Here is a 72089-nt window from a genome sequence, read left to right as displayed (position 1 = left end):
AAATAACACTGATTGATTGATTGATTGATTGATTGATTGATAGGTAAGTGTACGTGACAGTCGCCTGTCCAAGGAGATGGTCAGGGAGATGGAGTCTCCCTTCAAGAATGAGAGATAACCCTCAGTCTCGAGGCTTCAGGACCAAAAGCCACAGCCAAGCAGTAGAAGTCGGTTCCTTGACTGTTAAGTTCTCGCTGGACCATGAAACGCCTCTAAACGCGTACCCATGGCCAGGTCCTTTTTGTCTTAGAGTACGAATCCTAAAACTGGAATTCATTTGGATGAGGGATCTTGAAATCTTCAGATTGTACGATCCTTAAGGGTAGAGATCATGCCTACTAACTAATTCTTCATGCTCTCTCAAGCGCTTAATGTCCTCTGAACACAGTAGGTGCTCAGTAAATACTAGCGATGGATGGATGTGCCCAAGCACTGTGCTAACTTCTGGGATGGATACAAGATAATCAGATGAGACACAGTGCGATGGGGATCACAGTCTAAAATGTATCTTATTCCCCTTCGAATGTGAGAATCAATTAGTCGATCGATAATATTTTTTGAGCATCTACAGTGTGCTGAGCACTGGACTAAGCCCCGCGGAGTGCCTACTCTCAAGTAGCTTCCAGTCTAAAGGGGAAGACAGACACAAACTAATTTAACGTAGATGAAGAGAAAAGAGAAATGGATATGTAGATAAGTGAGAGACTTAACGAAAGAACCCAGGCCTGGGAGTCAGAGGAACTGGGTTCTAATCCCAGCTCTGCCCCCACCTGCTGTGTAACCTTGGGCAAGTCACCCAACTGCTCCATGCCTCGGTTTCCTCATATGATCAATGGGGATGAAATTCCTGCTCTGCCTACACCTTCGACTGTGATCCCCACGGAGGATAGAGCCTGCAATCTGTCCTGCTTATCTTGTATCTTCCCAGCACTTAGTACAGTACTTGATACCCCGTAAGCACTAAACAGATGCCGTACTCGTTATTAGTTAGTGCTTAACTAGTAGGGTCCATAAGGGTCCTCAGAACTGTATATATTTTCGTTACCCTATTTATTTTGTTAATGAATTGTACATCGCCTTGATTCTATTTAGTTGCCATTGTTTTTACGAGATGTTCTTCCCCTTGACGCTGTTTAGTGCCATTGTTCTTGTCTGTCCGTCTCCCCCGATTAGACTGTAAGCCCGTCAAACGGCAGGGACTGTCTCTATCTGTTGCCGACCTGTTCATCCCAAGCGCTTAGTACAGTGCTCTGCACATAGTAAGCGCTCAATAAATACTATTGAATGAATGAATGAATGAATACAATTCAGTCAGAGGACATATGTGTGAAATTGGGGCAGAAGTGCCAACGTAGTTGAAGTAAGGTGTAGGTGTGTTCTGACCTCTCTAAGATAGTAGGAGGAGGAGCAGGAAGTGGGTAGTAGCGGTAAAGTATATATTTACTGTGATTAAAGGTGAGAGGAGAACCACTCCTGATAAAGGGCTTTGAGATGCTCAGATGAATGGTGTCCAGAACTGCAAAGATGGCAGTGTTGATTACAACCAACAGCGGCAAAGGAAGGACCGGAGTGGCTTTGGGCCAGCCCAACCCTCTCACACGTGTCCTGGCCTCATCATCTTTTGAAGCATCTCAAGAGAGTACGGGCCCCAACATGCCATCCTCCACCCAGACCCAAGTGAAGTCCTCTTCATTCCGGAGGGAGAGTTGCAGGCCGGGACCTGAAGTCAGGGCAGGCGGCCCCGCCGCATGGAGGTGAGGGGAGCAAAGGGCAACTTCCCCACAATGCTAATTGGGTGGCGTGTTTGACGGGGGCCAACGGACCTTGGGCTGGGCCAATGGGAGGGCGCCCTGAGGGGCGTGTGTGTTCCCCAGGCCAATTTTCCTTGGCAGTTCATTGAGAGGTGAGCTCCCTGAATCCCGCAGGTCCTCAAGCAGAACTGGTTGGGAATAAGCTCCATCCGGTCCTGGAATTGTCATGCGGATTTACCTTGGTGACCCGGTGCTATGGAGAGGGTCAGTCAGTCGATCGTATTTATTGAGCGCTTACTGTGTGCAGAGCACCGCGCTAAGCCTTGGGGAGAGTAGAATACAACAATAAACAGACACATTCCCTGCCCACAATGAGTTTATAGTCTTAGAGGTTTGCCCCTTCCCCGATCTCTGGGAGGCTGCTATCGGTGGGAAGTCCAGTCCTCCGCAGTCAATCATAAGTGCAGGTCACAGTACTAAGCACTCAGGAAAGGAGAATGCAATAGAGTTAGTAGATGTGATTTCCGACCTTACGATATAGTTAGGGAGGGCAGCGTGAAAATAAATTACATGTAGGGGAAGCAACTGAGTACAACGATAATGTACGTAGTATTCTGGAGGCCAGGTCGGGAGTGGCTACCCAAGTGCCTGAGTGATGTGTAAGCACTCAAGTGGCAGTAGGAAAAGTAGGTTGGGAAAAAGAGAGACTCATAAGTGAAGCCTCTTTGGGGGAGATTGGATTTCAGAAGAGCTTTCAGCTTTGAAGGAGAGTAGGGCCAGATGTGAAGGAGAAGGGAGTTCCAGGCAGAAGGTAGGGTGTGAGCAAGAGGTCGGTGGCAAGAGAGACATCTCTTAGCAGGGAGGTATTTGGACCATTTTTTGAAAGCAGTGGAATTGCTCTGGGGACAGAAATTCGTAGGCAGAGCTTATGTCGTCTGGGCCGGTGTGAGGCCCCCGGGGGAATTTCCGACACCGACTATGTCTATGAGAGGAAGTTGATCTTCTCTCTTACCAGTCATTTTCTTCATTCATCTTCATTTAGGCAAGCAGAATGGCCTAGTGGAAGGAGTCCAGGCTTGGAGTCAGAGGAGCTGGGTTCTCATCCCAGCTCCACCACATTCCCGCTGTGTGACTTTGGTCAAGTCACTTAACTACTCCGTGTCTCACTTCCCTCATCTGCAAAATTGGAATTTAATACCTGTTCTCCCTCCTAATTAGACTATAAACCCCATGTGGGATCTGACTGTCTTGTATCTACCTTAATGCTTAGTACAGTGCTTGGCACATAGTGAATATAGTGAACAAATACCTTTAAAATTATTATTATTATTATTACTCCGCCCTTCCTGCAGGTTAGTAAAAGCTCAAGTGCTTCATCAAAGTTTAAGGTTCCATTCCTCCTAAAGTGAAATGTTGGTATAAAGGCCCAGGTTTCACCAGGCCCCTTTTATGGTGTACACACGGGCAATGCTCGCATATACTTGCATGCACACACACTCACACACAAACACACACATATGAACATGCAGGTACGCACACACACGTACGTTCAGATGAACACACAAGCACACATACAAAAGCATGCAAACACACAAATACCAGTACACACCCACCCAGATCTTCGATTCCAACTCCGGAGAGAGCGGCGCCAATTTTGGAAGGTGGAGTCTCCAAGCTCCCACTCACCAGGAGAAGACAAAGTTCTGCCAGCCACTGCTCCCACCCTCCCAGGCAGTCACAAGGTTCCCTCCCCCATCCGCCAGCTCCTCTCGGCTCTTGGCGGCCTTCCCCGAGGCCGGGAGCCAATGAGGGCTCTCTGAGCTAGATCTGTGCACATTCACGTCCCGGTCAGCTGCCAGCACTTTCAGGAGGCCTTTTGTTAAGGCAACTTTGGTCACTGTGAGGGCATTATGGGTAGGAAATATTCCAGTGCAGGCAATGCAGGCAACCAGTGCCAATATGTTTGGAGTTATTAAAGGTTGGTGTCCTCAGTCTAGCTCAGGCCTGGGCAAATGTGGATTTTGAACCAGAAGGGCGGTGGGCTGGTTATTCATTAGCCCAGGAGGCAGCAGAAGCTCCTGACCATCAGCTCTAGGACTCTAAATCAGGACTCTCTCTTCTACCTATCCTTTCTCTTCCCTCGGTATAGTTCAACCCTCACATTTCCCTCCTATAATGCCAACCTACCTCCTTTGCCTTACTCTTACTTCTCTCGCTCTCAACCTCTTGCTCAAGCCCTCCGTCTTCCTTCGTACCCAGAAGACCAATGCTCTCCCTATCTTCCAAGTCCTACTAAAATCACATCTGCTCCAGGAAGCCTTCTGTGATTAATCTTTCATCTATCTTCCCTTCCCGACTACATCACCTATGCACTGAAGTCCTTACCCCTAAGAACTGAAGGTACTCAACTCATCCCTCACTTCCACAGCCCTATGTACATATCTTTATATTCTGTTGCTTCCCCCACCGATAATTTAGTTTGTCTCTCTCTCTCGGTAGATTGGAAACTCCTTGATGGGAGGGATCATGTCCACTTATTTACTGTACTCTCTTAGTACAGTGCTCTGCCCATAGTAAATGCTCAACTGTCTTTCACTGATTGACTGAAAAGCAGTTTTGCCTAATGGAAAGAGCACAGATGACCTGGGTTCAAATCCTGTCTTTGCTATTTACCTGCTTTGTGACCTTGGACAAGCCACTTAATCTCTCTGTGCCTCAGTTTCATCATTTGTAAATTGGGGTTTCAAAACCTGTTCTCCTTCGCCTTGGACTTGTGACCCCTGTCCCACAAAGACTCACGGGACTTCATGTCCTAACTGGTTCAATCAACTGTATTTACTGAGCATTTACTGTGTGCAGAGCACTGTACTGAGTGCTTTGGAGAGTTCAATACAACAGAGTTGGTAGACACATTCCCTGCCCACAGCAAGCTTATGGCCTAGAGGAGATAATGATTCTATCTTAGCTTTTAGTTCAAAGCTCAGCACAAGGAAAGCACTTAATGAATATTAATGTTGCTGTTATTATTATTATCATTCTTATTAGACTGAGCAGTACTATCTGTACTTGGATGACCTGCCCCCAGTAGAGTTTTACAAAGGGAAAGCGAATTGATGCAACTTGTCTAGACGGTTCTGTGTTCTGGGTCTGGAAATTCCCCATTGCACAGGAAGTGGAGCTTTGTGTCACGAAAGCCTGGCATTTCCTCTAGCCCTGCCAGACCCAAGCAGCCTGGAGTGCTACATCAGTGATTCCCCTGAGGGCTGCAGCCCCACACGGAGGACAAGGGGCTGACGTGGGCAGGATCGTATCAGCTTCTCAGAACCAAGGCCCGTCATGTCTGCTGGAAGCCACTCCGATTATGATCGGGTGCCGGATCAGATCCTCGGGAGGGCAAGCCACCATCGACAGGTTGTAATAACAATAATATTAATAACGATGGTATTTGTTAAGTTCTTCCTACGTTCCGGTAGGGTGGATACAAGCAAATTGAGTTGGACACAGTCACTGTCCCGTGTGAGGCTCACAGTCTCAAATCCCCATTTTACAGGTGAGGTAACTGAGGAACAGAGAAGTGAAGTGATTTGCCCAAGGTCACACAACAGACAAGTGGTGGAGCTGGGATTAGAGCCCGTGACTTTCTAACTCGGAGGCCTGGGCTCTATCCACTGTGCCGTGCTGCTTCTCACTCATCTCCTTTATCCTGAGCAGGATTTCCAACATCAGGAGGGGGAGAAGATGTGTTAGACTGAAATCTCCTTGAGGGCAGGGTTCACTTCACCTGTATCTATTGTACTCTTTCAAGTGTTTAGCATAGTGTTCTGCATGCAGTAAACACTCAACAAACATGACTTATGGATTGATTTATTCTCCTCCTCTCCACTGCAACACTATTTAGTAGAAGATTAGAAGGAATACTTTATTTTAGTCTTCTTTCTGGGGTGGCTGAAATGGGCTTGAGTATCCCAAATCTGCCCCTAAAGAGAGCAGGTTGACTCGGCCTTCGGACTATGTTTCTATCAGAACCCGACTGACTCTATTGAGCAGAGCTGTGTTCACCTTGAACCTTGAAGTTGGAGCATATTTGTTCCAAGAGAAATGTGGGAAATTCATCTTTTCCATCCAATTCTGAAATGGTATTTTCTTTCTTCCCACAGCTACCAGAGTGAAAAGCAGCATGGCCTAGAGGAAAGAGCATGGTCCTGGGAGTCAGTGCATGAGTCTGGGTTCTAATCCTGGTTTGGCTATGTACCTGCTGTGTGATCTTGAACAAGTCACTTAACTTCTCCGGGCCTCAGTTCCCTCATCTGTAAAATGGGGATTCAATTCCTGTTTCCCCCTCCTAGACTGTGAGCCTGATGATCTTGTATCTACCCTAGCACTTAATGCAGTGCTTGGCATAAATACCGCAGTTATTATAACTAAATGATCAGCAAGGATTAACTGAGTTTGACCCAGGACTTTTAGTTAGGCATTTACTATGATGCAAGGATTGTGATAAAGTGCTGGAGAAGCCACAAACTTCAGTTAGTATCACTTAGATTTTTGCCTCTGTCCCTTGAGCTACAGGTCTGCCTGTGCATTTCTGTCAGTTCAACTTCCCCTGTGCACTTAAATTCTAAGCAGCGTGGCTCAGTGGAAAGAGCACGGGCTTTGGAGTCAGAGGTCATGGGTTCGAATCCTGGCTCCGCCACTTGTCAGCTGTGTGACTGTGGGCAAGTCACTTAACTTCTCTGTGCCTCAGTTACTTCATCTGTAAAATGGGGATTAAGACTGTGAGCCCCATGTGGGACAACCTGATTCCTCTGTGTCTACCCCAATGCTTACAACAGTGCTCTGCACATAGTAAGCGCTTAACAAATACCAACATTATTATTATTAATCCCACTCTCGAAGCACATGTACGCATCCTTGCTTCCCCTCCTGGCAATCTCTTTTAATGCCTATCTCCCCTGCTAGACTGTAAACTCCTTGTGGGCAGGGGTTGTGTTTACCAACTCTATTGTATTCTCCCAGGGGTTTAGAAGCATGGGAGTAAGTGCTCAATAAATATTGTTGATTTATCGATTGGTTCATGATACCGAATGTGATACCAAATTCACCTTTGGCTATGCCTAGGGCTAGAACCTCTGAGAGAGAGAGAGAGAGAGAGAGAGAGATACAGACAGGGGAAACACAAAGAGAAAGGCAGAGTGAGAGGCAAAGAGAGGCTGAGAAAGACAGTGACAGAGTCAGAGAGAAACAGAAAGACAGAGAGAGTGTGAGAGAAAGAGAAGCAGACATAGTGGGAACAACCAAGTAAGACACAGAGACAGAGAGACAGAAAGAGAGGCAAAAATGGAAAGAGACCAAGATTGAGATAGATAGAAGCCTCTCTTTCCGCCTCTATCTATCAGCCTAGGTGGCTGTAAAAGAAGAGAGAGGCAGAAATGAGAAACAAGTGAGACACAGAGAGACACGAAGAAAGGCAGAGAGACAGGGAGCAGAAAGGACCAGAGAGAAAGCAAGGTGTCAAAGAAAGTAAGGCAAACTGAAAGATAGGTCAAGAGCCAAGTCACCTCAGCAGCAGCAGCGACAGCAGCTTTTCTGGCATATTGGCTCTCCTGGATTCCCAGAATGTACATAGGCTGAGTCGACCCCAACTGACCATCTAGATATCGTAGGCCTCAAAACCCAGTCATCAGCCCCCAGTGGCTCCTAGATGACTGTCTCTAAGACATTCCAAGGAACAGGAAGCCCCAGCACTGCAGGCTCAAGGGCTGGAATTAATTAATGAAGAGCTGGAAGAGGCCGCACGAGAGGAAAAGGGAAAATAACCACTGGGACGATGACTCCAAGATGAGTACTGATAACACCTCAGCCCACTCCCTGAAGGCTTGGGCAGATCTGGCAGTTCATCCTCTTAGGCAGTTAAGGACAACCCCGAGAATAATAAAAATTGTATTTGCTGAGTGCTTACTGAGTGCCAAACACTCTGCTAAGCACTAGATGCAATGCAACCAGATTAGACACATACCCGATCCCATATGGGGCTCACAGCCTAAGGGGGAGGGAGAACAGGTGTCTGTGCCAAGCACTGTTCTAAGCACTGGGGTAGATACAAAGTAATCGGGTTGTCCCACGTGGGGCTCACGGTCTTAATCCCCATTTTACAGATGAGGTAACCGAGGCCCAGAGAAGTGAAGTGACTTGCCCAAGGCCACACAGCAGACAAGTAGTGGACCCCAGGTCCTTCTAACTCCCAGCCTCAGGCTTTATCCAGTAGGCCACACTAAGCATACAAAATTTCAAAGCAATGGGGAGCTAGGGGATTCCTGGGTCCCATTCCCAATCTGGAGGAGGACCTCAGGGAGGGGAAGCCTGTTGGCGAGTTCCTTTGTTGGCGAGGGAATTTTAGTCAGCCTAGCTGGTGATTTCTAGCTTTGGGGAGTCCCTGATTCTTTAGCAGATGGGTAGGTGGATAAGTGATCAGGCCTCTAGTCCCTTCACTGCCTGAGGAAAAGTCTTTGTGGTCTTAGAGAAATGGATTAATGCTCTTTGCCCTGAGCTCTGTCCAGAATGGGTGGCTGTAAAAGAAGCCTGGAAATTTTTAGTTCCTCAGAAGAGAGGATGATGGGAGAAGGCAAGTGGTTAATGTCTGGGCATCCTTGGGGGGCTTCCAGGGATCATCCCCTGACTTATTCCAGCTCTGGGGTTGTCCACTGTGTATCATCTTTTTTTAAAATAGTATTTGTTAACTGGGGCAGTTACAAGCTAATCAGGTAGGACACGGTCCATGTCCCACATGGGGCTCCTAGTCTTAATCCCCATTTTACAGATGAGATAACTGAGGCACAGAGAAGGTAAGGGACTTGTCCAAAGTCACACAGAAGACAAGTAATCGGCAAGTGACTTCTGCTACTCTCTTCTACGGAACGTACCTTGTGGACTGTCTGTTTACTCTCACAGTAGACAGAGCAGACATTCTAGGTGAATGCTGCTTCGAATCAAACTTCTGAGGTGCCCAAAGGGAAAGTGAAGAGAAAAATGTAGGGAATCACTTCCCCTTCTCAACCAATTAGATGACAGGTCCCCACCTCAGGTTGAAACTCATCTCCCCCTTTGCATCTGGGATGCTGAAAGCAGAATTTAGAAATCTCTGAGAAGTCTGCAGCTCTCCCTCTATCTCCACTCCTGCAGGCTGGGCCACGAGGGAGAATGTCAGAGGAGGAGGAGTGTCACCCGATTAATCAATCGATCACACTCACTGAGCAACAACTGGCTGCAGCTCTCAATATTGAGCTCTTGGGTAAGCAATCAATCCATCAGTCACAATTATTGAACAATGTGTGCAGAGCACTGTGCTAAGCACTTGGGAGAGTACAGCAGAGTTAGTAGATATGATCACTGCCCTCAAGAAGCTTGCTGTCTAGTGGTGGAGACAGGCATTAAAATAACTCACAAATAGGGGAGGCAACAGAGTATAAGGATATGTACCTAAAGTACTGGGGGTGGGAGAGAGGTGAAAACCTAGAGGTGTTTAGGGGGTATGGACTCAAATGCATAGATGACTCCAAAGAGAGAGAAAAAAGCTTGGGGGGACTAGATATTAGTCAGGGAAAGCTTCCTGGAGATGATGTGATTTGAGTAGGGCTTGAAGATTGGGGAGGATGTGATCTGTTGAATATGAAGTAGGAGGAAAAATCCGGAATGCTTAGTGAATTTGCAGTCAGTAGAGTACAGTAGTGGTAGTAAATATGATCCCTGCCTTGGAGGAGCTTACAAAGGTTTTTTTATGGTATCTGTTAAGCGCTTACTATGTACCAGGCATTGTACAAAACGCTGGGGAAGGTGCAAGTTGATCAGGTTGGACCCAGTCCCTATCCCACAGAGGGCTCATAGTCAATCCCCTATTTTACAGATGAGGTAATTGAGGCAAAGGGAAGTAAAGTGACTTGCCCAAGGTCACACAGCCAACGTAGCAGAAGTGGGATTAGAACCCGGATCCTTCTGACTCCCAGTCCTGTGCTCTGTCCATTAGGCCATGCTGCTTCTCTGTCCTTAGATGGGTAAAGAGTGATAAAGGCTGATAAATATCTGTTATGAGGAGAATTCGACTCACAGTAAATTAGCTCAATGTTTGAGAAAAGATAAAATCAAGGGCAGCGTTTTAAGGGCAAAGGAGTGATAAACCAAAATGCTACTATTTTTTTTTTTAACAAAATGAATGTTAAAAACTCCGCAGCGCACAGCCTATGAGAAATCCTTGCTCGTCAGAGACGAAACGGGATTTCAAAATGCACAGTGACCTTTCTCTCGCTTTCATGTTCAGCAGCTTGGTGCTGCCAGGCAGGTAGGCAAACACTTAGAAAGTCCGTGTGATGTTATTTTAGCCAGAAAAAAATAAGAAAAAAAAATCCACCCAAACAGAAACAGGCCCCAAAATATATTTCTGATAATGATCTCTTGGCAGAGTGCTTTCTAAGCAAAACCGAAATGAATTTGTCCCAAACAAAAATGTTCCTGGAAACTATATATCCGTGACTGAGGGAGTCTGTTTATCCAGATCCGAGATGACATCTGTCCTGGTTTATGTGGGAAGTGAAATCCTGGTCAATATTTTGTCCCCTTTCTGGGCAGGTAGATAGTAGCTAGACAGCTAGACCCACCCCTTTTTTTCTAAGCACCTCAAGCTATCTATGCAGTCAGTATGTATACATGCATTGTGTTTATGCAGACACAAGAATGAATGAGTCCAAGTTCTCATTCCATTTTCTTGGAATGTATACAACATTTCTTTTACATTTGTTTGGAGACATTTTAAGAATGAATATGTAACTTTCAAATAAATTGTATGTAGAGAACATATGGTTAGTTAAAGGACTCAATAAAGAAAACTAGCTGAATGCGTCTGGGCTGTTGAAAATCTTAAACATTTTGAGAAAGTTGAGTGTGGCTTTTAAGAAAAGCTAAAAACACTGCCATTGTTCTCTATTGTTTTGGAACAATGTGTGAAATCTACACTCCATGTAAGAAGTTGAAAAGATTTACTCAAGGTAAAGTAGGGTGCGACTACAGGATTCACAGAAGCGTTGCATATGATAATCGTTGTTGTATTTGTTAGGCATTTACTGCACGCCCGCCACTGTACTAAGTGGTGGGGTAGCTACTAAATAATCAGGTCAGACATAGTCTCTTTCCCACATGGGGCTCACAGACTAAGGGGGAAGGAGAATAGTATTCCATCCCTATTTCAGAGATGAGAAAACTGAGGCCAGAGAGGTAAAGTGACTTGCTCTAGGTCACACAGCAAGCTAGATCTGGGAGTAGAACTCAGGTCCTCTGACTCCCAGTCCTTGCCACGCTGTTTCCTAGCCATATAGATTGTCCATTCATCAGGTTTTATTCCAGACAGTCTGCTTTTCGGCTGATCTGTCTGCTGCCATTTTGGATCTGGCAACAGATGCCCTTATACCCTGTATTTTCAGTTTAAAGTCCTAGCCAGCTTCCCTGTGCCTTGGCTCATGCCACCATGATGTCATGTCATGGAAACGGCACCTGGGTCCAAAGGGACCTGGGAAGGAAATCACTGAACGTTTCTTCCTTACTCCCCAGCATTAACTGGGGATCCCAGCATCCCGGCTTTTCCCAATGGTCAGAGCTAATTTTCACCACCATAGCTAAATTCTGAGAAACCCAGCTTGACAATAGGTAGAAGCTATCCAACCCCATTTTAAAGTGCTAGTAAACTGTTCTGTTAAAAAAAGGTAAAAATTCCATATTCTAGTTCTTAGTTTAAGTGTACTGGCATTATTTACTTTAATTTAATCTGCTCAGTCAAAAAAGTCTTAAAACTCTCAGAAAATTGACTAGTATATCCTTGATTAAAAAAACTCATTGTCTTCCAAATAATCAGTGGATTTTAAAATTGGAAAGAATGTTACACGTGTTCCCAAATCTCAACTCTGGGGCTTGGGGGCTACATTTGTCCAGGCACGCTTCTATCTCCTCTGAATCTAGTCTCCCACCTTCTTCCTACTTCCTGCCTGCCTGCCAACAATCTGATTCACATTCCCCCAAATGCTGACAGCTCCTAGTCTCCTTCTCCCCCTACTTCTCATTTCTACGTTTTGTCTTTTCACTCAGAAAGGTATGGGTGAATATTGTATTTGGGCCATATATATGACAATGGATTAGTCTGACCACTTTTTATTGCCATATATATTTCACCATTTTTGATTTTGATTGGTTAAACAAAAATCCAGCTTGTCAGAAATATTGCACTGTCACTGATATTTCAGGCAATAGGCTTGTTTCCAAAATTAAGAGGAACATCAATCTTATTTTTGAGATAAAATAATACCTCATATGGAGGAAACTATTTCTGTTTCAATTTTTTTAAGGTAGGAACTGGAATAAGAGGAATAGGTGTGTCACGGAAGATGGTTCTGATCTGAAGTACCTAGTTTTTAGACTGTGAGCCCCATGTGGGAAAGGGACCGCTTGTGATCTGATTAACTTGTATCAACCCCAGCATTTAGTACAGTACTTGGCTTACAAATGCTTAACAAATAGTATTATTATTAGTATTAGTTTTTTAATCTCATATGAAAACTGCCAGAAAATCAAAACTATCATTACAAATTTGGTAAATAATTTCAAGCTTGTTGTGGAAGCAAACTTCTGTTCATACCCATAAATGCTAAACAGTTGGAGACAGAGATAAAAAATGTAAGTTGAGTTGCTAGGGTGTTGCTTTTTCAAGAAAACAGGAACTCGGGAGAGTTCAAAGTGCCTGAAACTGCTGCATATTGATTCAACAGTCCCAAACATGTTTCTTGACTTTGATGATTAATTCAGGGCATAAAAATCTATGTGACCACTCTTGAATTTTCCTGAAAGAAGCTATAGCATGTGACCAGTCACTATGAGCTTTTGCAAACCCCTACCATTCTGTATTTAGAAAATTTGAAATCACACAGAGCCTCTAACACCCCTTCAAGGTCATAATCCCTTTCCCCATTTCAGTAACTTGATCAAACGCCACATCATTTGAGACAATCAAATATCTTCTGATCAAACTGATGCAAAGGCAGACTGTGACTGACACTGACACTGGCACTGAGGATATTCACCCCAACCTCAGCACCACAGCATCTGTGGATTTATCCTTTAATCCTGCCATTTCTTTTTTGGGGAATTTATTTTAATATCTGTTTCTGCTCCAGACTAAAACTCCTTGTGAGTAAAGAGTGTGCCTACCAATTCTGTTGTATGGTACTCTCCCAAGTGCTTAGTACAGTGCTCTGCACACAGTACATGCTCAATAAATACTATTGAGTAACTGACTGGTTGACTGATTCCTACACGGAAACTTCTCGGACCAAGAAACTCAATCCGTACCGCTTCGTGAAATTTGTGTGACAACCTCCTTTCTTGCTCTTGCTGAGATTTTCTAAATTATGAATCCACTGTCAGCTAACAGAGAAATGCATTCCATAGTGAGAAGATGAAGGATAAAATGATGTGTTCTGGATCTTAATTTCATTTCCCTTTCCCAAGGGGGGACTGTGGGTAGAGAAATTCATCCCTTGCACTTGGATTTGCACCTGGATTTGCACCTTTTATGCATCCCACCTTCAGTCCCACACCACTTATCCATAATTTATTTGTTTATATTAATGTCTCCCCCTCCTAGTCTGGAAGCTCCTTGTGGGCAGGAAACATGTCTACCAATTCTGTTATATTGTACTCTCCCAAGCACTTATTAAAATGCTCTGCACACAGTAAATATTCAATAAATACCACTGATCATTGATTAAAACCATCAACTTGGAAAACTGCAAAGAAGGAAAACTGGGTTTCTGATTTGGTTTTGTTTGATTCACAAGCTGATTACACACTGACACCTCATAAGGGTGATCTTATTTACTTTTTTGAAGTAACCTGAGTGAGGCCTGATCAATCCTTGCAATAAGGACCTCGGGACCTCAGAGAGCTAAACCTGTAGGGGCTTTGGGATTTAACATCAAAGTTCTCAGGACATATAAGATTTTCTCAAGCATTTCTGAGCCAACTCTCTAGGGCCCAAGCAGGTCAATTTAGGCTAATGTGGCTGACTGAATCCTCAAATTTCTGTGTAGGCCCGGCTTTCAACTTTAGCTTGTTTGTACCTGTTTGTTTCACAAAAACCCTAAAGAAAAAAAATGGATGGCAAAAATAGGTAGATCTCAACAAATGGGAAGGCTATATAGGGAAGGAGATGAGGGCCGGATCTTGCTATTTCAGTAATACTTTTTCCCAGTGTCTGAGAAATCCCAGAGCGCTCCTCTCCTGAACCCCACGGTTGGCACAAGAATAACTTTAATTTCTACATTCCCTCCTTTACTTTAGGTGCACCCTGAAAAGAGCTGCTCCCCCAGGCAAGCCCCCCCCCCCAAGAAGCAGGTGAACTGCAGCTTCAGTGATTTCATTATTTATTCATTCCTATCTCCTCTGTCCACGCCTTCCGTGACAGAGTGCTGTGTCATGGATTCTTCTGAGAAGTTTCCTTTTCTTCTAGAAATAGGACATGAGGCAGGAAGCTCAAAGGGTGGTAGGGTGCCTTCCCTTCTTTATGATATTTATTAAGCACTTACTATGTGCCAGGCACTGTACTAAATGATCTAAGTTTAGATAGAGCATGGGCCTGGGAATCAGAAGGTCATGGGTTTTAATCCCAGCTCTGCCACTTGTAGGCTGTGTGATCTTGGGTAAGTCACTTCACTTCTCTGTGCCTCATCTGTAAAATGGGGATTTGAGACCCTGAGTCCCATGTGGGAGATGGATTGTGTTCAACCCCATTTGCTTGTATCCAACTCAGAGCTTAGTACAGGTCCTGACACACAGTAAGCGCTATAATAAATACCATAATTATCATTATTACACAGTCCAAGTCGTACATGGGATTCACAATCTTAATCCCCATTTTACAGATGAGTTTACTGAAGCACAGAGAAGTTAAGTGACTAGCCCAAGGTCACACAGCAGACAAGTGGCAGATCTGGGGTTAGAACCTTGGTCTTTCTGAATCCCAGGCCCGGGATTTATCCATAATGCCATCCTGCTTCTCATCCCACCACCACTCTCTCACTCTCTTCTTTTCTCTTTCTTTCCTCCCCTCTGCCTCACTCCTCCTCTTTGTCTTGCTTTCGCTCTTGATTCAATCTCTCTCTCTCTTCTCACTCTGTCCTTCCCCTCTCCTTCTGCCTCTGTTGGCCTCACTTCTTTTAACTCTTCTTTCCCTTCGTCCCTCTCTCCCTTCCCCATCTCCTCTCTCTTCCCCTACGCTGCCTCACACCCCCTCTCTCCTTCTGCCCCTTTTCATCCTCTCCATTTACCCTCTTTATAATAGAAGTAATAACAGTAATATTTGTCAACGCTTCCAATATACCAAGGGCTAGGAAAGATACAACACAATCAGATCAGACTCAATTGGTGTCCCACTTGGAGCTCATGGTCTAAAGAGGAGAATACATATTTAATCCTCCTTTTACAGATGAGAAAACTGAGGCACAAAGATGTTCAGTGACTCACCCTAGGTCCACAACAGGCAAATGGCAGAGCCAGGCCTACAACTCAGGTCTTTTAATTCCCAGTCCTGAGCTCTTTCTACTAGGTCATACTATTTCTCCTCTAAGACTCTACCGGTTTTCCTCCTCTCCCCACCGTTGTCCCTGCCCTTTTCTACCCTCTAACCCTACACTGAGGCAGGAGTGGAAAGAGTTCTTGGTTGGAACCGCTTATAATTATCACCGAGGCTGTGATTCAGTTCTACTACCTTTGCCCTACATCTCCACCCCTGCAGCTGCCTGCAATTCCCTAAGATTTCTCAGGCCCACTACCTAAACCCTCCCCAGATTAGGAAAGAAAGAATTGCTTCCAAAGCGAGGGCAAAGGCATTTTCAGCTTTTACAGGATTTGTGAAATCGCAAGAGCTCTCCCTGGATGTATTTTTCCTTATGAATTCCCACCCCAGGGCTTTTCTCCACTGAATATTCTCTGCCACTTTCTCAGGACAGTTTGTTTCTCCCTTCTGGAGTGGCCTAGGGTGAAAGCAAACAAGGAATAATTATGGGCTTGGTGACAATGCCAAGAATTCACAAGAAGGAGCTAACTCTGCCTCCTCTCTGGGAGTTCTGGGGGTTTGAATTCAGTTGTGCAAAGTCCTGTGAGGACCCCTTCCTCCTCTTCCTCCCCCTCCTCCTGCTCCTCCTCTTCCTCCTCCTGCTCCTCCTCTTCCTCCTCCTGCTCCTCATCCTCCTCTTTCTCCCTCTTGTCTTGAGCAAAAACACTGAAATGTAAGTCTGCAACTAAACTGCCAACCTCTTGAGAGGTTTTGAAATACCAGGAACAATCCTAAATTTCAAGCTTATCAGGAGGAAACAAAGTTCACAAGATGTTGAAATTGTAGATTATGAGATCCGGGCGTCCTGGCGGCTCAGCCAGGGCGAGCTAGCCAGCAGTAAGATTTGCAACGTCTGCATGCAGGGTTCTCTGAGACCATGGCAGGCGTTTTTGTGTGTGTGTACCATTTCCTTGTTTGGGGCTGGTATATTTTCATAAACTATTCCATGTCCCTCCCGAGAGCAGAGCGGCAGCCATCTGATGTGTTCCATTATGGCAGGCAATGGAAATACTTGACAGTTCTTAATCTGGTAAGTCTGTTCGGCACCAGGGGAGCAATCTGTCTGTTCGTCGCTTACCATCTGCGCCTCTAGCATCTCCTTCTCGTTTACCCAACCCCTTCCCCACTCACCCCAGAATCATTGTTTAAGTGTGGCCTCTTTGTCGCTTGAATCTTTTGGGATTCCGCTTTCTGTAGAGGTCTGCTTTAAGAAACTATCCCCGCGAGGGTCTCGTGTTATCGATCGGTCAATAGTACCGATCGAGTGTTTAATAATCATCATGATGTTGGTATTTGTTAAGCGCTTACTATGTGCAGAGCACTGTTGTAAGCGCTGGGGTAGATACAGGGTAATCAGGTTGTCCCACATGAGGCTCACAGTCTTAATCCCCATTTTACAGATGAGGTAACTGAGGCCCAGAGAAGTTAGGTGACTTGCTCACAGTCACACAGCTGACAAGTGGCGGAGCCGGGATTCGAACCCATGACCTCTGACTCCCAAGCCCGTGCTCTTTCCACCGAGCCTCGCTGCTTCTCTATTTGGGACAGGGGATTGTACAAAGTACTTGGGAAAATACAATACAGTGGGTAGACATGGTCCCTCTCCTCAAGGAGCTTATAGTTTAATGGGAGAGACAGACAGTTAAAGTAAATTATAAGTGAGGGAAGCAATCGATTATAAGGAATTATACACAAGTGCTGTGAAAATGAAACGAGTATCTTAGCGTTCAGTGGGTGTGATTAGGTGCCTGGGTGTGACACAGATTGGAGGGAAAATAGGGTCGGGAATTGAGAGTTTAGTCAGGGAAGGTTTCCTGGAGGAAATAGGAGTCCAATAGATGGGGAGAGTGCTAATCCATAGGGGAAGGGAGATTTAGGCAACAGGGAGGGCATGAATAGAAGTTGGGATTTATTTTTTTTAAAAAAGGAATCTTTTTCACACTTACTATGCGCCAGATACTAGAAGCAGCAAGGCATAGCGGATCGAGCATGGGCCTGGGAGTTAAAAGGTCAAGGGTTCTAATCCCGGCTCTGCCACTTGTCTGCTTTATGAGCTTGGGCAAGTCACTTCACTGTGGATCTCAGCTATCTCATCTGTAAAATGTAGACTGAGAGTGTGTTCAACCCGATTTGCTTGTATCCACCCCAGCACCTTAGAACAGAGCTTGGCATATAGTAAGCACTCAGCAAATACCACAGTTATTAGATAAATGATAATCAGGTTGGATAGAATCCATGTCCCACATGGGGCTCACAGTCAATCTTCATTTTCCAGACGAGGAAACTGACGTACAGAGAAGTTACGCGAATTGCCCGAGGTCACACAGCAGATAAATCCTGGGAACAGAATCCAAGTCCTCAGGAATTCAGAACTCAGGAACTCAGGATTAGACTACCAGTCCCACGTTCTTTCCACTAGGTCACACTGCTTCTTTGGGAAACTCCTAAAGAGAGGGCCATTTGAAGCTATTCTTTCTCTGAAACCACTTGAAAGGCTGGGGAGAAGAAATGTTGCCTTGTGGAAAGACCAAATGACTGGGAATCAGAAGACTTGAGTTTTATTCCTGGCTCTGGCCTTTGCTTGCTGTGTGACCTTGGACAAGTCACTTGCTTTCTCTATGCCTAAATTTCCTCATCTATAAAATGGCATTTAGATAACGATTCTCCTACTCCTTTACATTGTGAGTTCCATGTTGGATGGGGACTGTGTCTGACCTGATCTACTTAACGGCCCCAGTGCTTGGCACATAGCAATAACTTAAAAAAATACCATAATCATTATGGTTGTTGCTATGAGCCTTGATACTGTCACTGTGACAACCGACGTTTGAAGGCAGAACGCTCCAGGGAGTTCTTTAATGGTTCTTTTTTTTGCCATGGCAGTTTGCAAGGAGAGTGGGACAAAGCATATATTATGTAGAAAGTGTAACCTCTGAATGGAGGAAAGGACCCATTTTGAAGCTTCCACAGGACAAGAAATTTACAGCAAGAAAAAAGTGAATGTATTTTACCAAGTCCAGGACTCCCGTTTTTTCATAGGCTTAGTCTCAAAGTGAAAAATAAGAAAGAAATTGACTTTAAGAAGCCATAAAATCAATCAACAATGACTTTCAAATCTCTTGGCTCTCAAACTCACCTGACCACTCAGTACTGGGGTGAGCGAAGTGTGAATGGTTCGGAAACAGATGGATTCAATATGGGTCTTGAGATGGATGAATTTTAAAATGAACCAAAAGAAGATCAATATGGAGCACCATGGTTTAAAGGATTTTAGCAAATCTCAGGTATCTAAATAAATGTTTAAGGTATTTGACCAAAAAAATTGCCCAGTTCATCAATCCTGGTTTGGGATGTTGGGCCAAATATGGCATTAAGTATCTGAGTCATGCTGCAATCCAAACTTGGAAAGCAGAGAATTTGGGGAAAACAGATGTTGCCTGAAAAAATAAAACTCATAAACTCCCCTCTTGAGCGTAAGCTCCTTATAGACATGAATCATTCCATGTGCTTCTGGTGCATTTTCCCGAGTGGTTGAGCAGTATTGCCTAGTGGAAAGAGCATGGGCCTGGGAGTCAGAGGACCTGGGTTCTAATCCCAGACAGGCTACCTACTTGCTGTGTGACCTTGGGCCACTCACTTAACTTCTCTGTGCCTTAGTTACGTCACCTGTAAAATGGGGATTAAGACTGTGAGCCCCACATGGGACGTGGACTGGCCAACGTGATTATCTTATATCTACTCCTCCTGGTTTGAACAATACCTGGCACATAGTAAGCGCTTAACAAACAGCATAAAAAATGGTTAATCCAGTCCATTGCACTCAGGGGAAGCTCAGTAAATACCACTGATTCTAGTTCTCCTCCTCCAATTCCAACTGCAACACCTAAATCCTTATTTTCTTCCACAGAGGCATTCAGGAGGGGTGGTACCTCTTTCCCCGCAATGTCTGTAGTCCCAACATTGCAGGGGAAATGGCTTTGGATTTGGGCTGGCATTCTGATGTTCTGCAAGCAGCTGTAGTTTGTTTGTGCATATCAAAGCTGCTGCATGAGCTGATTCCAGATCTGGGCATTAATCCTGCTTCCGAAGATCCACGGATCTAAGCAGTCGGTACAGGTCATGGCAGAGACTAGAGGAACCCATCAGTCAATCAATGGCATTTTTTGATTGCCTATTATGTCCAGAACACTGTACTAAATGCTTGAGAGTGTATAATACAATAAAATTGGCATAGAATTAAGTCGGTAGGAGCTTACTGTCTAGTGGGAGAGATAAAACAAATTACAGAGATGGTAAATGGCAGATCATAAGTATGTAGTACAGTGCTAAGCACCTAGTACAGTGCTTTGCACACAGTAAGCGCTCAATAAATACGATTGAATGCATAAATATCGTGGGGCGGGGGATGGGATGAGTATTGAAATGCTGAAAGGATACAGACTCAAGTGGGTAAGTGAAGCAGGAGGGTGAACTGGGTGAGAAAATGAGGGTTAGTCAAGGAAGGCCTTTTGAATGAGATATGATTTTAGGAGAGCTTTGAATGGAGGTAGAGCAGTGGTCTGTCAGATATGCCGGGGGACGGGGCTTGAGTGGGGAGTGGGGGAGGAAACGTCAGTTGAGGGAGACGGTGAGGCAGCTGTGGGAGGGGTAGGAGCTGGGTTCAACGGTTTTTTGTTTGTTTCTTTGCTTTTTTAAATATTTGTTAGGTGCTTACCATGTATCAAACACCTAAGTTCTAAGCCCTGAGGTAGAAACAAGTTCATCGGTTTGGACAAAATCCCTGTCCCACATGGGGCTCTCATATTTCCCTGGCCCTGCCCTGCCCTGAGCTCAAAATGAAAAGTTGGCACCACTGCATCTGGGATCTGCAGCAACATGAAAAGAGCCATTACCAGAACCTGTCTTCCTCTGCCTTCTGCCCAGAGACAGACGAGTGCAGAGTTACATTTATTCTGAGCAATTCTGGAAGTGGATAAATTATGTGTAATCCTCTTCCTCGTCCCCTACCCAGCACACCTGCTGATAGAGAGCAGAGCAGAAGGTTCTGGGACCCAGGGTGACCTTAGGGGTCCTCTTTGGGGCGATTCTATTCTAGTAATCAGGGGAAATCGGCTTTCCACCACCAAACTGGAAACTCAGAGCCATTCTGCCTATTTAAAATTGTCAGACAAAACAGAGGGGAAGCAAAGAGTGTGGAGTAAAAAGTCAAGGCTATGGCCAAGTAGGATTGACCTAGTGGTCGTGCTGAAACAAGAGCACAAGCGGAGCCTTGAAGATAAACCCTTCAAATGTTATCTCCATTCACAAGCTCCATAAAACAGCTTTGCTTCGCTAAGTCCTGCACTGCCCCGGGCAGCTATTTGAGCAGTAGAAGTCTAGAAGAGCTTTCAACCAGGATAGAAGCAAACAGCGAGCAGAAGCCACAGCTAGAAACAGGAGCCAGAGGTTAGCATGTGGCCACTAGTCACCTCTTACCTCCAAGCTTCCATCCTGCTGGGTGCTTTATCTTGTCATTTTTCCCTTGGTCCCTGCTCCGATCCGCTCCCGGAGTCTGTTCATCTCTGCAGTTCCAAGCCCAATCCCAAATCAGGGATTGAGAAGAAGCATGGCACACTGAGAAGCAGCATGGCCTAGTGGAGAGAGCAAAGGACTAGGAGTCAGAAGGACCTGGGTTCTAATCCTAGCCCTGCCAATGCTTGCTGTGTTTCCTTGGACATCTCACTTGTTATGATCTTCAGAACCAGAAGTCAGGAGTTCAACTAGATGACCTCTCAAGTTCCCTTCAATTTTAGGATATTGTTGAAGATATAACACAGACCTATTAAATATCATTTTGCCTGTGTTAGATCGATTGCTCCCCTCTGTGAAGAATGCAAATTGAGCTTCGTTCCAGATAGCAAATGCATTAATTAACAATATAAAGGAAGGCTGGCTAACACCTTGCAAGAGTGTCAACTCAGATCAGTGAGAGCAAATGGCAGCGAACAAGGCACCTGGAATCCCACTGCTGCTCTGGAGAATTAGAGAAAAAATTGGAACAGGGAGGGAAGAGACAAGAAGAAACAAACCAACCCCACTTCTTCAGCGACGTGAAGGATGGATGAGATGTGCTAAACGATTTTGACGATCGTTGAAAGGTTTCTCGGAAGGAGAGATGAAGCTATTTCATTGCAATGCTATCATTTTTCCTCCTCCTGGTTCAACATAAATTAATTTCCTTAATTACTCAGTCTACTTCTCCATTCTTCTCTTCCCCGCCTCTCTCTGTCTCCTTCTTTCTCGCTGTGCAGGTGCAGCCAGCTTTAGGGGAAGGAGGAGATGGGTTTGTCTTCCCTGTGGCCTCTCGGGCTGCTTGTGCATGTTTGCAGCTCTACGCTCCATCAGGGCATGTGTCTGGGGCTAGTGGAAGATGGAAATGAGGCTGTGTTGCAGCTAGCCTGGAGGGTGGCATAGAACTTCCAAGGAAACAGCTGCCTGGTGATTAGAATGCAGGTATTCTTCAGGTAACTCAGAGAAAGCCTAAATACACTGGAGTATAGGAGAGATGGGGCTGGATGAAAGGAAGGACATTCAATCTGTTGAGGGGAGAGACCATTTCTCCGCAGCAGGTAACTGGCCCCAGATGTGCCCCAGGAGGACCAAAAAACAGCATATCCTGAGAAGCCAGAGATAGGGACAAATCCCGCCTCCTTGAGCATCACCTTGTCCTGATTTTGGTCTCTGTGGCTGGGTGGCCAGCTGGGAAATGGCCTCCATTTTCCTTTCTGAAATACTCTGGCAAAATCAGTGCTCATGAGCCAGGAACCAAAGCCATTAGCCAGGCAGCAGAACTCCACGAACTTGGCCCCGATTCTCAGAACTCTCAGGGTTCTGGAACTATCAGGTTTGCAGTCAGTGAAATCAGGGAGACTCTGAAAGCCGTCTCAGAGTTCTGGGGTACCCAAGTCCCCTTCTTTCTGCTCCTTCTCTCATCTGTGTGAAGATTAGTCTGTCCTGCCCCACCACAATACTAAGTGGGTTTGCTGGGAAAAGAGCAGTCACAAGATCATAATAATCTTGCCCAAAGTGACACTGGGCAGGTCACTTCACTTCTCTGTGCCTCAGTTCCCTCCTCCATAAAATGGGGATTAAGACTGTGAGCCCCACGTGGGACAACCTGATGACCTTGTATCTCCCCCAGTGCTTAGAACAGTGCTTGGCACAAAGTAAATGCTTAACAAATATCATCATCATCATCTACCAGAGAGGTCAAATAATATTTGTTATTATTAGTAGTAGTAATAATAATAACAATTAGGGCTTACTATGTGCCAAGCAATGTACTAAGCACTGGGGAAGATACGAGATCATCCGGTCCACGTGAGGTTCACAGACTAAGAAAGAGGTAGAATAGGTATCGAATCCTCCTATTACAGATGAGGAAACTGAGGCACAGAGAAGTTAAGTGACTCGTGCAAGGTCACACAACAGAAAAGTGTCTGAATCAGGATTAGAACCCAGGTTCTCTGGCTCCTAGGCCCGGGCTCTTGGCAAGGGTACAACTTGACCTACGAGCGTACAGCAGTCGGGAAGAGAGCCTAGTTTGCAGGGTGGACATTTCTGGTGACGGAGAAATGAAACCGAGGGGAATGCGTTTTCCATTAAAATATCCCTTTCCCTGACTGGGGAAGAAAAGAAAAGAAATTAAATGGATGTTTGATGCGTGATTGAAGCCCAGCTGGACTGGAAATGGAATTATGACTCTGGAAGAACCAGGGAGGATCTTGGGAAGTGGTGAGTCACAGTGTGACAGAGGACAGTTCAGTCTCCTCATATGCCCTGAGACCCATGGAGCAGCATGAATTGGGAGAGGGAAAATTTCACTGAACCAGCATCCCTTTTAAAAACCCAATTTTCCTTGCCAGGTTATAGCCCATAAGAGAATTTAATCTGCCTAAGAGTTTTGGCCCCGGGGCCTCCTGGATTGACTTCCCGTTGCTCATCTCCTCGGCTCTCTTATGGCACCCACCTCTTTCCAAAGTCCTGCGGCAGCTGTTGGGAGTGAGGGACCAGGCAGGGCCGCCAGGCCTGTATCTCTCGGAGTCACGATGCGGGTTTCGACTCCTGCGAGAGAGGAGAAGATTAAAGGATGACGATACCACTGGAACTGTCCACGGAAGAGGAAATCACTAGGGGAAAACATGCCCCAGATATGATATGGCCCAACACGGAGTCCAGGGAGAGCTGGGAGAGTCTGAAGATTGACCCAATGAGATTGAACTGTTGCTTGGATTCCAGAGATTCCAGGCAAAATCTGCTGAGGTGGCCCTTGTAGGTCTGGGAGGAGAGGATACCGCCAAGATATCAACATACCGCTAAGATATCAACCCTCAGTTTGTCTGCAGTCCTTCTCCCTCAATGCAGAGCCTGGGGTGTATGAGGACGTAGGGAAGAGAGAAGGGGGCTCTTCCCACCCCAACATTAACCTGGCCCCACCTGGATTCTAGGGTTTTCATACCCCGAGGAGATTCCTGGCTCTTAAAAATCCTTTCTGGGAGAGGTAAAAGAGCTGTCTCTCATGAGGAATGGTTTTTACATTTAAACAGAAAAGCACCAAAGGGATGATGAATCGTTGTGCCCAGAACATGACAGCATTGAAATATAATTGCCAAATTAAAGTCCCTCGGCTTGCACTAACTTGAAGTAGTTTTGGATTAACCTTACATAAATCAGGCACCATGCAACAAGGTCCCATCTCCCTCTGAGGGGCAGAGACCATTTCTCCGCAGCAGGTAACTGGCCCCAGATGTGCCCCAGGAGGACAAAAAACAGCATATCCTGAGAAGCCAAGGTTAGGGACAAATCCCGCCTCCTTGAGCATCACCTTGTCCTGTTTTTGGTCTCTGTGGCTGGGTGGCCAGCTGGGAAATGGTCTCCATTTTCCTTTCTGAAATACTCTGGCAAAATCAGTGCTCATGAGCCAGGAACCAAAGCCATTAGCCAGGCAGCAGAACTCCATGAACTTGGCTCCGACTCTCAGGGCTCTCCGGGTTCCGGAACTATCAGGTTTGCAGTCAGTGAAATCAGGGAGACTCTGAAAGCCTTCTCGGAGTTCTGGGGTACCCAAGTTCCCTTATTTCTGCTCCTCTCATCTGTGTGAAGATCAGTCTGCCCTGCCCCACCACAATACTAAGTGGGTTTGCTGGGAAAAGAGAAGTCACAAGATCACAATAATATTATCATTCACAATACTTATTGTGGTACTCATTAAGCACTTACTATGTGCTAAGCATTATGCTATGTGCTAGTGAAGCTATAATCAGATCAAACTTAATCCCTGCCACAAATGGATTAAGAGGGAAGGAGAGCAGATATTTAATCCACATTTTACAGATGAAGAAACTGAGGCACAGAGTAGTTGTATCTGCCATCTCGGTCATACTGCACTTTCCTAAATGCTTAATACAGTGTTCTGTACCTAGTAAGTGCTCAATAAATACCATTGATTGATGGATTAATTATTTGCCCAAGGGCACACAGCAGGCAAGTGGTGGAGCTGGGACTAGCACCTCAGTCCCTAGGCCCTAGTCCCGTCCTAGTCATGCCTGACTCCCTCACCTGACAGTAACTCTTTTTGCTAGACTCCGACCCCAGCAGGACGTGGTGGGCTGTGGGGGCCGAAGAAGCCGGACCAGCACGGCATGACATAGACACCGCATGTAGAATCTGGCATCAGCCTGGTGTTAAATCTGGAGAGAATAGCACCTGGAGACCCTGACAGATGATCTCTCTGGGAGCGGTTGACCTCTCTCCATGTTCTTCAGTTAATCCATTAGTCATTCAGTGGTATTTTTTGAGTACTTACTGTGTGCAGAGCACAGTACTAAGCACTCGGGAGAATATAATTCAAGAGTTGGTAGACACATTCCCTGCCCACGAGGAGCTCACAATCAAGTAGACAATATAATAGAGTTGGGAGAAATGATCCTTGCCCAGGAGGAGCTAACAGTTTGGTGGTTCCTCCCCTCCAAAAGACCTGCGTAACTTTTAGTTCTGTTGATCACGGCTGATTAACCTTAATGCTATTGCTTGGCCAGAATGATTTTTCCTTGCATCTTGGTTTGGCCAGAAACCTGGGGGGTTGACCCAGGCCGGAAAGACCCCAGTCCATGACCACGTCCTATTCAGCCCAGGATTGGCACCTGCCAATGCTGCCTGGCCCAGCCATGACATAGCAAGACCATGTTGGCACCACCCTTGGGAAGAGGGCATAATGGGAGTCTTGTCTGCCAGACCAGCCGTGAGTTTTGGACTGGCACCGGTCCAGCTCGTGCCTGAAGCCAGGGGGTCCCCGGAGCCCAGCCCGAGACTGAGGGGCTTCGGCTTCGTGCCAGGTTCATGCCGATAGGCCACAGGACACAGGAAACAATGGCTTTTCTGTGCTCAGACGCCTTTCAGCAGTATTTCCCGTCCTAGACACACAAATAGTAGGGGCAAATGATTAAACAATTAATACTATTTATTGAGTGCAGAGCCCTGTACTAAGAGCTTGGACGAGTATAATAGAGATGGTTGACATGGTCTGTGCTTTCAAGGAGTTTACAATCTATCAGGAGAAACGGGCACTAAAATAAATTACAGGGAGGAAAAGTAACAGAATTTAAAAATATGGACAGATGGACTAAGAAGGAGTGGGGGGGGAGGGGATACTCATTTTTCAAGTACTTAGGTGACCCTGAAGTGCTAAAGTAACAGTAAGAGGGAGATAGAGAGTGGGAAGATGAGAGATTAATCAGGGCAGGCCTCCTGAAGGAAATGTGATTTTAGTAGGGCTTTCAAGATGGGGGGTAGGGGGCGGGCAGTGGTCGGCCTGATCTGAAGGGGCAGGGAATCTCAGGCAGGAGGGAGGTTATGAACAAGAAATCAACAGAGAGAGAGATGAGATCGAAGCACAGTGAGTAGGTTGACTTGAGAGGAGCAAAGCGGGTGAGGTGGGGTATATTGGGAGAGGAGTGAACGTATGTAGTGGAGAAAGAGTTGATAGAGTATCTTGAAGCCAATGATGAGTTTTTGCTTGATAGCAGTAGCAGTAGTAATAGTATTTATTAAACACTTACCATGTGCAGAGCACTATACTAAGCACTGGAAAAGAGTGTACACAGGTGCAAATTATGTAGAGAACAGTTGGAATTTTGTGAAGAGCGCAGAGAAGTATGTGAAACAATGTGGCTGATAAAATGATCTGGGCAGCAGAGTTGAGTATAGAATGCAAAGGAGGGAGGCTGGAGGCAGGGAAGTCAGAGAGAAGGCTGATGCAGAAACTGAGGCAGGATAAGACAAGTACTTGATCCAGTGTAGTACTGAGGCCCGTATTAACTTGAATGTCATCTGAGACATATATATATATATTTTAACTTGAAATATTCATTTTTGACCAGATTCTGGTCAGGGACAATCCTGACACCCAGCTCCAACTCAACTTTTGGGAGCAAGAAGACCAGGCAAATAAGGGAATATTTGGGGAGACATAAACTTCACTTCCCACACTAGAACCAAATACAGTATTCTGCATACCGTAGGTGCTCAGTAAATATGAGTGGCTGATTGATTGATTGTTTGATTGATCGACTGAGTCTATCCCAGAAAATCTGGCACCCCCATCCCCAGCAGAAAGGCTGAGAACCCTTCAGCCCCTTCTACTGGGGGAGAGTAGTTGATCAGAGGAGTGACAGCAGGGACACCAAAATACCTGTTCTGACCTTTTTTAAGTTAAGTGATTTCTGTGTGCCAGGAACTACACTAAGAGCTGGGGTAGATACGAGCTAATCAGGATGCAGTCCCTATCTCACACTGGGCTCACAGTCTTAATCCCCATTTTACAGATGAGGTAACTGAGGTACAGAGAAGTTAAGTGATTTGCCCAAGGTCACACAACAGGCAAGTGGCGGAAACAGGAGTAGAACCCAGGTCCTTCTGACTCCAAGGCCCATGACTCCACTTGATCAAGCTGCTTCCCGTTGTTTTCTGGGGGAAAGGCTGACATGGGTCTGAGCATTTCAAGGGAAGGTGAGCATCAGTGGGCAATACTGGTGAAACGTTACCCTCTGGACTGTACCTCTTCTCCAACGCAGAGCCGGACTGCATCCTTTAGCTCGGTTCGCCAGGAAATGCTTCGCAGCAACTCTCCGCTCCTTAGTCCTGCTCTTTTCTGAGGTTCAAAGTATCAAGCACACTAGGATAACTGTTTCATTAAACTCTTCTTGGGATGAATTCATATAGTTTTCTTTGTAGCTTAAATCCATTAGACTGAATCCTGAACGCGATTATCTCTTAAAGTGCTTAGCTCCATCCATTTTAGAGAGAGAAGCCAGGGCAGAGTTAGCTAGAAGCCCTCTCCTTAATTCTGGCTTTTCACCAAAGTAACAAACCATCTCCGGCTCCCCGGCTCCCAAAGCATCCCCAGAGGGAGACGATTTAATTCGGTGAAGCGTGTATTAATTAAAAGCAAATGAAAATGTCCTCATCTGTGGCAATGTATTCAGCTTTTGCAGGCTGTTTACTATGGGGTCACCTGCCTGGATGGTGTGCTGAAAAGAACCAAGAGAACACGAGGCATCAAGTTCGTTACCACCTCCAGAGACCTGCTTTTCACTGTCTTGGCTTTTCCTGTTTCTGCAGTAAGTTGCAAGTATCTGTGTAAAGAAAAAGGAAAATATATCACACTGGGACCTCCAGGCGCTTCCGTATACACCTATCATGCTCACTATACAATCCTCATGGAATAATAATAATTGCGTTAAATGAGAAGAGCCTACTATTTTCCAAGCACTGTGCTAAGCCTTGAGGTTAGACAATACAATCAGATCGAAGTATCTGTCCCACGTGGGACTCTCCATCTAAATTGGAGGGGTAATAGGTACTTAATTGCCATTTTACAGATGAAGAAACTAAGGTACAGAGACATGAAATTACTTACCCAAGGTCACTCAGTAGGCAAGTGGTAGAACTTCTGAATCCACCACGCTGTACTTTTTGCATTTCGTCACGTTGCTTCTCGGTGAAGACTGACGGAGCTAATTTTTCTGAAGCCCAAGAAAAGCTTTACGAGCATAGTGTGTATACCCAAAACCCACCTGAGTTTTGAGTTGTTTTGGGGAAATACAAGGTCTCATCCTTATGTGGAAAAAGCACTCTGTAACCTTCATCTGTCATATGGGGATTAAGACTGTGAGCCCCATGTAGGATATGGACTGTGCCCAAACCGATTTTCTTGAATCTACCCCACTGTTTAGTACAGTGCCTGGCACGTAGTAAACAATTAACAATACCACCAAAAAAAAAAAAAAAGATGAATGCCTTCTGCCACTCTCACAACTTCTTCTCCAACATAACAGAGCCTTGGAGACGGTTTTCTTGTTTACCCTAAGTCACCATCTGCTTTCTCACAGACAGAATGAGGTTTGCCTGCTGAATTAGAACCCGCATCTGGACTGGTCGGTTTTTTCCGGGTGAAATCCAGGGCCCTATCCAACTAGGAGGAGCCTTGCTAAGCTTCCTCAGCTAGAAAGCGCTATTTGCATATGTTCCCACAATGAGCCACAGTCCCAGGGTACCCCTTTAGATAGAGCAGGGAAGAAAATCACTGCTGCGAATGCACTGAATTTAGCATCATGACTATGGTATTATTAGGGAGGGATAGCAGATATCTTCCCATTTTACAGATGAGGAAACTGGAGCACAGAGACTTGAAGGACTTGCCCAAGGTTACACAGCCAGCCAGTGACAAAGCTGGGACTACAAGTTGGTTCACCTGACTCCTAGTCTCATGCTCTTTCTACTAGTCCACACTGTCTCCGCTAGAACTGGCCATCACATCCACCGGGCCTACAGTTCATACAGTACAACACCTCTCTAAAGGGGAGGCAAGTGAAAAAAGAGACACGACATTCACTCAGTTTTGTTTCTTGGTGGGTGAAAAGTAATTCCCCTCTCAGCGTCACACCTGGAGAGTTTCCGGTACTCTACCAGCCTCGACTGTAGAAGGGAGAGTCAGGTTGAAGCATATCCATTCCATTCCTAGCTAGGCAGTGACGAGTGAGTGGAAGGCAATCTTCTACAAGTCAAAACTCACCCGTGCTGGGCAGCAGTGGCACGGGAGAGAGTCGAGGGTGAAGATTCAAGTTTCCTGCGTGGTAGGAGGTAATGGTAAACCACTTCCATATTTTTACAGTACCAGGATGATTGCAGATGGAGGTGGGGTATTCTGGGAGAGATGTGTCCATGGCGTCGCTACGAGTGGTAGACGACAAGGCAAGAAAAGTAATTAATAATTGTACTTGGGAAGCAGCGGGGCTTAATGGAAAGACCACAGGACTGAGAATCCGAAGACCTGGGTTCTAATCCATGCTCTGCCATTTGCCTTCTGTTTTATCTTGGACAAGTCACTTGATTTTCTGTGTCCCTTATCTGTAAAATGAGGAATCAATACCTGTTCTCCTTGCTACTTAGACCGTGAACCCCATGAGGGACCTGATTATCTTGTATCTATCCCAGCACTTGATACAGTTCTTGGAACATAGTAGGGGCTAAACAAATTCCACGATTAATATTATTATTGCTATGTGACAACACTGGGGTTAATACAAAATGATCAAATGAAACAGTTTCTATTCCTCAATCGAAAGGGGAGAGAGGAAAGGTATTCAATCCCCATTTTACTGTTTAGGAAATTGAGGCACAGAGCAGTTGAGTTACTTGCCCAGGGTCTCACACAGTAGGTGAGTAGCAAAGCCAAATTAGAATCAATCACTCCTATTTGCCTAAACTGGACACATTCCAATAGGCCATGGCGGCTTCAGGATCTTGACACTCCATAAGTATTGGATTATCTGTGGATTTCATTGATCCAGGCTCTCTTTGTCCCCCCACTGATAATCAGGAGTTGAAGGACTGAAAATTTGACTCATTGCCTTTACTAGGGTCAAATAGTTCTAGAGAGAGGAGCCCTTTTCTAGTTTAACAGATTTGAAATATGGATCTTTTGATTTAATTTTTGTATTTTACTATTTGTTTTGTATCTTTTTCTTGAATAATCTTTTTCTTCATTGATAGTAATTGTACATGTTTAGCGTTTACTATGTGCCAAACACTGTACTAAGAGCACGGGGCTTGGGAGTCAGAGGACAGGGGCTCTAATCCTGGCTCCGCCACTTGTTTGCTGTGTGATCTTGGATAAGACACTTAGCTTCTCTGTGCCTCAGTTACCTCATCTGTAAAATAGGGATAAAGACTCTGAACCCCACATGGGACAACGTGATTACCTTCTATCTACCCCAGTGCTTAGAACAGTGCTTGGCACATAGTAAGCACTTTACCGATACCATAATTATTATTATTACTATTATAACAAGACAACCAGGACACAGTCCCTGTCCCACACGGGAATCAGAGGCTAAGTATGGGAGAGAACAGGTATTGAATCCTCAATTTACAGTTGAGAAAAATTAAGGCACAGAGAAGTGAAGTGACTTGCCCAAGATCACACAGCAGACAAGAACATCGATCTCATCTATTTTGCCCGACCTCTCGCACACATCCTGTCTCTAGCCTGGAATTCCCTCCTTCTTCATATCTGAAAGACGATTAATCTCCCTTCCAAAAAAAACCTTACTGAAGGCACATCTCCTCCCAGAGGCCTTCCCTGACTACACCCTCTTTTCCTTTCCTTCCACTCCCTTCTGCTTTGCCCTGACTTGCTCCTTTATTCATCTCCCCCTCCCAGCCCCACAGCATTAACATACATATCCGCAGTTTATTGACGTTAATGTCTGTCTCCCCCCTAGACTGTAATCTCCTTGTGGGCCGGGAATGTGTGGGTTATATTGTTATACCGTACTCTCCCAAGCACTTAGTCCAGTGTTCTGCATACAGTAAGTGTTCAATAAATGTGATTGTTAGATTGATTGAAGTGGCAGGACAGGGATTAGAACCCAGACCTCTGACTCCCAGGCTCATGCACTTGCCATGCTGCTTCCCAAAATAACTAAACCTACCCTAACACTATTTTTGTGCTCTTCTTCTAGTTTGTGTTTCTGGCTTTTTGGGCCCTCTATCTGTACAACAGAGAGCTGATCTTCCCTGAGAGTCTGGAAAAATTCATTCCAGGGTGGCTGAATCATGCTATGGTGAGTGTCGGGGGAGATTGGGAATCAAGAGCAATTATCCGAAGCCGATACTCCTTGCACTGAATGTTCCAGGGTCGCATTACTTATTTATGTTTCCAAAAGGTCTCATAACTCCCCCGCCCGTGCCCCATTCCCCCTCCCCCCGCAACTTCTATTTAAAGCTCACATTGTAAGGTGAAACACTGCCATTGTAATTAGCCTAAGAAGCCATTCAGAGGAGAGAGATTCAGGGAGTCCCTTCCTACCAAATTGCTTACGCAGCCCGGGCCACGGAGGAGATAAATAATCCGCAAGGGGAGGGCAGCTTTGGGTGGCTGCTGTTGGAAACGAGAATCATTTTTAGTAAACAGTGCATTAAGAAATTCCAACATTTTAGAAATGCTCCTGAGCACTGTTTTATGTGGCTGCACACCGTGCATGTAACTGAGCACCGTATATTTCATGAAGGAGGTTCAAAAAACAATCATCCCTCGAATTAGGGATTGCGAAGCAGCTGACGGGTCCTGTGTTTCGAAGATGCAGCTCAGTTACGTACGGGTTTCCAAATGGGTTTTTCATTTGCCCTTTCTCTTTTAATAGATCCAGTAATCCCTTGTATGCCTGCACTCTAGAAGGTTAAGGCTGCTAACGGTAATCTGGAACTTGACTTTCCTGGAAAAAGAGGGTGGGTAGTAAGGATATGATGTTCTCTGAGGGAGGAGGCAATGGTGTGTTTGTCTGAGTCATGGGATCCACGAAGATGAAGTAATCGTAAGAGTCGGCTGCCAGTTTCTCAGTCTGTATAAAGGAATTTCAGGGTTTCAATCAGAATTCTATGAATAGAAGCCCAGATTCTGAGGCCTGCTCGGAGGCTGGACAGTGGAGTTGCTCATGGCTCCTATCTGCTCCCAGTTGCCACTGGGGTAGAAAGGAAGAGGGCAGCCCAGTACAAGTGGCTAAAACGACCCAGACCCTGACATAATATCCAGCAAGCAGGATTCAATCCCTGCCGGACCACCCTGACAGAGTGACCTTCAGCCTCCTGGCTTTATCTGGAAGGTACAAGACCGGAAAATAAGCAGAAGAGCACCAGAAGGGGACTAAATAATGCTTTTCCAACTCGAAAAGGGTTTATGCCGCGATGTAATTCTGCTTACATCGCTGACTGTCAGGTAATGCATTCAGTCCAGATATTGGAGAAGCAGCGTGGCCCAGTGGATAAAGAATGGGCCTGGGAGTCAGAAGGTCCTGCGTTCTAGTTCCGGCTCCGCCACTCGTCTGCTCTGTGAGCTTGGGCAAGTCATTTGACTTCTCTGTACCTCAGTTACCTCATCTGTAAAAGGGGAATTAAGACTGTGAGCCCCATGTGGAACATGAACCGTGTCCACACTGATTACCGTGTTCTACCTCGGCGCGTAGAACAGTGCCTGACACATAGTGAATGCTTAACAAATACCGCAGTTATTATTGTTATTCTTAAATTATTAGCAAAAGGGAACAAGATGGTCTTGTGAGCAGGACAACCTGGGGTGTTACTGTGATACCTACAGCTGTCTGACTTTCAGGCCAGGAAGGAATATTGTATGCCACATGCTGTTATCTTCATCTAATCACCTCCACCTCTTTAATACTGTTGCCAACTTGTTCATCCCAAGCGCTTAGTACAGTGCTCTGCACATAGTAAGCGCTCAATAAATACTATTGAATGAATGAATGAATAATAGGTTAGCTGCAAAGCATCCATTCTTTTTGCCAAGAAGACGCTACTTCTGAATTGTATTTTAACCACAGTAGCCATGCCACAAAGGTGCAAGTCATGGTTGCAGTTTTCAGAATTATCCTTTCAATATTTAAATGAAAATACATTTTAGGGTGTAAGGACTGGGACCAAATCCACAAAAGAACGAATATTTAAAACTACTTTTGGCTTTGTTTTTTATTGCCAGTGCTCTCTGAGAAGGTCCCATTCAAGCAATGAGTTCTGATAATAATAATGATAATTATGGTATGTGTTAAGCGCGTACTATGTTTCTGCCACTGCACTAAGCGCTGGGGTAGCTACAAGGTGATTGGGTTGGACACAGTCTCTGTCCCACATGGGGCTCACAGTCTTAAACCTCACTTCACAGAGGAGGGAACTGAGGCACATAGAAGTTAAGTGACTTGCCCAAGATCACTCAGCAGACAAGTCAGGATTGGAACCCATGACCCCCTGACACCCGGGCTCATTCTCTACCCACTGCGCCAATTGGCTCCATCTCAATTTTGCTGGGGGACCCTGGACAAGTCCTTTTGACCTCTCTGAGCCTTGTTGGTGTTAGGAGGATAAAACAGAAATGAACTGTTTGAATCATCTATTCCTTCCACCTGAACTTCTCCATTCTGAAAATGGTTCTGGATTCCCCAGCATTCTCTGCCCTTACTTCCCATGTCTATAATCTTGATGGCACTTATTAAGTACTTACCAAGTGCTAAGCGCTGGGGCAGATGAAAGGTTATGAGATTGGACCCAATCCCTACCCAACATGGGACTCGCAATCTATCATCCCCATTTTATAGATGGGGAAACTGAGGCCCAGCGGTCACGCAGCAGACCAGTGGCAGAACTCCTAACCTCCTGTCCCATGCTCTTTCGACTAGGCCGTGCAGAGAGATCACCTCTGTGATCTTAGTTGTCACGAGCTCTCAAAGTATCCAAGAACTCTGACCACTTTGCATCTTGTCACCATCCCCAACTCCTCCTTAATTTGCCCATCAGGTAATTTCTGAGTTCATGCAGCCCAGGAGCAGGAGAGCAACTGTTAAAGCTACTTCCAGGGCTCCTACCAATTTGCCATTCATTCATTCACTCATATTTATTGAGTGCATACTCTGACTCAACAAATCCTCAAAATCCTGGGCTTTAGGGAGCTTTTGCTTCTGAATTCACTGTTATAAGTGAAGGTATTTTCACCATGGGACAGAGTTTTGCACCCATTCATTTAAAGAAAATTGCTTAAATCTCAATGCTCCCAAGTTAACTCAATTTTAAAGTAACCTTTGGTCCTGCTGACAAGGAAAGGCTGGAAAAGATAAAGCTACACCACCCATTCACACTATGTTCAGGACTTGGGTTCTAATCCTAGGTCTACCAATTGTTTTGCTGTGAGGCCTTGGGCAAGTCACTTCACTTTTCTGTGCCTCAGTTTTCTCATCTGTAAAATGGGGGTGAGAAACCTGTTCATCATCACCATCAACCGGCGGTATTTACTGCACACTTAGTGTGTGCAGAGCACTATAATCGAGCACTCGGGAGAGTACAACAGAGTTGTTAGACATGTTTCCTGCCCACAGTGAGGTTACAGTCTAGAGAGGATTCTTCTTCTTCCTTGGAATTTGAGCCCTAGGAGGAACAGGGACTATGTCTGACCTGAATGTCTTGGATCTATTCCAGTGCTTAGTACCATGTTGGGCACATAGGAAGGGCTTAGTAAATACCGTAATGGTGATTATTATTAGGAAGGTTGTAGGTTGGTTTTCAGACTGACCTGCATACGCAACAAGTTTCTGACCAATCATTATCCAGCAGCCTAAAGGCCAGGAAAATAGCCAGCCTTGGGAAACTTGACTTCCCTGGCTGGCTCTGACTGTCTCTCCAAAATCCTGCCTCTCCAAAGTCAAGCTACTTTACTCCTGTTCTTTCTAACTGGCCTCTTGTCAGAGCCCCAGCTTAATTGCTTTTGACCCTGACATGGCTCTATCCATCCTTCGCTCTGCCATTTGAAAAATTCCTTGGCCTGATATTACTGTTTTAAAGATCACCTGGCCTGGAGACTCCCAAATGTTTCTTTGGGAGCTTGGGTCTTTCCAGCTTCAATGTCACTCCACTTGTCAAACCAAAAGAATTTTCAATCAATCGATAGAATTTACTGAGTGTTTACTGTGTGCAGAGTACTGTACTAAGCCCTTGGGACTGTACAATGCAACAGAGTTGGTAGACATGTTCCCTGCTCACAAGATATTTACAATCTAGATGGGGAGACAGACATTTCCACTGGAAGATGTTTCAATTAGGTGATGCCTTGTTTCTGAGTAATGCATTCACACACCCTCTGGTCGATTCCAGAGGAGATGAAAACGTCATGGCTAATTGTGCAGGGCTACACAGTATTGGGGAAAGTTTTGAAACACACTACAGCCATCCATCCACTTTCTCACTCAAGCCTGCGTGAAGTAGGGAGACCTGAGGCACAGGGGGTTGGCTAAAGACTGATCCAAGGTCACCAGCGAGAGCAGAGCAGAAATAGAATTCGGTACTGACTTCAGACAAGTGAGCTGTCTTGCAGCACGAACTTGGCGGTGGAGGGGGTCAGAGGGGACAACAAGCAAGTTAGAAGTGAGCAGTTCCTTATCTCACTTTCTACACCTCTTCCCTGCAGAAATTATGAAGGCAAAATCATCTATCATTTGATCCTAATTGAAACATCTTCCAATGGAAATGTCCGTCTCCCTTTCTAGATTGTAAATATCTTGCAGGCAAGGATCTTGCTTACCCACTTTGTTGTGCTGCACTCTCCCAAGTGCTTGGTTCAGTGTTCTGCACACAGTAAGCTCTCAGTAAATACCACTGATTGGCTGATTGATTGATGGGGTGGAAACAAACAGCCCATAGATTCTCCAGGGTAAGAGCTGGGGCTCTGAGAGTTCAAATCCCAAAGATCTTCAAAATTTGAACCTCTAAACTGAAGATGAAGCTCAGTTTACATTCATTTGGAAATTTGCCCATGCCCCATAGGAAAATGTCTGAGAACTGGAAAAAGTGAACTATTCTGGATCCATTGGCTATTACTAGGTTGGTCGTGATCCTCTGGAGTCCATTGCAATCTGTCAGGGCTACCGTTTGTCAAGCTCGCAACTGGGAAGATGACTTCAGCTGGGGAGGAAACTTCAGAAACACAATAACCAATGGAGGATATGCCTGCTTACCTTAAAATGGCATGAAGGGTAGTGAGAAAGCTGTGAAAACGCTAACTCCCAATAGAGTACTTTCATTTAGAGAGGGAATCAGAAGGTCCGGACTTGCTCATCAGTGATATTTAAATATCCCTATACTCTTCATTTCCTCTAACCCTAACCTATTTACAAGCCATTCTCCCTCTGTAGGCGGTAAGCTCATGGTGGGCATAGATCACATCTAACAACTCTGTAGTATCATACTTTCCCTAGTCCTCAGTAGAGACCTCCACACACAGTAAGTGCTCAATAAGTACTGATGATTGATTGCTTGATTAGAGCATCTACTAAATGTGAAAAGCTGTACTAAATGCTTGTGAAAATACAACAGAAGCCTCTTCCCGTGAACACTTGTTCCCTGCTCACAGGGAGCTTAGACTCTAATAGGATGACAGGCCTACCGAAGCTGTTCGTTCAGAGTGGGAGCAGGAGGAAAAAATAAGATAATATAAATAGCAGAGTGAAGGTCAAATATGGAAGAAGGGAAAAAGAAGAGGGAGAGAAGAGGGAAAGGAAGAGGAAGGGATGATGGGAGAGAAGAGGGGAAAGGGAAAGGACGGGATGATGGGAGAGAAGGGGGAAAGAGGGAAAGGAAAAGAATACAGGATACACCTCTCTTCCCACCACCATTAGTATAATCTGTTACAGGCTTCTAAAAATCAGATTCCCTTTCTCCTCTCTCTCTTTCCTTGTGTCTCTGTTTCCCTCAGAGTCTAGATATAGGACTATAAAAACCCAACCATATTAGTAACAAACATAGTTCATTTATCCATTTCAAAAAGGTAATTAGCATAGTGACTAGGAGAAAAACTAAATAACTCAACCAACAAAATAGCACTATGTAAAAGGTCCCAAGTCATCTTAATGATGCATGCCTCGAGGCTCACCCTATAAGGATTTTAGAAGGCATCCTATGGATAGGCAGATATTTCAGTTAATTTGCATTTAGCTGGATCTTTTAAAAAACATTTGTGCTAAATACACAGTTAGCCAACATACGGGGAAAACATCAAAACCAGCACATCAGCACATTATTAAAAACATGAATATTTTAGCCAAGCATTTCTTATCCACCTTCAAGAGCCCATGTTCACAGAAGTTTCAAACTCTTCTCAGTTTCACGATATTGTACCAGTTCAAAGAACTGTAGTTTGGTAATTTCCCAAGTGCTCCCCAGCCCTCTCTAGGACCTCTGCTAAATGTAGAGCTGGCTGAGTAGAACAGTCACCTTATCAAGCAGTCTTCTCTCTTGTACCAATCTCTCAGGTCAGGACAGGGCTTAGCACATAGTAAGCACTTTAAAGATACCACAGTTGGTGGGAACGTTGGCCTCTTGGAGGGGCATAACTCAGAAGGAGATCCTTGGACAGGCAGGTGAATTCCGTACTGGAAGTGTTACAGTTTCATTTGGGGCTAGATTTTCAGGGTGGTCCCTGAGGACTGCAGTCTGCCTTCTCCTCCCTTCCACCATCTCCCTTTCCCAGATAGCCAGGTGGAAATATTCTGGGTCTGGGATTCAGGCGACTTGGAGTCTGATCCCAGCTCTGCCTTCGATCTAGGGCAAGACAGTTAACCTCTCCGTTCCTCAATTTCCTCATTTGTAAAATGGGGATAAGACCCCTCTTCACCCTACCTTTAAGATTGGGATCCCTGCGTTAGGTCAGGTGCCATCTCCAATTTGATTATCTTGTATCTAGCCTAGCACTTAGTACAGTGCTAGGCAACTGTTAAGGACTTAATAAGCACCATTATTAAACAGGATCTCTGCCTCAACAGCTCTCTTCCTCTCTGTCTTCTCTTGCTCCACCCCTAACTATTCCTCACCCTTAACTTTCCTGCCTCTGTTTTATGGACAGTGAGAACGAACACATTTTCAACCCGGATCTGCAAGGAATTTTCCCGGCTATCCAATCTGTAACCCATCTGTAAACAAAGATTTTGACCTACACTGATGACAGTCAAGTGCTGCTCAGTGGTTAGCCACAGAGAGACACGCAACTGTCCGCTCATAAATGTAGAAAGTTTGAGGGAAGAAGGGCATTTCCTTCTAGAAAGATAATGTTTGTCGAGCACTTTGGCATCGTTCCATATTAGAGACGTTACAGCTCCTTGCTCGGCACTATTAATAATAGATATCCTACCTCAGGGTAGATAAAAACTGTGTACCAAGACAGTTTCTAGAAGAAGGCAGAAACACAGGGAGGCACCCTGGGAGTAAAAGCTTCATTAGCTTACATTCGTTTTAGAGATTCCTTGTGATTGATGCTTTCTCTCAAACGCTCTCCTCCTTGGCCTCTCGTGACTCATGCGGCTCATTTAGTGAACTTGTCAGAGCCCCCAAAATGAGCATCCCAGCAAGCCCTTCTCCTATCGCTGAGCAAATTCATTCCTGGACGGAATGTCCGAGAACTGCAGGATTTGCAGTTCCAGTACTTCCGCCCACGATATTTCTTTCCACTAGACTCTAAGTTCGTGATGGGCAGAGAATGTGTCTGCAAATTCTGTTGTATCATCCTCTCCCAAGTGCTCGGAACAGTGTTCTTTACATAGTAAATGCTCATTAAATACCATAAACTGCTCTATGGGAAGCATCATCATAAAGTGCTCATAAAGTTCTCTATGCGAAGCAAAACTAAATACGATTGATTGATTCCTCTCTTCTCCTTCACTTGGCTAGCATCTCCCAGTGGCTATCAGTGGCCATAGACTCTGCAAGCATTCTCCCTGCTGCCCCTCATGACTCTTCCCTAAAAGGGGCTGAAACCATCTGTAGGGTAGGGGTAGTGTACTCTTGCAAACAAACAAGCTTCTATGAGAGGCAAAACTAAGGAAGTGAGGGGAAGAGGAGTATAATCTCCTCCCTAAATTGGCTACATTTAGAGAAGCAGCATGGCTCAGTGGAAAGAGCCCGGGCTTGGGAGTCAGAGGTCATTCATTCATTCATTCAATAGTATTTACTGAGCATTTACTATGTGCAGAGCACTGTACTAAGCTCTTGGAATGTACAAATCGGTAACAGATAGAGACAGTCCCTGCCCTTTGACGGGCTCACGGGGGCTCACGGTCTAATCGGGGGAGACGGACAGACAAGAACAATGGCAATAAATAGAATCGAGGGGAAGAACATCTCATGAAAACAATAGCAAATAAATAGAATCAGGGTGATGTACATCTCATTAACAAAATAAATAGGGTAATGAAGATATATACAGTTGAGCGGACGAGTACAGTGCTGAGGGGACGGGACGGGGGAGGGGGAGGGGCAGAGGGAAAGGGGGGAGAAGAGGGTTTAGCTGCGGAGAGGTGAAGAGGGGGTAGAGGGAGCAGAGGGAAAAGGGGAGCTCAGTCTGGGAAGGCCTCTTGGAGGAGGTGAGCTTTAAGTAGGGTTTTGAAGAGGGGAAGAGAATTAGTTTGGCGGAGGTGAGGAGGGAGGGTGTTCCGGGACCGCGGGAGGAGGTGGCCCAGGGGTCGTCGGTGAGATAGGCGAGAATGGGGGACGGTGAGGATGTGGGCGGCAGAGGAGCGGAGCGTGCGGGGTGGGCGGTAGAAAGAGAGAAGGGAGGAGAGGTAGGAAGGGGCAAGGGGATGAAGAGCCTCGAAGCCTAGAGTGAGAAGTTTTTGTTTTGTGCAGAGGTTGATAGGCAACCACTGGAGGTTTTTAAGAAGGGGAGTGACATGCCCAGAGCGTTTCTGCAGGAAGATGAGCCGGGTAGCGGAGGGAAGAATAGACTGGAGCGGGGAGAGACGGGAGGAAGGGAGATCAGAGAGGGAGGTCATGGGTTCTAATCCCAGCTCCGCCGCTTGCCAGCTGTGTGACTTTGGGCAAGTCACTTCACTTATCTGGGCCTCAGTTCCCTCATCTGTAAAATGGGGATTAAAACTGTGAACCCCACGTGGGACAGTCTGATCACCTTGTATCCCCCAGCACTTAGAACAGTGCTTTGCACATAGTAAGCGCTTAACAAATACCACCATTATTATTTCCCAGAAACCAATGGGAACTTCCTGTGCCTAAACATGAACTGGAAGTAGCAAAGCCTCTTTTAGAGACTTCACTTCCCTGAAGGCTAAAAGGAATCTGATTGAACTTATCAGTTCCCTTGCCCCCATCTAAGCCATTCTAGATAAAGAATATAAAAATGAAAGGAATCCTATCATGGGCAAAAATAAATTTTAGGATAAACTAAAATAAAATTCATTCATTCGATAGTATTTATTGAGTGCTTTCTATGTGCAGAGCACTGTACTAAGCGCTTGGAATGAACAAGTCGGCAACAGATAGAGACAGTCCCTGCCGTTTGACGGGCTTACGGTCTAACCTGGAACCCTAGCTGAGGCTTCCGGTCCTGGGATGACACAAGGACAATGGAGCCTAACTGCTGTCTTGCAACAGGTTCCAAAAATGGAAGTTTCTTCTGCTGCTACCTAGAGTCAACTTTTTAAGTTCTAAATGGATGCTTTCCAAACGGGTCAGGAACTTTTCTATTCCAGATGGAGACCCAGCCATCTATCATCCATTTATGTGGCAACAGAGAAATACAGTGTGGTCCTACAGAGCTGGTAAGATTACTTATTAAACCAAAGAAAGATGAAACCATTCCCAGAAGACATCATTTAGAAGTTTTCCTTGGGCCAGATGAGTTAAATCAGCTCTAATTTCAGTATTTAGCCTCTCATTCATTTACATAAAAGTAAGCTCATGTTTTTCTTTTTCCATCAAAGAGAAGATACAATCTTTCCATATCTGGTTGAAAAGCAGGCTGGGAGAATACTTCTTTAAGAGAGGGAGGGATGTTCTAGGGGATTCAGGAAGGATTCAGGTTGGAGTGAACCACAAAGCACTGCCCAGCTTTAAAACCATGATTTCACTTTCGAATCAATTCCCGTCTCTCACCCTGACCTGCTGACGCTTCAGCCATAGCAGCAGCCCCATCACCAGACAGGTGACCAGGCCACTGTTTCAATGATCGCAATTTTCATAATTCTTCCCACTTTCAAAGAATTCTTTTGCCAAAGCAAAGTGCAGAAATATACAGTCAAAACGACACACGTTTTCATCACCACACTGAAAGTGCCTTAAGGGGAGGGATCATGTCTTTCAATCAGTCACATTTATAGAGCGCTTACTGTGTGCAGGGCACTGTCCTAAGTGCTTGGGAGAGTACAATACAACGGAGTTGGTAGACACGTTCCCAACCCACAACGAGTTACTTACGCTACTGAACTGTCCCTAGTGCTTAGTACAGTGCTCTGCACAGAGTAAGAAAGCAAAAAATATCACCGATTGGTTGATTGATTTCATTACACGATATGGATAGAACATAATGAAAGAACTAGGAAACTCTCTTCCCACAACACGGGTCTGTTTTGGATATAACACGGCCCATAAATTGGGCAAGAAGGCTTAGTGCAGGAAGAAACGATTGTTTCACGGTGACCCGGTGCAGCCTTGAAATTTTGGCTCACTTCAGTAATGGCTCAATGATAATAATAAAAATGGTGATATTTGTTAAACAGTAATTTGCCAAGCACTGTGGTAAATACAAGATATTCAGATTAGATACAGTCCTTGTCCCACCTGGGGTTCCCAGGCTAGAGAGGAGGTAGGACAGGAAATTAATCCCCATTTTACGGATGAGGAAACTGAAGCACAGAGAGGTTTAGTGACCTGCCCAATGTTAGGCAGCAGGAAAATGGGGGAGCCAGGAGCCAGGATTAGAACCCAGGTCCTTCTGATGTCCAGGCCCATGCTCTTGCCACTATACCACGTTTCTTCTTCAGGAAATACTGCCCTGAAACAAAGGAATGATTGAAAGTGTAAAACCAGGTTTAATATTTGTAGTTGTGTCTTGGAAAACAACGTAACGTGAAACTGGGATTTGAGTCATATATGCCAGTGGGAAATAAGAGGTCAAACTTTTCATAATTGCTTGAGTCACGGCGTTCATATGCCTACTATTTAGTTACTTTAAAAGTTTGAAAACAGCACGTAAATTGGATAATATTATCTGTAGCTCTCTATGTGACTGTGTTTTGGTAAGTGACAATTTCTGCCTTGCTCTGTCTTTATGTGTTTGTAACTTGCCCATATGTTGGTGGTTTTCCTGAATGGATGTGTGCTGTCTGAGTCTTCCCGTTCCAGTGTCTTCCTGCCTGCTGGCCTTTTCTTTCTCTGACTCACTCTTCAAATCCGTCCCCAAAACCTGCCGGTCTCACCTTCGTGACGTGGCCAAGATCCGCCCTTTCCTCTCCATCCAAACTGCTCCCGCGTTAGTATGATCAGTCATCATATCCCCACTTGATTACTGCATCAACCTCCTTTCTGATCTCCCAACCTCCTGTCTCTCTCTGCTTCAGTCTATACTTCACTCTGCTGCCCGGATTATCTTTCTACAGAAACATTCTGGGCATGTCACCCCACCTCCTCAAAAATCTCCAGTGGTTGCCTATCAACCTCCGTATCATGCAAAAACTCCTCACCGTTGGCTTCGAAGCTGTCCATCACCTCGCCTCTTCTTGTCTCACCTCCATTTTCTCCTTCTACAACCCAGCCCGCACACTCTGCTCCTCTGGTACTAACCTTCTCACTGTGCCTCATTCTCTCCCGTCTCACCGTCGACCTCTGGCCCAAGTCCTGCCTCTGGCCTGGAATGCCCTCCCTCCTCAAAACTGCCAAACTGGCACGCTTCCCCCCTTCAAAGCCCTACTGAAAGCTCACCTCCTCCAGGAGGCCTTCCCAGACTAAGTCCCCCTTTCCTCTGCTCCCTCCCTCCTACTCTCCCCATCACCCCGACTCCCTCCCTTTGCTCTCCCCTCCCCGGCCCTACAACACTTAATGATGACTATATATCTATAATTCTATTTTTATTTGTAAGGATGCTACTGATGCCTCTTTACTCGTTTTGATGTCTGTCCCCTGCTTCTAGACTGTGAGCCCACTGTGGGCAGGGATTGTCTCTATTTGTTGCTGAATTTTACTTCCCAAGTGCTTAGTACAGTGCTCTGCACACAGTAAGTGCTCAATAAACACTATTGAATGAATCAATAAATACGATTGAATGAATGAAACTTTCCTCTCACTTTCTATTTGAATCTGAGAGGAAAAGCAGACGTTCCCTGCCTAAAAGAGCCATCAGAATCGGCACAACCCGGCGCTGCCGGGTTCATGTTGGATACAGACTGCTATCCCGGTGCTCCACATCGGGAGGGGGACCAGGGTGTGGAGGCAGGAATGCCAGTTCGTTCATTCACTAGTATTTATTGAGCGCTTACTATGTGCAGAGCACTGTACTAAGCGCTTGGAATGTACAAATCGGTAACAGATAGAGACAGTCCCTGCCCTTTGATGGGCTTACAGTCTACCAGGGTTCACTTCCAGGGACTTTTGGGACAGCTGAGTAGTTGCCCTCTAGGTTCCTAAGACTACAATTCCCCACAGTCCTTGGGAGCAATGGAGCACCTAACCAAAATAGTAATAATGATGGTGATGATGGTAATAATAATAATGGCACTGTAGTAAGTGCTGGGGTGGATAAGATAATCAGATCACTGTACCTCACTATACCTCAATCTCATCTATATTGCCGCGGACCCCTGGCCTGTGTCCTGCCTCTGGCCTGGAACACCTTCCCTCCTCATATCGTTCAAAGCGTTACTGAAGGCGCATCTCCTGCAAGAGGTCTTCCCCGATTAAACTTTCCTTTCCTCTTCTCCCACTCCCTTCTACATCGCCCTGACTCGCTCCCTTTGTTCATTCCCCCGTCAGGGCTCCGAAACAATTATGTACGTAGCTCTAAATTATTTATTTATATTAATGTCCGTCTCCCGCTCTAGACTGTAAGCTCGTAGCGTGGCTCAGTGGAAAGATCCCGGGCTTCGGAGTCAGAGGTCATGGGTTCGACTCCCGGCTCGGCCACTTGTCAGCTGTGTGACTGTGGGCAAGTCACTTAACTTCTCTGTGCCTCAGTTACCTCATCTGTAAAATGGGGATTAACTGTGAGCCTCACGTGGGACAACCTGATTACCCTTTATCTACCCCAGCGCTTAGAACAGTGCTCTGCACATAATAAGCGCTTAACAAATACCAACATTCTTATGTATCTGTTTATTGTCATATTGTACTCTCTCAAGCGCTTAGTACAGTGCTCTGCACAGAATAAGCGCTCAATAAATATGATTGAATGAAAGGTCAGAAACAGTCCCTGTCCCAAGGGCTCACAATCTATTGCCCCAACCCCCAAAAGCGAGGTCAGGGCCACTTCCAATTTACCTCAGGCTCAGTTAGAGCTTATCAGGGCCCAGGTCCAGGGATTCAGCTCTCTTCAGTGCCGTCATCAGAAAGCATGATAAAGCGTGACAAATAGTGTAGCTCTCAACCGTGGAAAGGGAGGGGGTTCATTAAAAACAGAGAAGGAGAAATCCTTCCTCATGAAGGATTTTAACGAGGCCATTGTTTACCTGGGGGGCCTTTCCCACCCACAGTGTTCTCTCTGGGCTCATCCTCAAGGCTGAAAAAGAGGCAGGAAACGATAAGATGTTTTATCACCTCATTTTGAAAATGTCAGGGTTTCAGGCTGTCCTGGAGTAAAGTAAATGTTCCCGTACTACCCAGGAAATCTAAGACATGGTGAATAGCACGTTTTCCCTACTTTGCTGATTCAGCCTTCGGAGAGGATGTGGGGAAGAGAATCATGGTTGTATCTTGTACCAAGCACATGAAATACTATCTCTGGAGATTGAATGGATCCCCATTCGTGACCTCTCACTCCAAACCACATTGATGTCAAGGTGATCATCTTCTTTCTCAAAATGCCTGCTGATAATTTGCTACCTTTGCAGCAATCTAGAAAATAACCACTGACCATCTCAAGACATAATAAAAATGAAGTGGAAAAAAAAGAGGTCCTATTTTGCTGAGTGTCAGAGGGAGAAAAGGAGGGAAAAAAGAAGGAAAGGAGAGAGGGGAAAAGGGAGGGAAAGAGGGAGAGGGGGCAGGCACCATTGTCTAAATGGGTTTAGAAATAAAACCTCACTCAATCCTTTTGTCCAACAGTATTTGAGTGTCTGAAAGGGGAGTTTACTGTTTATGGTCCTTGTTAGGCACTTTCTGTGTTCCAGGAACTGTACTAAGCAATGGAGTAGATACAAGATGATCAGATTGGACAGTTTTTGTCCCACATGGGGCTTATAGCTTAAACGGAAGAGAGGAAGATTCATTCATTCATTCATTCAATAATATTTATTGAGTGCTTACTATGTGCAGAGCACTGTACTAAGCGCTTGGAATGTACAAATCGGTAACAGATAGAGACAGTCCCTGCCCTTTGACGGGCTTACGGTCTAATCGGGGGAGACGGACAGACAAAAACAATAGCAATAAATAGAATCGAGAGGATGAACATCTCATTAAAACAATAGCAAATAAATAGAGTCAAGGTGATGTACATTTGATTCCCATTTTACAGATAAGGAAACTAAGGCCCAGAGAATTTAAGTGATTTGCCCAAGGTCGCACAGCAGAAAAGTGGTTGAGTTAGGATTAGAACTCAGGTCCTCTGACTCCTAGACCTGTGCTCTTTCCACTAGACCATGCTGCTTCCCTGTCCTGCTCTGAAGCTGTCATGACCAGATTCTGGAAAGAGGAGATCCCCCACCCCACTCCCACCAACGCTCCCGCCATCATTGATGTCGTGGAAAAAGACATTTTAAATGCATCCAGAGCAAAGGTTATCCTGGTGACCAGAGGGAGACGAGCGCCTTCTCCAGCCCCCCGACTCTCCCATTGTCCCCCATTCTAGTGTTTCTACCAGGGATGTTTTGTTTTCTTTAGAAAGAAATATTTTTCCCCCTATGAGATAATTAATTTTTGTCAGTTTCTCTGTTTATAAGGGAAACTGAGAAACTGTTAATTGAAATACAGAATGAGTCACTGTTTTCAGCAATTTTTGGCAGCATTCTAATTTGTGTCAATCTCAGCCTAATTATTAGGATTTTTTTCTCTTGCGCAAAGAGCGTTTTTTTAAATTTTCTCCTCCATTTTTCACGTGGCATAAAACATGAGCCCCATTGCTTTGGGTCAAAATGAATCGAGATGCCAGTGCCGCTGGATTATCGGGAAGCTCGGCGTCACGCTTAGTTATTCATGCCCCTTCAATATTTAAAGGCTTGACATAGTACGGCAGGCTTTCTCTCTCCCTCCCCCTGCCCACAACCAGAAAATAGGATGCTTTTAAGGACTTTTCCACCAGTATTAAACCAGGGTATATGGCCCATCACTAATGACATCACCGAAGTGAACTTCCCAGCAGCCATCAAGGGAAATTCATTTGGAAAGCCAATGGGATGTCACGGGCAAAGGGCAAAGTTTTATAATAGGTGACCAGTCAGGCATTCCTGTGGTATTTGTTGCAAAAACATTCATCACTGCAAACTCATTTCATCCTAATGTGGATGTAGTACATTATTCCAAAGGAATTCCTCTGCAAATGACCATTAATGTACAAAACGGAAGCCGTTAACTGTAGGCAGGGTTCATAAAACCCATTAGATCAATGGCAAGTATAATGGGAGTGTTAATGGCTCTTAATAGAAGTTAGATTCTTCCTCTCTCCGACTCATAGCACAGAACTTTATGTTTTGCAGGTAGGGGAGACGCACTGGCCACCGACCTCTGATATCCCCAAGACAGGAAAAACGATTAGAATGGCTGAAATAACTAAAGGTCCACTGATCTGTTGTTACCCAAAGGGAAGGTTGGATGAAAAGAGGAGGAAATTGCACCCCCACCCTGAAATCCAACAGTCTCAGGCTTCTGGAGCCATCAGCAAGATCGATAGTGTTTACTGAGCATCTTCTGCATGCAGAACACTGTTCTAGGTGCTTGAAAACAAACCACTGAAATAGCAGATTAAGTCTCTGCCCTCCAGGAATTTATAATCTAAATAAATGCTGCCCTTCTCTGAAGATTATTTTATGGAATTTGTTCAGAGATTACTGGGTGTCAAGTACTGTTCTAAGTGCTGGGGTAGATACAAGTTAATCAGGCTGCGTAAGCTCGTTGCGGGCAGGGGAGAACAGGTATTAAATCCCCATTTTGCAGTTGAGGAAATAGAGGCACAAAAAAATTAATTGACTTGCCCAAGGTCACACAGCAGGCAAGAGAAGCAACATGGCTTAGTGGAAAGAGCACGGGCTTGGGAGTCAGAGGATGCGGGTTCTAATGCCGGCTCCACCCACTTGTCTGCTGTGTGACCTTGGGCCAGCCACTTAACTTCTCTGTGCCTCAGTTACCTCATCTGTAATATGGGGATTAAGACTGTGAGCCCCATGTGGGACAACCTGATTACCTTGCATCTATCCCAGTGTTTTGAACAGTACTTGGCAAATAGTAAGCGCTTAACAAGTACCATAATTATTATTATTAAGTGACAGAGCCAGGATTAGAATTCAGGGTCTCTGACAACCAGGCCTATGCTTTAACCCACTAGGCCACACTGCTTCCACCAGAATGTAAAATCCTTGAGGGCAGGGATCATGTCTACCAGCTCTATTGCATTATATTCTCCCAAGAGCTTTCAGCGCTTAGAACAGTGCTCAGCACATAGTAAGCGCTTAACAAATGCCATCATTATTATTATTGTACAGTGCTTTAGCCACAATAATGGCTTAGTAAATTTCACTGATTGACAGCTAGATGGATTGATCCCAGGGGAACCTCAGAGAGGACTTGAAGTCCTTGGGTTCTTTGAATGGAAAATGATTTAGAGTCCAGGGCAACTCTCTAGGAACTCCTTGCCCTAAGGGAGACCTCCGGATGACAGTGGCACCATGCTCTGGAAGTGCATTTCATAAGCTGGAAGGTGAGATGGGTCCTTTCTAGTCTTCCTCTTCTCTGAGGCTCAGCGCAGGAAATGCCACCTCTTCCCTATCTATATGGAATCCCCTTCCTGTCTTTCTCCAATCAATTGTATTTACTGAACACTTACTACTATTACTATTAATGATACTAATTACGGTATTTAGAGAAGCAGCGTGGCTCAGTGGAAAGAGCACGGGCTTGGGAGTCAGGGCTCATGAGTTCGAATCCCAGCTCTGCCACTTGTCGGCTGTGTGACTGTGGGCAAGTCACTTAACTTCTCTGTGCCTCAGTTCCCTCATCTGTAAAATGGGGATTAAGACTGTGAGCCCCACGTGGGACAACCTGATTCCCCTATGTCTACCCCAGCGCTTAGAACAGTGCTCGGCACATAGTAAGCGCTTAACAAATACCAACATTATTATTATTATTATTTGTAAAGCACTTAATATGTGGAGATGAGAGTGAGGAGGGAACAGTAACTACCCTCTCTCCATTCTGTCCCACAACTCCAATAGAGCCGACACCCACAGGAGACACTGGGTTGGGCTTCATGGAAAGTTGAGGGAAGGAGCAAAGAGAGCGACAGAGAAACTGAGGGCCAGGGAAGAAAGGAGAGTGAAATCAAGAGTTTTCCAACTGGTACAAAATTCTCCAGCTGGTCTCAGGCTGTGCTAAATGCTATTCCGACTTGTAATGATTCTATTTCTCTTCCAGCACACTGCCATATTGCCAATCTCACTGATAGAGGTCGTGATCACTCCTCACCGCTACCCGTCCAAGAAGAAAGGACTGATCTTGCTTGGCTGTTCTGCTGTTGCTTATATTTGCTGGTAAGAGCCTGAGGGTGTTGGTTCTGCCCAATTATTTAGGTAACAAATTTCAGGCCCAAGGCAACCTTCATCCATTGATTATTTCATTCAGTAGTATTTACTAAGTGCCTACTATTGTCAAGGAGCTGTTCTAAGCAATGGGAAAACATACTTGGAAGAGAATTGGATATGGTTCCCAAGTGTAGGAGGAATTTATGCCCAAGAAATCAAATGGACCAGGAGTTCAAGAAGCTATGGATCCAGACTGGTAATACAATTTTCCAGAGAAGCTTGGGGAGCATGAGTTTTCAGAAAAATATTGCAATGGAAACATGGGGACCGAGATAGCTATTATTTGGTTATGGGGCTGTTTAAACAACGTTATGCCATTCACTCTTTTATAGAGTTCCATTCGATGGTCCTCAGTGTTGGAATACCTCAGAGGACACTGAAGCAGTAACCTAGTGACAAGTGGATTGGCTTCCAACAGTGGGGCTGGAGAGAGAAAGAGGAGCAACAGTAAATCCCAGCTGCTGAACTAACCCTCTGACCTGCTCCAATCCCATTTTCTAGTAACATGACCTGGAGTGCCCACCAGCCATGGTACTCTCATCTAATCCTCGCCAACATCATCAATCAGTAGTTATTAAGTGCCTACTGAATTAATGGGAGAATGGGAATGAATTATTGGGCAGTGAATAAGGGTGTCCAGCAGGAGAAGGCTGAGAGAACCTCTCTCTCTCACTTTTTCTGAATTTCCGGGGCTCTCAGCCATGGTGACTAATGACTTATTAGGTCTATCCAAAGGACTCTTGGAAACTGAGAAACAACAGCTGGCATTTCATAGGCTGGAAGGTGAGATGGGTCCTTTCTAGTCTTCCTCCTCTCTGAGGCTCACCTCAGGAAATGCCACCTCTTCCTTATCTATATGGAATCTCCTTCCAGTCTTTCTCCAATCAATTGTATTTACTGAACACTTACTACTATTACTACTACTAATATTAATTATGGTACTAATATGTGCCAAGCACCATTCTAAGACCTGAGGTAGGTACAATTTAATCAGGTTGGACACAGTCCCCGTCCTACATGGGGGTCACACTCTTAATCCCCATTTTATAGATGAGGTAATTGAGGCTCAGAGAAGTTAAGTGACTTTCCCAAGGTCACACAGCAGACATGTGGTGGAACCCGATTTTGTGCATAGCAATGTTCTAGGTGCTTGGGAGGATACAGTGGAGTGGACAGGATCCCTGCCCTCCCAAATTAATTCCCAACACCCCAGATTGTTTCAACCCAACAGCCACCTTTAGCATGAATGCAGTATACCTACTCCTAACACTCACACATATATGTGAGTATTAATTTAAATATTCAACTATTTATTATGATCTTGTCTGCCTATGCTCCTGCTGTTTTCCGACTTTGGTCTGTCTAGTTGATTGGAAGGTAACTGTAGGCTTTTCCACTGCCGATGTTCTTTGCTTAGTTTATCTTTTCTTGGTTTTAGGAGGAGGAGGAAAAGGTTAACCCTGACCCTTGCTATGTCACTCTGAAATACTAACTGTGGTATTTGTTAAGCACTTACTATGGGCCAAGTGCCGGAGTACATACGAGATGATCATGTCAGGCGTATGTCAGTCTCTGTGCCACACAGGGCTCGCAGACGGAGTGGGAGGGAGAACAGATATTGAACCTCCATTTTACAGAGGATGAAACTGAGGCACAGACAATTAAGCCACTTGTTTATGGTCGCTTAGAGAAGCAGTGTGGCATAGTGGATAGAGCACAGGCCGGGGAGTCAGAAGGCCCAGGGTTCTAATCCTGGCTCCACCGCTTGTACGCTGTGTGACTTTGGATAAGTCACTATACTTTGTTGTGCCTCAGTTTCCTCATCTGTAAGTTTGGGATGAATACTCTGAGCCCCATGTTCAATAGTATTTATTGAGCACTTACTATGTGCAGAGCACTGTACTAAGCGCTTGGAATGAACAAATCGGTAACAGATAGAGACAGTCCCTGCCCTATGACGGGCTTACAGTCTAATCGGGGGAGACGGACAGACGAGAACAATAGCAGTGAATAGACTCAAGGGGATGAACATCTCATTAAGACAACAGCAAATAAATAGAATCAAGAATAAATAGAATCAAGAATAAATAGAATCAAGACATGGGACATGGACTGTGTCCAACCCAATTAACTTGTATCTACCCCAGTGCTTAGTACAGTGCCTGGCAGCGCAGTAAGCAATTAACAAATATCGTAAAAAAAAAAAGATCACATATCAGGCAAGCTGCAGAGTTAGGATTCAAACCCAGGCCCTCTGCCTTCAAGGCTCATGCTCTTTCCACTAGGACACACCGCTTCTCTGAAATGGAGAGAACAGAGCAGTGTCTGCAGCAATTAAGCGGTTTTCGGTTCTGTGTCCACAGAATGTACCTTTTCTCCACACCAGCTGTTATTGAGCACAAGGTGACTGGCAGAGAGAGGATGGCTGGCTCAGTGCAAACCACCACCACTACCGCAAAAGCAATTCGAGTACATGTCCTGCTGGCAGTCGGACTTGTCTTGTCCCCCTCCGCCACCTGTGCGAGTGATGCTCTCCCTGAAGGTGTTTACGTGGCTTCACTGTGAAAGTGCGCCGGAGATGTTTGCTGTGACATTTACATCTATGGATACAATTTCACAATTATTACCGTTGTTATTATAGAAGCATCACTGTCCTGCTTCTAATTCTATCCAACACTGACACATCTCTAGCCTCCCCGAGACTTTGCCCATGGGGGTCTGCCATTAGTGATGCTGGATGAGTCTTCTGGGAGAGGGTAGACCTGCCCTGGATCTCCAAATGGAAGAAATTCATGGAGATGCTGTAAGATGGCTGTTCCCATACCAACTGACCCACATGCCAGGAAAATCGGTGAAATAGACAAATAATCCAGCAAGCATGAGGTAAGGAATATGGACCAGGGCCAGGGCCAGAAAGATCGTGAGAACCAAACGTGAGCAATCACTCTGAGAAGGACAGTGTGACAGCCGAAACCATGTTATGACAATCTAAAAATAGCCACGCAAGCCAACTTCCAGGGAGACTGCCCATGTGGCTTGTTTTTGTTATTTTTCCGATTACAAAATTAGAGGTTTGGCCTATATATGGAAGCATCCAGTTCAGAAAAGGAGAAATGACTGTCCCAATCCTCTGGATATCACCCACAGTGCATAGGCAGAGCTGACATCTGGCAAGATCTCAAATCTGGTCCCTTCTCCCCCAATTCCTCTAACCTCTGGCACTTTTTAAGTCGGCGTGAGGAATAGTTGCTGATCTGTCCTCTACAACTGATGCCCAGTTATCAGCCAGGATGTAACACTGTCTGAGCCTTTGATTTACTAGGTCCTTATGATGTTTCCCCTGCCCTCCTTGTTTCATAGACCTACAACTGGCCTGAAGCTTGATATCACATTGTCACCATGCTCTGCCAGCCTTCCAAAGATCCAGCTAGTTCTCTTCATTCCCTCATTTACTTTAGTCTCTCCAAACATCAATGGAGAACACGCTGCCTAAATAGCAAAGTTCTGCGACAGCATTCTACTCTTTCAACACTAAGGAAAATCTTTGGTTGTGTGGAGATTCCCAGGTATTGTCTGTATACAATCTCAGTCTTCTTCGGGCTGTTAGTCCCTAGCAGTCTGCTGATTCTGAAAACCGTTTTTGTTAGATGCTAGGATAGTTTTCCTACTCAGCTTTCTCTCCTTTTTTCTTGGAGTTAGAGATGACGTTGGCGTCTTTGAAATCCAAGTGCCTGCCTGTACCTCTCAGCCAGTAATGGCCATCAACTTTGGGAGCCTTAGATTCTTGACTTCAACCTCGATGGTGACTTCCTCAAAAGTCAAGAAGACAGCCATGTCCTCCCGTGCCACTTTGTGTTTTCCGTAAGCCTCATCCTTGATGATGGAAAGCGTGTGAAGGAAAACACTGAAGAGTTTCTTCGATGATGTCCCCAGTAGCTTCCTCCTCTGACAGGCTTTCCTGCCCCCAACCAACCGTATTGCTCCTTATTCTCCTCAACTTTAAAGGGAGCTGCTGAGGAATGGATGGGACTCAAGTGCTTGAGTTTGGAGTGCTGCTGGCATCCAGCATTCACTGCTTTTCTCTGGCGTCTGAGCCACTGCCTCATCTAAACCAGCAAGTAAATATTAGGGAGTTGGAGGGTGGAGGGGGGACGGGTGGATCCTAAAAGCAATTTTTAATTCCATTTCATAATCCTTTCCTAAGAGTTTCATATTCTTAGTTGTCAATCACTCCTCCCTGTAGCAAATGGTTTCTTGAAAGCAGGTATATTTTATTCATTATTTGATTTTTAAAAAGCATGCATTCAGTCATGTCATCAGAGAACTGTCATTAACTGACAGCAACAGTTTTCTTTCATGTCTCTATACAGACTGCCCCTTAATAAATTACTGTAATCTCACTGAATGCTCTATTTGCATTTTCATTACACTTCCCACTGCCAGGTGAAGGGGCTCAAGTTCTTGCTTGCATTTTTCTCGGAAACAACGGAATCCACTGGCCCCTTTCAGCATCTTTCTCTTGCAAACTCTCCAGTCTCCACTGAGAAATGAGGCAGCATTTTCATTTTAAAAGAAAAGAAAGTGCCAAGCTCTCAGTTCAAAACATCTATCTATGCAATTTGCAAATTGAGCTCAAAACCCCCTCAAATACGTAAAAGAAATGTAACATGAATGAACTAATGCAAACTTCTGCGATTAATCCTCTAGATGGTAAATTCCTTGAAGGCAGGGATATTGTCTAGTTCCTCTATTTTACTCTTCCAAGCACTTAGTACAGTGCTTTGCACACAGTAAGCACTCAGTAAATACCATTGATTGATTAACCTTAATACTCCAGATTTCAAATGCGCCTCTGTCCCCTCTGACACACTCCCTCACACGTCCTAGAGGGCAAACTTTCCTCCTCCAAGTCATAGCAACAGAACACAAAAGGCGAATCTTGTTTAGACCTAACTCCCTTTACCAGCCCTGCCCTCTCACCCAACCTCTGAAAATCTTGGCCAGTGCTCTCAATTGGTTCTGGTCCCAAGAAAATAGGGGGTGAAGCGGAAGAGTGATAGGTCAAGTAGTACCTTCCCGCAGGAAATGATGCGGGAAGGTACATTAAAGCATTCCCAGGATCCAAAAATTGATTGAAAAAGATAAACATCAAAAGGGCAGTGATGCAAAAAACCCATATAGGTACATAATCAAATAGCAATGTAAGTATATAGCAATGACAGAAGATTTTGAATAGGAGGGTTTTTATATGCATGTATGTTAATATGTCATTTCCAGAGTTTTCTTTTACATCCTATTTGGCCCGCAAAGGAATCTGCCATTATGCTAAATGGATCTACCTGTTTCTATGCAACGATGAAATGGACTTTAATCACTTATCCAAGTTAGACAAAGTGTTTCAAAGGTGGAAGAGGAGAGAACCGGCGATAGTTAAGCCAAAGTAAACATGGTAGCTTCTGGAGCGGAGGGTACATTATCAGAAATACAGATGTTAAATTTCCACAGCTCTTTAAGCAAAGAAGCACTAAAAGAAAGGGTTATAATAATAATGATGGTATTTGTTAAGCACTTACTATGTGCCAAGCACTGTTCTAAGCACTGGAGTAGATAGAAGGTAATCAATTTGTCTGACGTGGGGTTCACGATCTTTATCCCCATTTTACAGATGAGGTAACTGAGGCACAGAGAAGTTAAGTGACTTGTCCAAAGTCACACAGCTGACAAGTGGCAGAGCCGGGATTAGAACCCACGACCTCTGACTCCCAAGCCACTAAGCCACGCTGTTTCTCTGAGTTACGGCAGAGGATCCAAGCCATCAATGTTCGATGAATTAGCCGTCATAACCCAAGAGGCTTCCTGAGTTGTCCGTGTGAGGTGAACCCGAAAAATCGGGTCGGGGGCTGCGCATTTGGCATCTCTTTATCACCTCAGCAACTGACCCTGGGGGCTGCAAGACCGACTGGCTGAATCCCAGATGCTTCCCTTGCCTTTGGGAAAGACTAAATCTGAGTCACAGAATGATGGCAGCGAACCACTGGAGCAACTCCCAAGAACGCCCAAGACTGACCGTAGATGGTGATAAGAAGCTGTGGGCCCTAGATCGTGGTGGTAAAATTGGGTGTCGGTACTCTCTTTTGAGAACAATGCATCTCTGTGCCGGAGTTTGTTTATGTACATTCTCCTTTAATAGTTGGGGCTTGTGTGGCTTTAAGAGGGCATATGGGCTGGAGCTTTTGGGTTGGACCCCCTGGCGGCACAGTTGGCATCCCCCACGCCTCCGCTGCCTCGTACAGTTCTCTCATCTGCCCGCCTCAGTCTCTCAGTTTTCTGGCCTCCACTTTTCCCCAGGAGCTTCTCGCTTGTGTGTGGGGAAACTAAGGCACCTTCCTGGCCTTCCTCATCCTCTTTAGCACGGGGTGGGGCTAGGAAAAACAGGGAAGTAACTCTCTTCAGCAGCACCCCCTCCAACAAATCGCCAAATTCATAATAATGATGTACCTCTACAGTTAATTGGCCAAAGAGAGGGATCTGGCTAGAGCCATTAAGAAACGCAATTCGGCAAAGGTTTTTTACAGCTGACATCAGGTATGCCATGACAGCAGGCTTTTCTGGGCCTACTATTCACAGATAACATTTCGGGGTTTTCCAGCCCTGATAACCTCAAATGAGTAAGATTGGGGCCTCCTTCCTAATATCTTCCCACATAAACATGCACAGACAATCCACAACAGGCATAGAATTTAGGACTACAGGTCTCACTCTTTGACTCTCCACAAAGCTCCATCTTCTAGAACTGGAACTCCAAGAACCCATCTTGTATCTCAGGCTTCGGAGTACTGAAAGAGAACCATGTTTAGGAACTGGAATTGCTCTCCAGTCTCCTCACGCCGAGACAATTGCCAACTCTGTTGTATTGTACTCTCCCAAGTGCTTAGTACAATGCTCGGCACACAGTACGCACTCAGTAAATTCCACTGACTAATTGACTGACTGGAAGAGTAGAGAAGCAGCATGGCTTAGTGAATAGAGAATAGGCCTGGGAGTCCAAAGGACCCGGGTTCTAATTCTGGCTCCACCACTTGTCCGCTGTGTGACCTTGGACAAGTCATTGCAATTCCTCTGTGCCTCAGTTATCTCATCTATAAAAGGAGATCGAGACTGGGAACCCTGTGTGGGAGATGGATTGTGTCCCTACCGATCATCTCGTATCTATCCCAGCCATTCATACCTTGCCTGGCACAGAATAAGCAATTAAAAAATACCATCATCATCATCATCATCATCTCTCCTCCTCCGGACTCTGTCCTTCCCCCGCCTGCACTTCTTTGGTTTTGTTCTCCTCCACACTTTTCTCCAACAGTAATCTTTAATGTAAATCACCAAATGAGACGCAACCAGATCAAGGTAAAAACATCTTGTCATTTTGATTTTCTGAGGGAGATATCGAGTGAGCTGTTGACCATAACCCTATCTGTCTTCTATATCAGTAGAAAAAGACAGTTATTTTGGTGTTTTCTAAACTAGTGAACCTCATCTCCTTACCTAGGGTCCTGTGGATTTACGCTGTAACTGGAAAGTGGGTGTACCCTATATTAGATGTCCTCAGTCCAGTGAGCTTGGCGGCCTTCTTCTTCTTCAGTTCTGTCCTCATTGCCTGCACCTACCTTCTTGGAGAGCAACTGAACCGACTGAGATGGGGTGAGTGCCTTTTTATTTTACTGTGAAGTTCCCAATGCAAACCCTTTGTGAAAAGAAAGGGCTCAGCATCCCAACCTTGCTGCTGGAATCTTTAAGCTTTCACCTTGAAGGATGCTCAAAGTTAGAACGGAGAAAGACACAGTGGGTTGGGGTCTTTGAGCAGAATCCAGCAGACTCCTCACTCTGATCTTGGTCTTCCTTCAGGGTAAATGTTTTAAAAATTCCTGCTCCATTGCTGGGATGACACACTCAGGTTTCTTTTCAGCGCTTAGAACAGTGCTTGGCACATAGTAAGCACTTATCAAATACCATCATTATTATTAGGATGTGGGGGTTGCATCCTTGACTGTTCCAGAATTAAGGAAAACTTGATCTATCATATACATCTGATAATAATAATAATAATAATGATTGTGGTATTTGTTAAACGCTTACTAGGTGTCAGGCACCGTACTAGGCACTGAGGTGGATACAAGCCAATCAGGTTGAACACATTCCCTGTCCCTTGGGGCTCAAAGTCTCAATTCCCAGATGAGATGACTGAGGCACAGAGAAGCGAAGTGACTTGGCCAAGGTCTCACAGCAGACAAGTGGTGGAGACAGATTAGAACCCATGACCTTCTGACTGTGGGTCTTCTCACAAGGGCTCTATCCACTCTGCTATGAGGGGTGTGCAATTTACAGCTCACATTCAGGAAGAATTAAAAGTGGACATCAGAGTGTCCTTCAGAAGAAGAGACTCGAGGCTCTGTCAGAGCCTGGGGTTTGGTTGTGAGAAGCAGAAAACTCTAAGGAGGGGCCAGAAGATGCGAGTATTCCATCTTCGCTTATTGTGCAAAACAAAAAGAAAAGCTTGTGGGTTTCCTTTCACGTAGTCTACAGAAACAGCAGCAAAACACGTCAGAGCTGGGTGCAGATCTGTTTGGGTTGGAAAAGGGGCCATTTTTTTTCCCACCCAGGGAAGCTGTAGAAACTGCATGCTAATTTTGGATGAAAAGAAAGCAAGCTGAAACACACTCCACCCCACGTCAGACACCCACACGCCTCCCCGCTCGACTGAAATAGAAATGGTAGAAATGTCATCCTCATCCCAGCGTACGAAGATGTGCGAAAGCATACGGCCTCTTGCTCACAGAAATTCAAGAGTAAAAATAGGCGGTTTCAAGTGGCTCAGGACATGGAAGTGTGTTTTCAAATAGAGGAGCCTAAGAGCCCTTGTGAGAAGACCCACAGGCAGTTTGGCTTCTCTACCTAGCTTCCACCTTTAGAAAAGTTGACTCAAGATGAAATTCTCAGGAACGATAGCTGTTGCCTTTCCTCTTTTCCAAACCCAAGACATCCATACCTGCGCTGGGATTCGAATGGGAAGGATGAATAGTTGATTGACTAGCTCTTTGGAGTCGGGATCACGAAATGAGTCTTTGAACCAGGCCTCCTCATCTCCATAAATGGACAGAGAACCCGAGCTTGCTCTAACTCCAACTGGTGTTCTTCTAGAGTACGGTGCCGTTGCCGTGCCAACAAAGACTTCTGGCGATTCCCATCGTTTCCCTCTTACCCTTCCTCTTGCTACTGTTGAGCTCGCTGCTTCCTCCCTCTTGGACCACCGCAAGGATTGAACAACTTGAGTGATTGCCAGGGGAGTGTAAAATTGGCAAAGGTGCCACTAGTTGCATACGCCGCAGCCCTCCGCACCACTCCTGACCCAGGCTGCTTGAGAGGAGTGCAGAGGGCTTTAGAAAAGGGGCCACTTCGGGCCGAAGTATCGCACCTCTGCTCTTCACACCCATCTCCCTCCTCTTCCAAGCGGTTGGTACAGTGCTCTGCAGAACTGCTCAATAAATACCACTGCTGGATTGATGGATCTCCCCATCACCTCTCTCTTTTAGCTCGGTGATTCAGGATTATGTTTCCCCCTTGGAACCAATTCATCTGGCGATGGCCCTGGAGTCTATTAAGAGCGATTATGTAGTACCTACGAGATGAAGAACACTGTACTCGGCTCTTGAGAACATGAAAGAGGAAGCTCAGGTTCCTGCCATTCTAATGGTTACGTATTACCCGTCACGGCAAACTCACCATCCTCTGTTTATAATAATAACTCTGTTAAGTGCTTACTATGTGTTAAGCACTGTAACTAAGCACTGGGGGAAAACCAGGATAGTTATGGTATTTATTCCAGCACTTTCTATGTGCCAAGCACTGTCCTGAGTACAAGGGTAGATATAAGATAATCGGGGGCTCACACGTTAAGAGGAAGCATGGGTTTCGAATACCCATTTTACAGATGAGGAAACTGAGGTTCAGAGAAGTTAAGTGACTTCCCCAGGGTCACTCATCAGATAAATGACAGAGCCAGAGTTGGAACCCAGGTCCTCTGACTCCAAGGCCACGCTGCTTCTCTAGATTCCGAGGTACAGATGAATCTGCATTTACTTGAATATGAGTCTTTATTGATATAGCACATATGGGACAATATTTTTATCTTCTTGCTCTTTTGTCAGTTTTTCTCCCGCCTAGGACTGACTCTCTAGTCTCCCTTTTTAGCTTATCGCTGCTCCATTCATTTTCTGCAGCCCCTGGTACGGTGCTAGGCTTACTGAGGCAGTTCAATAAATATTGTGGTGCTGGTGGTGATGGTGATGAGTCAGTTGCAGTGGGAGGGTGAGAAGGAAGGAAGAGATAATAGTGTTAAGGATAATAATAATGTCATTTCAACTTGATAATTTCCGGAGGCTAGATGGTTCCATCTGCATCCCCGCTACATGCAAATTATAATCCAATTGTGGGCGGTCACTTGGGCCCACCTATTGGCTGGGTCCCTTAGGAAAATCCTGGTGGAGACTCATAGAAATGAAGAGCAGCCAAAGGGAAAACTTAATCCAGTTAAGGAAATGCTCCCATGTCGCTCACGCTCACATTCACATACGAATACCGAAATGCAACGGTGGTGTGTTCCCTGAGAAGACCTGACTTCAGATTCAAATGTGATCAGTTCTCCGGGGTTCAGTCTGCTTTATGGGATCCTCAATTTGATGCTGTTTTACCTGACCCTCAAGAGCTCACTTTTTTATGGTATTTGTTAAGCGCTTACTATGTGCCAAGCACTGTCTACTCGCTCTACTGTGCTCTCCCGAGTACTTGGTACGATGCTCTAAACATTGTAAGGGCTCATTAAATACCGCTGCTTGATCGACTGATTGACTAATCAATCCCCCAGTGATGGTAAAAAAGAGATTAAGCATCGCTTGGGTGTCTACCATCCTTTCTCCTGGGTACCGGTCCAGATCTTCACTTTGGCTACAAACTGGGCAACTTTGGCATCCTCTGCCTTACCTAGGTTTCATTCAGTAATAAGTAGGCAGGGCCACTGCCCAGATGCCTTCCCTTCAGAGGGTATTCTCTTTCCCACCACCGACGGTTTTTCCCGAACCCGTTGTCGGAACGACTTTCAGCCTGGTACTGGGTCTGTCGGTCTGGATTCTTTGCCCCAGGTCGAAGCTATTTTTAGACTAGAGCTCTCAGTCACAGGTTCCCGAGGGCCCTTTCCATTTCCCTTCTCGCTTGCCTCTTCCTCTCCCTTCTCTGTCCTCCCCAGCAGCTGCAGCCCCCACACAGCCCCTGCGGAGTCTGTCTCTGGCAGAGGGCTACCTCCTCTCCCCTCTCCCCCTCAAGCCTCTTCTCCCTCGTGGTTCTTCGGCCACATCCTGCCCCCTCCCACACCTCCGCTAGCAGGGTCATGATTCACGCCACAGGAACGTGTTCTGCCCTGACCCTCCTATGGCCTTCCCAGCCCACTTCCTCAAAAGGTGACCATTAGGGATTTGCTGAGGGGGAAATTGGGGGTAGAGAGGGAAAGGAGGAGACACACACACACATGGAATGCAAAAAGGGATAGTAGAGGACAGTTCCCTTGTGGTTAGGCGTTGCAAAATTTGGGGTTCCAAGCCTGCTAGTAATAATGATGCCATTTGTTAAGTGCTTACTATGTATAAAGCGCTGTTCTAAGCACTGGGGAGGATACAAGGTGATCAGGTTGTCCGACGTGGGACTTACAGTCTTAATCCCCATTTTCCAGATGAGGTAACTGAGGCACAGAGAAGTAAAGTGACTTGCCCAAAGTCAGACAGCTGACAAGTGGCAGATCTGGGATGAGAACCCGTGACCTCTGACTCCCAAGCCTGAGCGCTTGCCACTGAGCCATACACCTTCCCTAGTAACATATATACATTTATAATATAAGTAACATTTATTTGGATCATGGTTTCAAATTCAATAAATACGAATGAATGAATGAATGAATGAATGAATGAATGAACGAATGAACGAATGAACGAACGGAGCTCAGAAAGACCAGGATTTGAATCAGGCAGGTAACTCCAAACTCAAACCGAACAAGTGGCAACAGGATGGTGGGTGAAACGGGTTCCCAACCTCATGACTCCCACTGTGTCTTCTAGTGTCCCTCACTTTCCTCTCTAACATCCGTCACAGATTAATCATCCATGCATTTAACCCTTCTTGATCTCTGACTTTTTTCACCTGGAAATATAGGAGAGAAGGGACACTTTCATTCTTTCTGTCCCTATCCCCAACACAACAAAGCATGGGCAGTGATGATGGGGGTGAAGATGATGGGGTCAAGGGTGGGTCAGCCCACCCCTCCCATTGCACAGAATTCTGTGGCCCTCCTGTGAATGCCCACTCAAGAACTGGGATCAGGCAATTCCACTAAGATGCCGTGGTTTCTTCCTGGTGGTTCTTAGCTCGGCCAATAGTTCACATTGGAAATCATGCGTCGAATCCATTACTCAGATTTGCTTACCGTGTCCGGGTGTTAGAGCAGATACTTTCTCCCTCTTACCTTATCTCCCTGATCTCCTACTACAACCCAACCTGCACACTCCTCTTCTCTAATGTCAACCTACTTTCTGAACCTCGATCTTGTCTAACCCACCACCGAACCCTTGCCCATGTCCTCCCTCAGGCCCCAAACTTGCTTCTCCTTCATGTTTAACAGTCCATTTTCCCCACTTTCAAAGCCCTCCTAACTCACATGTTCTCCTAGAGGCCTTCCCTGACTAAGCCCACATTTTCCCTAGCCAGCCTCCCCTATGCATCAATATTGGACTTGGCCGCGCAACCCTTAAGCACTTTGATATTCACTTTAGCCCCACGGCATCTAGGTAAATATCCTTATTCCCTACAATTTCCCTTATGCATAATTTATTTTGTCTGTCTCCCTCTGTAGACTAAGCTCTTTGTGGGCAGGGATCTTGTCTACCAACTCTGTTGTATTGCACTTTCCCAAGTGCTTCCCAAGTGCTCTTAACACAGTAAGAATTCAGTAAATACCACTAATTGATCAACTACAAAGGCACACATCTAGACACTGGCTCAAAGCGACTCCGTTCTATTCAATCATATGTATTGAGTGCTTACTGTGTGCAGAGCACTGTACTAACACTAAACAGGTACATCCCCTGCCCACAGCCAGCTCTGAAATCAAGACCTCCAGAGATAATCTTATGCAAAATTAATAAATGTATCTGCAGGAATCACCCACCCTCTCAGACAGGTGACTTTCATGAACAAGCAGGGGAATTGCCCCAGTTTTTCACTCTGAAATGACGCTGCCTCTTTCTGCCCATCTGCAAAGCTGCAGAGCCTTTTCGCCACACTGTAATATATGCCGTCTTCTAACACCTGCCAAAAACAACGGTAGTCATCGCTGGGTTTTAGATGTGCTGTGCTACTTGAAGGCAAACAGAGTAATTTGTTAACCGGCTAACAGCAAGCGTCAGGCAAGAGCACAAAGGGAGGAGGGAAAATTTATTTGGAATTACTGCTGGAGAACATCCCTATTTTCCAGTTCTCACAGATTTTTTTTAAAAACAACCCATCATCTTTCTGATACTTGTTTCCAGAGGCTCCCAGCGTGCCTGTCACATGCTCTTGGGAAAATGACTTCATTGTCTCAGTGCCCCAAATCAGTGAAAATGTTTTGCCTATAGAGAATAGCTCTCTAGAGGAACCGTGAGTATCCATCATGAATGGGGCCCTGCCTGGGGCCGAGGCCCAGATCCTTTCACTTCTACAGCGTAGCTCTGAGTGCACGTTCTGCTCCTCTTCCTCCTCTTACCCCATTCTCCAACCAGCTCCAGGCTATGCTATTTTAGTTCAGTGAACTAAGTGTGGTGTGGAGGGGCTGATGCAACCAGTTTCATGTGTCTCCATCCAGGTGCACACATTTCCACATGTGCACTTTCCGACTGACCAAAGACTCTGCCTGGTTTACCGTTTCTGCCTGGACACAGTGGCGGGTTTGCCCACCCCACCTGCCTCTCCTACCAACTTGCGCGTACCCTAAGGACTTCCACAACACTCCCTACCATGGTGGTCACGTGGGAGGAAGGGGATGGGGACTAGAACATCTCAAAATGTGGAGCTATTCCTATCACGATTCCCAGGGAAAGACCACGGGTACGTGTCATCAAAGGCCACAGTTTGCACGTGCTGTGTGCTATGCACTCTTCCTGCAAGTGTTGCTTTGGTGCTGATAGTTACATTTGCCCCCTGACAAGTCACTTAAAAGAGGAATTTTCCACTAGAAAACCCCATTTTTTTTTAAAAAAAAAAACATATGGTTGTCCCATGCAGACTGGCCAGTAAACAGTCCCTAACATTTACACTGGTTCTTTCTACTCTGATTCAAACGTGCACTTTTCGTTCCTGTTTGAAACTTAATTCCCCTTTTATTATGTAAAACTGGGTTCCTTTTAAACAGACTCTTCCTTTTCTCAGAAGGAGTCTCTTGTGTACAGTCGATTAGACTGTAAACCCGTCAATGGGCAGGGATTGTCTCTATCTCTTGCCGAACTGTACATTCCAAGCGCTTAGTACAGTGCTCTGCGCATAGTAAGCACTCAATAAATACTATTGAATGAATGAATAAAGCAAAAGACTCCTGCACATCTTTGATCTCGGGGTCCAAGGATGCCGGGTAAATAACTATGCTTACAGTACCTCTTGTAAAGCAGGGAGGAACTGAGGTCCAGGAACTCCATGGTTTGTTCCTAACCTTTACTCAGATTGCCTTGGCATTTCTTAGCATCCCATTTTCAGTTTGTGCGATATGAATAAGATGCTAATTTCATCACGAACCACGGGCTCACTTTCCGCAGATGTGCCATCCCAATTCCTTTCCCGGAATGCACCTGAGGAAAGGGTCAGGGCCTCCTGAAAGTTCAGTGACTTGGTTTGGACTAACTGTCTTTTTTTGCCTTCTTGCAGGTGATCATGGTCAACATAAGAAGAGGAAGGGAAAATGATTCTTGCTTTTTCCCCGAGCTAAAAAAAAAGAAAACCCCACGAGGACAATCATCTTCTCAGGGGCTTGATAACCATAGTTATATACAGTGCATCATGTGTTGGGATTGGCAAGGCTGAGAGAAGGGCAGATTAAGAGTTCAACTACAATATGGGGGTTTGCATGATCTCTGTGTACCCACAGTGTACTTTAGGGTGATAGAAAGCCTCGTACGGATCAACTTTGAGGTCACCTCCTCCTGACGCCCTGCTGAGAATGGCTTTTTAAGGGGTTAAATTGCTGCCTGGCTAGAGCATGGAGAAACTCATTTACCAGTGATGAAGAAAGGTTGCGTCTTAATAACAGCTCTTGAGGGTTGGTTTTGTTTGTGGATGGTCAGCTCTTTTCTTCTGAGTCTGGATGAAAAACAAGAGGGAGAGTCTTCACTGCTGAAATTTCTCGTCAACCTACAATGATAACAAAGAGATTGAGATGATGAGGAAAATAGTTAGGAATGTTAGTTTGGGCAACTTCACTAAGAAACCAAAGCCAATTCTCAGTATGGGGAGAAACATTGCATAGCTATAGTTATTGCCCTCCTCCTCCTCTCCCTCCTCTTCTCTCTCTTCCTCCTCCTCCTCCTCCACCCGTTCTCCTTAAGAGAAACTTATTATCTGAATGCGATACATTATGTTTAGGATGATGATCTGGAAACAAAAGAAATATAATTAATCTGATTGTAGATTGCTTTGACGGAAAGCGTTATGTCTGTTCATGTCTGTCATGTGATTAGGGACAATTTACTGATCTCACTTTGCTTTTCCTAACTAATTTTGGTTATTAAATGCTACTGACACTGTGTTAATTAATATACAATTTAAATTCAACTGGTGGATAAATATGAATGAACCACATGGAGAGTGTGTAGACAAATAACAATATTTGCGCATCCCGGTCCTGGAAGGAAGCGATTGTGTCTACCACGTGTTTTGTACCCTTCCAAGCACTCAGGACAGTGCTCTGCGCAAAGGAACTGCTCAGTAAATACCACTGATTGACCTATACCACGTGAACTAGGGTGAACCTTTTCAGGCTTCTCACACAAGTTTGGACAATAAGTCACTAGGGCGATAAAGACAGATCCCATGTGCACTATGAGATCCTCACATTACCTCAGAAACATCCCAGAGTATTATTTCAGGACTAATTCAGTAGAGTCATGGGGTCTTGTGAATAGAGAAGCAGCGGGGTCTTGTGAATAGAGACAGGGTCTGGGAGTCAGAGGACCTGGGTTCTAATCTCTGGTCTGCCACTTACCTGTTGTGTGACCTCAGGCGTATCACTTAACTTCTCAGTGCCTCAGTTCCCTCATCTGCAAAATGGGGATTCAATATCTGTTCTCCCTCCTACTTAGACTGTGAGCTCCATGTGGGACTTGATGATCGTGGCACATAATCCATGCTTGGCACATAGTAGATGCTTAACAAATACCAGGTATTGTTACTATTGTTATTATTAATATTATTACAGGTGGTAGACACAATCCTGCCTTCAAGGAGCTGCTTGACTGCAAAAAGCACAGAAAACGGATAAGCGTAAAAGTCATCCTTTGGACCAAATAAAATGCATGCTTGTGGTGATTGCATTTTTAGTACAGAATTCCTCACAGAGAGAGCACTCAAAAAATACCACTGATTGATTGAAACTGAGTGTGAACATCAGTAAGAATCGATTAGACCGTAAGCCCGTCAAACGGCAGGGACCGTCTCTATCTGTTGCCGACTTGTTCATTCCAAGCGCTTAGTACAGTGCTCTGCACATAGTAAGCGCTCAGTAAATACTATTGAATTGAATAAGAAAGTGTCTTATGCACACTGAGCCCATCTTGATTAAGTTGCTTTTAGGGTGAGTTTTGCTCAGACAGCAATGTCTGGGAGGGGAAGGATCTGACCTAAGGCCAGCAGAAATACTATTGAGTTGTTTTTGAAATGGTGTTGGCTGGCACTGAGTCATCCACAAACCCTCGCCCAGTCCCCTGCGAGATGAGGCTCTGAAGTTGTCAGCCTTCCAGAAGGCTTTTTAAAATCGTATCGGTGGGGTGTGATGGGTGATGCCAAAGCCCGTCTCAAAAATGGGCCCGAGGGACTACACAAAAATCTTCCTCCCACCCACACTGTGAACCCACCGTGCGTACGACATTCTTCACAGTGTGGTCTACTGGAAAAAGCTCACGAGAGAAAAGAGTTATAATAATGGTGGTATTTGTTAAGCGCTTACTATGTGCAAAGCATTGTTCTAAGCACTGGGATAGATAGAGGGTAATCAGGTTGTCCCACGTGAGGCTCACAGTCTTAATCCCCATTTTACAGATGAGGTAACGGGCACAGAGAAGTGAAGTGACTTGCCCATAGTCACACAGCTGACAAGTGGCAGAGCAGGAATTCGAACCCATGACCTCTGACTCCCAAGCCCAGGCTCTTTCCACTGAGCCACGCCGCTTCTCTAATCTGCTGTGTGACCCTGGGCAAGTCACTTCACTTCTCTGGACCTCAGGTTCCTCATCTGAAATATGGGGATTAAATACCCATCCTCCCACTTAGACTGTGAGTCCCCTGAAGGACAGAGACCCTATCTGATTGAACCGTATCTACTCCAGTCCTCAGCTCATAGGAAGCGCTTAACGGACACCACAGTTACTGTCCTTATCACCCAGTGACCAACACTTACCTGCCTGCCCAGGTATATGTAATAATAATAATAATAATGATGTTGGTATTTGTTAAGCGCTTACTATGTGCCGAGCACTGTTCAAAGTGCTGGGGTAGATACAGGGTAATCAGGTTGTCCCACGTGAGGCTCACAGTCTTAATCCCCTCCTTACAGATGAGGTAACTGAGGCACAGAGAAGTGAAGTGACTTACCCACAGTCACACAGCTGACCAGTGGCAGAGCCGGGATTCGAACCCATGACCTCGGACTCCCAAGCCCGAGCTCTTGCCACTGCACCATGCTGCTTCATCATCAGTGGTAATTATTGAGCTCTTAACGTGCAGAGTACAGTACTAAATGCTTGAGACAGTATAATGCAACAGAATAGGTAGATATAGAGAAGCAGCCTGGCAAGTCACTTGACTTCTCTGGACCTCAGTTACCTCATCTGTAAAATGGGGGTGAAGACTGTGAGCCTCACGTGGGTCAACCTGATTACTCTGTATCTCCCCCAGGGCTTAGAACAGTGCTCTGCACGTAGTAAGCCCTTAACAAATACCAACATTATTATCTTCCCCAGGAAACCAATTTTTACATCGAGACTCCGGACTCAGTAGTTTTCCTTGTAGAATATATGAACTCTCTTGCCCCGCCCTCAAAAAGCCATGTGTTTCAAGCTATTCTCAGTTCATCCGCACCTCCTCTCTTTAAACACTTGTCAAAACAGGAAGCCGGCTCCACACACTCTGTAATCCCCCAAACTCATTGCCTCTGCACATGTGGGATGAAGGGGGCCGGGGGCCTCGGGCTTTAAAGAAGGTGACCAGCCACAAAACAAACCCGCCTCTCCTTCCCTCTCCTCCAGCACAAAATCTAAATCCAGCACGCAGACAATCCTACTTTCCTTCCAGAGAATTGTTGGCCTTTTTTTTTTTTAACATATAAAAACAGCATTTGAGTAGGCTGCCAAGCCAGTCAGAACTGTTTATTTATAGCTGTGGATTTTCAGTGCTGGATAAATTAGAAATCATTGCTGAATGAGGCCAGTGCCCACTCACTCCCAGGGCTGTGGTGTGTGAGTCCTTTCATAGAGTTTGACTGTACACAGTCTAAAATGGGAGCAAATGACATGCTCTCAGTCGAATGACGGAGTCCCCGCTCCACGGTGAGGCAGAAAACCGGCAATTATTTTTGCTCGGCACAATACGCGGAATGCGACAGGTGCAATTATCCAATATTATTTAACAGTGCCGGTTTGTGGTAAAGGGAGAAAATAAAGGTTTCTATGTCTTAGAGGGGAGGAGGAGAGAAAAACCTGCCATGCTACTCCAATTCTGAGCATTAAGCTTTGTGTAAAATAAAACTGGTCATCCTTCCTGCACCGGAAGGAAGGACCACCTAAACTCCCCCCACCCTCTGCCCCCAGAGTGGGATTTTCCTTGACATTCCTACGAGAACCTGGGTTCTAAACCTGGCTCCTCCACTTGCCTGGTGAGTGCCCTTGGGCGTGTCACTTCATTTTTCTGTGCCTCAGATGCCTCATCTGTAAAACGGGGATGAGGTCCCTGTTCTCCCTCCCCTTTAGACTGTGAGCTCCATGTGGGACAAGGACAGTTTCTTATCTGATTATACTGTAACCGCTCCAGAACTTAGTACAGTAGTTCGTTCATAGTAAGTGCTTAAGAAATGCCATCATTAAAATGGGAATGAGGGAAAAGGTAAATATCCTTATCTGCCTTGGGTAGGCATGAGAACTCTCACGAGAAGCGGCGTAGCCTAGTGGATAGAGTACGGGTCTGGGAGACAGAAGGACCTGGCTTCTAATCCTGCTCGCCACTGGTCTATGTGACCTAGGGCAAGTCTCTTCATTTCTCTTTGCCTCAGTTTCTTCATCTAGAAAATGGGGATTAAGACCGTGAACCCCACGTGGGACGTGGACTGGGTCCAACCTGATTAGCTGGTAACTATTCCAGGGCTTAGTACAATGCCCGGCACACAGAACGCACTTAGCCAATACCATATAAAAAAATAAAACCAAACAGAAAAAACTCTCTGGGAATCAGGGAGGGGGAAGGGCATGGATGGTAACAGTTTTTTGGGGCTGGGCAGAGTTCAACAGTACAGACTCCTGGCTTGTCTAGTGTCTACTGCCCACATGACACAGTTTTAAATACATCAGGGAGCGAGTGGTGCAGACGCAGACAAAATGGAACGGAATCCTCCCTCTGCCTCCTCCTTCTCCTCCTCCCGCCCCCGTTTCCACCGCCGTCCACCCTCTACATCTTCCTCAGCTTCTAAACATGCCTTGTTTTTCCAACTGGATCCTCTCATGCAGCTGCATGGTTAAGAGCTAAGCCCTCAGAGACAGAAAGAGGAAAGAGTGAGAGAATGCTTCTCAGTTTCGGAGCTTACAAAATCTTCCGCTGAGGCTGAACCCCAGCCCCAGCCTTTGTGCTGCCTTGTAGCTCCGCACTTTGGGGATTTGTTCTTACTTAACACTTTATTTGATTAAGGCCAGAGCTGAAGCTATTCGCTTGGAGCAAAGTTAGAAAGGGAAGACTACGGTCACTTCGGGGAAATCTGGTATGTCGGGCCCGACAGTCCTGAATACTACATCATGTTCCACGTGTCAGCTTTCTCCACGAGCTCATTCCAAACCACAGTTAAATCTCCACTTCAGAGATGTGCAATTTTTGTTTTACGGTATTTATTAAGCGCTTATCATGTGTCAACGATTGTTTGAAGGGCCGGGGAAGGTGCTCTTTCGGGGGCTCCTCCTCTCCCTCCCACCCCCTAACTGTGGAGGTCCCTCAAGGTTCAGTTCTGGGTCCCCTTCTATTCCCCATCTACACCCACTCCTTTGGAGAACTCAAATCCCTGCTCTGCCGCTTGTCAGCTGTGTGACTGTGGGCAAGTCGTTTAACCTCTCTGTGCCTCAGTGACTTCATCTGTAAAATGGGGAATAACTGAGCCTCACGTGGGACGACCTGATGACCCTGTATCTACCCCAGCGCTTAGAACAGTGCTCTGCACATAGTAAGCGCTTAACAAATACCAACATTATTATTATTAATATTTGCTTTCATGGCTTCAACTACCATCTCTATGTAGATGATGCCCAAATCTACATCTCCAGCCCCGATCTCTCTCCCTCTCCGCAGTCTTGCATTTCCTCCTGCCTTCAAGACATTTCTACTTGGATGTCCTGCCGTCACCTTAAACTTAATATGTTCAAAACAGAACTTCCCACCCAAACCCTGTCCTCCCCCAGACTTTCCTGTCACTGTAGACAGCAAAACCATCCTTCTTGTCTTAAAAGCCCATAACCTTGGCGTTATCCTTGACTTTTCTCTTTCATTCAACCCACATATTCAATCTATCACCAAATTCTGTCAGTTCAACCTTTGCAACATCGCTAAAATGCATCCTTTCCATGCCATATAAATGATGCAGAAACTGAAGCAGAGAGAAGTTAAGTATCTTACCCAAGTTACTGGGCAGAGCCTCGTTCCCCGACGTCTTTAAAGGGAGAGCAAATGTGGTGTTGTGTGTGAGCTGGGGCAAATCATTTAACTTTGTTGTGGGCAGGGGACGTGACTACTAACTCTATCTGTCTCCACCGATTAAACTGTAAGCCCGCCAATGGACAGGGATTGTCTCTATCTGTTGCCGAATTGTACATTCCAAGCGCTTAGTACAGTGCTCTGCACATAGTAGATGCTCAATAAATACTATTGAATGAATGAATGTTGTATTCTACTCTCCCAAGTGCTTAGTACAGTCTTTTGCACTCAGTAAACCCTCCATATAAATACCACTGATTGAATGACTTCTCTGAACCTCAGTTTCCTCAGCTGTAAAATGGACAGTTGTCATCGTCAGCTATCCAGAGCAGGTTCCACAGGGTCCCCCCCCCAAAATGCAGGCAAATGCTAGCACAAGTTCATTGCTCTTAGTCTTGTCTGTTTTTTGCTTAGCATCCTATACCTTGTTCAACAATCATTAATAATTGTGATACTTGGGAAGTGCTTACCGCGTGACAACAGCTGTACTAAGCACTGGGGTAGATACAAACTCCCCGTCCCACATGGGGCTCACAATCTAAGGGGGAGGGACAAAAGGTATTGAATTCCCATTTTATTCATTCGTTCGTATTTACTGAGCGCTTACTGTAATAATGTTGGTATTGGTTAAGCGCTTACTATGTGCAGAGCACTGTTCTAAGCGCTGGGGTAGATACAGGGTAATCAGGTTGTCCCACGTGAGGCTCACAGTTAATCCCTATTTTACAGAGGAGGGAACTGAGGCCCAGAGAAGTGAAGTGACTTGCCCACGGTCACGCAGCTGACAAGTGGCAGAGCCGGGAGTCGAATCCATGACCTCTGACTCCGAAGCCCATGCTCTTTCCACCGAGCCACGCTGCTTCTATATGCAGAGCACTGTACTAAGCGCTTGGAATGCACAATTCGGCCACAGGTAGAGACAATCCCTGCCCAACGACGGGCTCACAGCCTAAACGATGAGGCCACCGAGAGGTAAAGTGACTTTCCCTAGGTCACACAGCAAGTGAGAAGAGGAACTGGGTTAGAAGCCAGGTGCTCTGACTCCTAGCCCTGCGGTCTCTTCTCTAGGCCAATCTGCATCTCGACCCGGTACCACCATAAAGCTGCATTTCCCATCTCCCGATTGGGGATATTTTCTTATTCAAACAGTGAGCTGTCATGGACAAGGACGAATTTTAAAAACCCCCTCAATATCCATGTCTTAACTTCTGATCCTATTATCCTTTTCTGGATTCGGTTGCTAAATGGGAAAGGGGACCGCCATCTTGTGGCCACAATGACACTTTCCTTTTCCCCGGGATCTTCCAGAGAAGAGCTGGGAACTGTAGGCCAAACCTTACCGGTCGTTCTAGTTCATCGTTTTATTTTTCTAAACCTCACTGATCTTTTCCCCCCTCCCTAAGAGTCGCATTAGATGGACCACCCAGAGCTGCTTTAATAATGGTGGCATTTGTTAAACGCTTACTATGCGCAAAGCACCGTCCTAAGCGCTGGGGGGGATACAGGGTGATCAGGTTGTCCCACTTGGGGCTCACAGGTTTA

The 72089-nt window shown here is 45.5% G+C and overlaps 1 protein-coding gene across 1 annotated transcript; it reads left to right on the top strand.

Annotated features, from left to right (window-relative positions):
• Nucleotides 1-16037: 16037 nt before the first annotated feature.
• On the top strand, nucleotides 16038-65189 carry LOC100084308 (androgen dependent TFPI regulating protein). The gene is made up of 6 exons (XM_029053268.2): nucleotides 16038-16426; nucleotides 27918-28052; nucleotides 31458-31559; nucleotides 49102-49217; nucleotides 56815-56966; nucleotides 64260-65189. Exons 1-6 carry the CDS (start codon nucleotides 16274-16276, stop codon nucleotides 64295-64297), a joined length of 696 nt encoding a protein of 231 aa, XP_028909101.1. The 5' UTR covers nucleotides 16038-16273; the 3' UTR covers nucleotides 64298-65189.
• The last annotated feature ends 6900 nt before the right edge of the window (nucleotides 65190-72089 follow it).

The sequence above is a fragment of the Ornithorhynchus anatinus genome, chromosome X2 (assembly GCF_004115215.2).
Source record: "Ornithorhynchus anatinus isolate Pmale09 chromosome X2, mOrnAna1.pri.v4, whole genome shotgun sequence".
Taxonomy (NCBI): Eukaryota; Metazoa; Chordata; class Mammalia; order Monotremata; family Ornithorhynchidae; genus Ornithorhynchus; species Ornithorhynchus anatinus.
The sequence above is the reverse complement of the archived record's forward strand: the minus strand, read 5'-3'. Positions and strand labels throughout refer to the sequence as shown.

Excerpts from the sequence above, each read along its gene's own strand:
- LOC100084308 (XM_029053268.2), top strand. The coding sequence starts at position 16,274 with ATGGCAGGCGTTTTTGTGTGTGTGTACCATTTCCTTGTTTGGGGCTGG. Across the intron at positions 16,427-27,917 it reads ACTTGACAGTTCTTAATCTG|CTTTTGCAGGCTGTTTACTA; the intron begins GTAAGTCTGTTC and ends CAATGTATTCAG. Across the intron at positions 28,053-31,457 it reads TGGCTTTTCCTGTTTCTGCA|TTTGTGTTTCTGGCTTTTTG; the intron begins GTAAGTTGCAAG and ends CTCTTCTTCTAG.